The sequence below is a fragment of the Triticum aestivum genome, chromosome 1D, assembly GCF_018294505.1.
Source record: "Triticum aestivum cultivar Chinese Spring chromosome 1D, IWGSC CS RefSeq v2.1, whole genome shotgun sequence".
NCBI classification, from domain to species: domain Eukaryota; kingdom Viridiplantae; phylum Streptophyta; class Magnoliopsida; order Poales; family Poaceae; genus Triticum; species Triticum aestivum.
Window position 1 is genome coordinate 8,455,225 of NC_057796.1, and position 63,016 is coordinate 8,518,240.

A 63,016-nucleotide genomic window follows, 5' to 3' on the forward strand; every position below is an offset into this window, starting at 1 on the left:
CTACAAGCCCCAAGTTGCAAGTTGATGGTGGACTTGAACCTGGGGAAAACTACAACTACCAAAAAAGCCTCTAGTTGCGAGTCGAGGGTGAATTTACAATATCATTATCCACATCTTTCTTCTTTTGCATATCACACAAATCAAGGAAATAGCTTCAATTTAACAATATCATTATCCACATCTTTCTTCTTTTGCATATCACACAAATCAACGAAGCTATTTAGATGTGTAGCGGCATCTTCACTAGGAAGGCCGGCGAATTGATCTTTCATGACAAGATTCAGCAAAGCAGCATTGATTTCACAAGATTCAGTATCGGTAAGAGGAGCAATCGGAGTGCTAAGGAAATCATTGTTGTTGGTTTTGGTGAAGTCACACAATTTAGTATTATCTTGAGCCATCGTGACAAGCAAGCAATCCAACACACGAGCAAACAAGAAGCAAGCAAAAAAGAGGCGAAAGGAAAAGAGAGAGGGCGAATAAAACGGCAAGGGTGAAGTGGGGGAGAGGAAAACGAGAGGCAAATGGCGAATAATGTAATGCGGGAGATAAGGGTTTGTGATGGGTACTTGGTATGTTGACTTTTGCGTAGCTCCCCGGCAACGGCGCCAGAAATCCTTCTTGCTACCTCTTGAGCACTGCGTTGGTTTTCTCTTGAAGAGGAAAGGGTGATGCAGCAAAGTAGCGTAAGTATTTCCCTCAGTTTTTGAGAACCAAGGTATCAATCCAGTAGGAGGCCACACACGAGTCCCTCGCACCTACACAAACAAATAAATCCTTGCAACCAACGCGATAAGGGGTTGTCAATCCCTTCACGGTCACTTATGAGAGTGAGATCTGATAGATATGATAAGATAATATTTTTGGTATTTTTATGATAAAGATGCAAAGTAAAATAAAAGCAAAATAAAAGGCAAAGGAAATAGCTTGTTTTTGGAAGATTAATATGATGGAAAATAGACCCGGGGGGCATAGGTTTCACTAGTGGCTTGTCTCAAGAGCATAAGTTTTTACGGTGGGTGAACAAATTACTGTTGAGCAATTGACAAAATTGAGCATAGTTATGAGAATATCTAGGTATGATCATGTATATAGGCATCACGTCCGAGACAAATAGACCGACTCCTGCCTGCATCTACTACTATTACTCCACACATCGACCGCTCTCCAGCATGCATCTAGAGTATTAAGTTCAAAAGAACAGAGTAACGCTTCAGGTAAGATGACATGATGTAGAGGGATAAACTCATGCAATATGATATAAACCCCATCTTGTTATCCTTGATGGCAACAATACAATACGTGCCTTGCTGCCCCTACTGTCATTGGGAAAGGACACCGCAAGATTGAACCCAAAGCTAAGCACTTCTCCCATTGCAAGAAAGATCAATCCAGTAGGCAAACCAAACTGATGAGTCGAAGAGACTTGCAAAGATAACCAATCATACATAAAAGAATTCAGAAGATTCGAATATTGTTCATAGATAAACTTGATCATAAACCCACAGTTCATCGGTCTCAACAAACACACCGCAAAAGAAGATTACATCGAATAGATCTCCACAAGAGAGGGGGAGAACATTGTATTGAGATCCAAAAAGAGAGAAGAAGCCATCTAGCTAATAACTATGGACCCGAAGGTCTGAGGTAAACTACTCACACATCATCGAAGAGGCTATGGTGTTGATGTAGAAGCCCTCCATGATCGATGCCCCCTCCGGCGGAGCTCCGAAAAAGGCCCCAAGATGGGATCTCACGGGTACAGAAAGTTGCGGCGGTTGAATTAGGTTTTTGGCTCCGTATCTGGTAGTTTGGGGGTACGTAGGTATATATAGGAGGAAGAAGTATGTCGGTGGAGCAACAGGGGGCCCACGAGGGTGAGGGCGCGCCCAGGGGGTAGGCGCGCCCCTCTACCTCGTGGCTTCCTGGATTATGTCTTGACATAGGGTCCAAGTCGTGTGGATCACGTTCGTTCCGAAAATCACGTTCCCGAAGGTTTCATTTCGTTTGGACTCCGTTTGATATTCTTTTTCTGCGAAACTCTGAAATAGGCAAAAAACAACAATTCTGGGCTGGGCCTCCGGTTAATAGGTTAGTCCCAAAAAATAATTAAAAGTGTACAATAAAGCCCAATAATGTCCAAAACAGAATATAATATAGCATGGTGCAATCAAAAATTATAGATACGTTGGAGACGTATCAAGCATCCCCAAGCTTAATTCCCGCTCGTCCTCGAGTAGGTAAATGATAAAAACAGAATTTTTGATGCGGAGTGCTACTTGGCATAATTTCAATATAATTCTTCTTAATTGTGGTATGAAATATTCAGATCCGAAAGATTCAAGATAAAAGTTCAATATTGACACAAAAATAATAATACTTGAAGCATACTAACTAGGCAATTATGTCCTCTCAAAATAACATGGCCAAAGAAAGTTCATCCCTACAAAATCATATAGTTTAGTCATGCTCCATTTTCGTCACACAAGAATGCTCTCATCATGCACAACCCCGATGACAAGCCAAGCAATTGTTTCATACTTTAGTAATCTCAAACTTTTTCAACCTTCATGCAATACATGAGCGTGGGCCATGGATATAGCACTATGGGTGGAATAGAATATAATGATGGGGGTTATGTGGAGAAGACAAAGAAGGGAGAAAGTCTCACATCAACGAGGCTAATCAATGAGCTATGGATATGCCCATCGATTGATGTTAATGCAAGGAGTAGGGATTGCCATGCAACGGATGCACTAGAGCTAAAAATATATGAAAGCTCAACAAAACAAACTAAGTGGGTGTGCATCCAACTTGCTTGCTCACGAAGACCTAGGGCATTTGAGGAAGCCCATTGTTGGAATATACAAGCCAAGTTCTATAATGAAAAATTCCCACTAGTATATGAAAGTGACAAAACAAGAGACTCTCTATCATGAAGATTATGGTGCTACTTTGAAGCACAAGTGTCGTAAAAAGGATAGTAACATTGTCCCTTCTCTCTTTTTCTCTCATTTTTTTTATTTTTCCTCACTTGGGACAATGCTCTAGAAAATGATGATCATCACACTTCTATTTATTTACAACTCAATGATTACAACTCGATACTAGAACAAAGTATGACTCTATATGAATGCTTCCGGCGGTGTACCGGGATATGCAATGAACCAAGAGTGACATGTATGAAAGAATTATAAATGGTGGCATTGCCACAAATACTATGTCAACTACATGATCATGCAAAGCAATATGACAATGATGAACGTGTCATGATAAACGGAATGGTGGAAAGTTGCATGGCAATATATCTCAGAATGGCTATGGAAATGCCATAATAGGTAGGTATGGTGGCTGTTTTGAGGAAGATATAAGGAGGTTTATCCGTGAAAGAGCGTATCATATCACGGGGTTTGGATGCACCGACGAATTTTGCACCAACTCTCAATGTGAGAAAGGGCAATGCACGATACCGAAGAGGCTAGCAATGATGGAAGGGTGAGAGTGCGTATAATCCATGGACTCAACATTAGTCATAGAGAACTCACATACTTATTGCAAAAATCTACAAGTCATCAAAAACCAAGCACTACGCGCATGCTCCTAGGGGGATAGATTGGTAGGAAAAGACCATCGCTCGTCCCCGACCGCCACTCGTAAGGAGGACACTCTAAGAACACCTCATGTTTCAAATTTGTTACATAACGTTTACCATACGTGCATGCTACGGGACTTGCAAACTTCAACGCAAGTATTTCTCAAATTCTCAACTACTCAACTAGCACAACTTTGATATCACTACCTCCATGTCTCAAAACGATCATCAAGCATCAAACTTCTCTTAGTATTCAACACACTCATAAGAAAGTTTTTACTAGTCTTGAATACCTAGCATATTAGGATTAAGCAAATTACCATGCTATTTAAGACTCTCAAAATAATCTAAGTGAAGCATGAGAGAATAATAGTTTCTATAAAACAAAACCACCACCGTGCTCTAAAAGATATAAATGAAGTACTAGAGCAAAACTATATAACTCAAAAGATATAAGTGAAGCACAAAGAGTATTCTAATAATTTCCGAATCATGTGTGTCTCTCTCAAAAGGTGTGTACAGCATGGATGATTGTGGTGAACTAAAAAGCAAAGACTCAAATCATACAAGACGCTCCAAGCAAACCACATATCATGTGGTGAATAAAAATATAGCTCCAAGTAAAATTACCGATGGAAGTAGACGAAAGAGGGGATGCCTTCCGGGGCATCCCCAAGCTTTGGATTTTAGGTGTCCTTAGATTATCTTGGGGGTTCCATGGGCATCCCCAACATTAGGCTCTTGCCACTCCTTGTTCCATAATCCATCAAATCATTCACCCAAAACTTGAAAACTTCACAACACAAAAGTCAACAGAAAATCTCGTGAGCTCCGTTAGCGAAAGAAAACAAAAGACCACTTCAAGGTACTGTAATGAACTCATTCTTTATTTATATTGGTGTTAAACCTAATGTATTCCAACTTCTCTATGGTTTATAAACTATTTTACTAGCCATAGATTCATCAAAATAAGCAAACAACACACGAAAAACAGAATCTGTCAAAAACAGAACAGTCTGTAGTAATCTCTAACTAACGCAAACTTCTGGAACTCAAAAACTTCAGCCAAAATAGGACGACCTAGAAAATTTGTTTATTGATCAGCAGCAATTGGAATCAATATTTTATCACGTTCTGGTTATTTGTAACAATTATTTTCGTGAACAGCAAGTTTCTGGAATTTTCTGCAAGATCAAATAACTATCATCCAAGAACATCCTATAGGTTTAACTTGGCACAAACACTAATTAAAACATAAAAACAAGTCTAAACAGAGGCTAGAACAAATATTTATTCCTAAACAGAAGCAAAAAGAAAAAAAACTAAAAATAAAATTGGGTTGCCTCCCAACAAGCGCTATCGTTTAACGCCCCTAGCTAGGCATAAAAGCAAGGATAGATCTCGGTATTGCCATCTTTGGTAGGCAATCCATAAGTGGCTCTTATAATAGATTCATAAGGTTATTTTATTTTCTTTCTAGGGAAGTGTTCCATGTCTTTCTTAAACGGAAATTGGAATCTAATATTCCCTTCCTTCATATCAATAATCGCACCAATCGTTCTAAGGAAAGGTCTACCAAGAATAATAGGACATGAAGGATTGCAATCTATGTCAAGAACAATGAAATCAATGGGTACATAGTTTCTACTTGCAACAATAAGAACATCATTAATTCTTCCCATAGGTTTCTTAATAGTGGAATCCGCAAGGTGCAAGTTTAAAGAGCAATCATCAAATTCACGGAAACCTAACAAATCACATAAAGTTTTTAGAATCGTGGAAACACTAGCACCCAAATCACACAAAGCATAGCATTCATGATCTTTACTTTTAATCTTAATAATAGGTTCCCACTCATCATAAAGTTTTCTAGGGATAGAAACTTCCAACTCAAGTTTTCCTTCATAAGATTGCATCAAAGCATCAACGATATGTTTGGTAAAAGCTTTATTTTGAGTATAAGCATGTGGAGAATTTAGCACGGATTGCAACAAGGAAATACAGTCTATCAAAGAGCAATTATCATAATTGAATTCCTTGAAATCCAAAATAGTGGGTTCATCAATATCCAATGTTTTGATCTCTTCAATCCCACTTTTATTAAATTTAGCCTCAAGATCTAAAAACTCCATATTTTTGGAACGCCTTCTAGGTAAAGGTGGATCATATTCAGTCCCATCATTATCAAGATTCATATTGCAAAACAAAGATTTAATAGGGGACACATCAATAACTTTTAGATCTTCATCTTTATTTTCGAAGAAACTAGAAGAACACGCTTTCACAAAGCAATCTTTCTTAGCACACATCCTAGCGGTTCTTTCTTTGCACTCATCAAAGGAAATTCTCATGGCCTTGAGAGACTCATTGATATCATGCTTAGGTGGAAGAGATATAAGTTTCAAAGAACCAACATCAAGAGAAATTCTATCAACGTTCCTAGCCAATTCATCAACTTTAAGCAATTTTTCTTCAATCAAAGCATTGAATTCTTTTGTGAATTCATAAATTCCTTAACACTAGTCTCAAATTCAGAAGGCATCTTATTAAAATTTCCATAAGGATTGTTGTAGGAATTACCATAATTATTAGAGGAATTACTAGGATACGGCCTAGGATTAAAGTTTCCTCTAAACGCGTTGTTACTAAAATTATTCCTACCAACAAAATTCACATCCATAGATTCATTATTATTCTCAATCAAAGTAGACAAAGGCATATCATTAGGATCAGAAGAAACACTTTTATTAGCAAATAATTTCATAAGTTCATCCATCTTTCCACTCAAAACATTAATTTTTTCTATCGCATGCACTTTTTTATTAGTGGATCTTTCGGTGTGCCATTGAGAATAATTAACCATAATGTTATCTAGGAGTTTAGTAGCTTCTCCTAAAGTGATTTCCATAAAAGTGCCTCCCGCGGCCGAATCTAAAAGATTTCTAGAAGCAAAATTCAATTCGGCATAAATTTTTTGTATAATCATCCACAAATTCAAACCATGAGTAGGGCAATTACATATCATTAATTTCATCCTCTCCCAAGCTTGTGCAACATGTTCATGATCAAGTTGCTTAAAATTCATAATATCGTTTCTAAGAGAGATGATCTTAGCGGGAAGAAAATACTTAGAGAAAAAAACATCTTTGCACTTATTCCAAGAATCAATACTATTTTTAGGCAAAGATGAAAACCAAGCTTTAGCACGATCTCTAAGCGAAAAAGGAAATAACTTCAATTTAACAATATCATTATCCACATCTTTCTTCTTTTGCATATCACACAAATCAACGAAGCTACTTAGATGTGTAGCGGCATCTTCACTAGGAAGGCCGGCGAATTGATCTTTCATGACAAGATTCAACAAAGCAGCATTGATTTCACAAGATTTAGTATCGGTAAGAGGAGCAATCGGAGTGCTAAGGAAATCATTGTTGTTGGTATTGGTGAAGTCACACAATTTAGTATTATCTTGAGCCATCGTGACAAGCAAGCAATCCAACACACAAGCAAACAAGAAGCAAGCGAAAAAGAGGCAAAAAGAAAAGAGAGAGGGCGAATAAAACGACAAGGGTGAAGTGGGGGAGAGGAAAACAAGAGGCAAATGGCGAATAATGTAATGCGGGAGATAAGGGTTTGTGATGGGTACTTGGTATGTTGACTTTTGCGTAGACTCCCCGGCAACGGCGCCAGAAATCCTTCTTGCTACCTCTTGAGCACTGCGTTGGTTTTCCCTTGAAGAGGAAAGGGTGATGCAGCAAAGTAGCGTAAGTATTTCCCTCAGTTTTTGAGAACCAAGGTATCAATCCAGTAGGAGGCCACGCACGAGTCCCTCGCACCTACACAAACAAATAAATCCTCGCAACCAACGCGATAAGGGGTTGTCAATCCCTTCACGGTCACTTACGAGAGTGAGATCTGATAGATATGATAAGATAATATTTTTGGTATTTTTATGATAAAGATGCAAAGTAAAATAAAAGGAAAATAAAAGGCAAAGGAAATAGCTTGTTGTTGGAAGATTAATATGATGGAAAATAGACCCGGGGGCCATAGGTTTCACTAGTGGCTTCTCTCAAGAGCATAAGGTTTTACGGTGGGTGAACAAATTACTGTTGAGCAATTGACAGAATTGAGCATAGTTATGAGAATATCTAGGTATGATCATGTATATAGGCAGCATGTCCGAGACAAGTAGACCGACTCCTGCCTGCATCTACTACTATTACTCCACACATCGACCGCTATCCAGCATGCATCTAGAGTATTAAGTTCAAAAGAACAGAGTAACGCTTTAAGCAAGATGACATGATGTAGAGGGATAAACTCATGCAATATGATATAAACCCCATCTTGTTATCCTCGATGGAAACAATACAATACGTGCCTTGCTGCCCCTACTGTCACTGGGAAAGGACACCACAAGATTGAACCCAAAGCTAAGCACTTCTCCCATTGCAAGAAAGATCAATCCAGTAGGCCAAACCAAACTGATAATTCGAAGAGACTTGCAAAGATAACCAATCATACATAAAAGAATTCAGAAGATTCGAATATTGTTCATAGTTAAACTTGATCATAAACCCACAATTCATCGGTCTCAACAAACACACCGCAAAAGAATATTACATCGAATAGATCTCCACAAGAGAGGGGGAGAACATTGTATTGAGATCCAAAAAGAGAGAAGAAGCCATCTAGCTAATAACTATGGACCCGAAGGTCTGAGGTAAACTACTCACACATCATCGGAGAGGCTATGGTGTTGATGTAGAAGCCCTCCATGATCGATGCCCCCTCCGGCGGAGCTCCGGAAAAGGCCCCAAGATGGGATCTCACGGGTACAGAAGGTTGCAGCGGTGGAATTAGGTTTTTGGCTCCGTATCTGGTAGTTTGGGGGTACGTAGGTATATATAGGAGGAAGAAGTACGTCGGTGGAGCAACAGGGGGCCCACGAGGGTGGAGGGTGCGCCCAGGGGGTAGGCGCGCCCCCTACCTCGTGGCTTCCTGGATGATGTCTTGACGTAGGGTCCAAGTCCTCTGGATCACGTTCGTTCCAAAAATCACGTTCTCGAAGGTTTCATTCCGTTTGGACTCCGTTTGATATTCTTTTTCTGCGAAACTCTGAAATAGGCAAAAACAGCAATTCTGGGCTGGGCCTCCGGTTAATAGGTTAGTCCCAAAAAATAATATAAAAGTGTATAATAAAGCCCAATAATGTCCAAAACAGAATATAATATAGCATGGAGCAATAAAAATTATAGATACGTTGGAGACGTATCACACCGCTGCAAACCTCCCAGTTGCGTGTCGATGGTGGACTTGCAACTGGGACAACTACAACTACTAAAAAAGCCCAGGCTATGATTCGATATGTGGACCTGCAATAGGGGCGACTACACTACTACAAGCTCCCAGTTGCGAGTCGAGGGTGGACTTGCAACTGGGGCAAGACAAAACTACAAGAAAGCCGCCAGTTGCGAGTCGATGGTGGAGTTGCAAGTGAGGCAACTACAGCTAAAAGACCCCAGTTGTGACTCGATGTGGGGACTTAAATCAAGCACAACTACACAAGTACAAAACCCCCAATTGCGAGTCGAGGGTGGACTTGCAACTAGAAAAAAGTACAACTACAAACAAATGCTACTCGGTTGCGAGTCGGTGGTGGACTTGCAATTCGGACAACTACAATTACCAAAAAGCCCCCGGTTGCGAGTAGATGGCGGACTTGCAACTGGGGCAACTACATGCCTACAAAGCCCCCAGTTGCGAGTCGGATGTGGACATGCAACTAGAGAAACTACAACTACACAAAGACCAAGTTGTGAGTGGAGGGTGGACTTGTAACTGCGACAACTACACAACTACAATGACCCCAATTGCATGTCGAGGTTGTACTTGCAAGTGGGGCAACTACATGTTGGGGAACGTAGCATGCAATTTCAAAAAAATTCCTACGCTCACGCAAGATCTATCTAGGAGATGCATAGCAAAGAGAAGGGGAGAGTGTGTCCACGTACCCCCGTAGACCGAAAGTGGAAGCGTTAACTTAACGCGGTTGATGTAGTCGAACGTCTTCTCGAATCAACCGATCAAGTACCGAACGTACGGCACCTCCGAGTTCTGCACACGTTCAACTCGATGACGTCCCTCGAACTCTTGATGTAGTAGAGGCAAGAAGGAGTCGATGAGTTCCGTCAGCACGACGGTGTGATGACGGTGTTGGTGAAGTAATTCGCGCAGAGTTTCGCCTAAGCACTAAGATAATATGACCGGAGGAGTAAACGGTGGAGGGGGCACCGCACACGACTAAACAATTGATGTGCCTTGGGGTGCCCCCTACCCCCGTATATAAAGGAGGAGGGGAGGAGGCCGGCCACAAGGGGCGCGCCAAGGAGGGTGGAGTCCTACTAGGACTCCACTCCTAGTAGGATTCGCCCCCCTCTTTTTCCTTCTTACGGAGAGGGGGGGAAAGGGCAAAGAGGTGGAGAGGGAGAAGGAAAGGGGCGGACGGGGGGGGGGGGGGCACCACTTGTCCAATTCGGATTGGCTTGGGGGGGGGCACCTCCCATGGCCTGCCTCCTCCTCTCCACTATGGCCGATGAGGCCCATTAACTTTCCTGGGGGGTTCCGGTAACCTCCTGGTACTCCGAAAAATCCCCGAACCTCTTCGGAACCATTCCGGTGTCCGAATATAACCTTCCAATATATCAATCTTTATCTCTCGACCATTTCGAGACTCCTCGTCATGTTCGTGATCTCATCCGGGACTCTGAACAACCTTCGGTCACCAAAACACATAACTCATAATACAAATCGTCATCGAGCGTTAAGCGTGCGGACCCTACGGGTTCGAGAACTATGTAGACATGACCGAGACACCTCTCCGGTCAATAACCAATAACGAAATCTGGATGCTCATATTGGTTCCCACATATTCTACGAAGATCTTTCTCGGTCGAACCGCAATGTCAACATATGTTATTCCCTTTGTCATCGTTATGTTACTTGCCCGAGATTCGATCGTCGGTATCTTCATACCTAGTTCAATCTCATTACCGGCAAGTCTCTTTACTCGTTCTGTAGTGCATCATCCTATAACTAACTCATTAGTTACATTCCTTGCAAGGCTTCATATGATGTGCATTACCGAGAGGGCCCAGAGATACCTCTTCGATACTCGGAGTGACAAATCCTAATCTCGATCTATGTTAACCCAACAAACACCTTCGGAGATACCTGTAGAGCATCTTTATAATCACCTAGTTACGTTGTGACGTTTGATAGCACATAAGGCATTCCTCCGGTGTCCGGGAGTTGCATAATCTCATAGTCGGAGGAATATATATTTGACATGAAGAAAGCTATAACAATAAAACTGAACGATCAATATGCTAAGCTAACGGATGGGTCATGTCCATCACATCATTCTCCTAATGATGTGATCCTGTTCATCAAATGACAACACATGTCTATGGTTAGGAAACTTAACCATCTTTGGTCAACGAGCTAGTCTAGTAGAGGCTTACTAGGGACTCGGTGTTTTGTCTATGTATTCACACATGTATCAAGTTTCCGGTTAATTCAAATCTAGCATGAATAATAAACATTTATCATGTTAAAAGGAAATATAGAATAACAACTTTATTATTGCCTCTAGGGCATATTTCCTTCACTACACCACTACGGAACCCCCATATGCGTGTCGACGGTAGACTTGCAATGGGGCAAAACCACAATTACAAAAAAGTCCCCAGTTGCGAGCCAATGGTGTACTTGCATACGGACAACTACAACTACAAAAGAAATCCCAAGTTGCGAGTCAAGGGTGAGGTCCTCTAGTTACGTGTCGTGGGTGTACTTGCAACTAAGATGAAAAATGGGTCAACCCAGTTGCATGTCGAGGGTAGACTTGCAACTGGGCAAAAAATAATGGATCGGGCCCAGTTACGTATCAATGGTGGACTTGCAACTCGGGAAAAATGGTTGTGTCCCCTAGTTGCTTGTCGAGTGTGAATTTGCAACTGGGACAAAAAAGGGGTTGGGCCTCGAGTTGCATGTCGGTGGTCAACTTGCAACTGGAACAGAAGATGGGTTGGACCAGTTGGATGTTCATGGTTGACTTGCAACTATGACAAGAAAAATAAAATAGGCAGACCCAGTTGCATGACAAGGGTGCACTAGCAGCATAAAAAATGTGTCGGGCTTAGTTGCATGCCGGTGGTTGACCTGGAACCGCGACAGGAAAAATAGAAGAGACGGGCTCCAGTTTGCATGTCGGTGGTGGTCGACTTACAACTAGAACAGGTAAATAAAGAAGCGAACCCGGTTGCATATGGGAATACACTTGTAGCTGAGACCAAAATGGGTTAGACCCATTTGCATGTCAGTGATCGACTTGCAACTAGGACAAGAAAAAATAAAAAGAGACGGGCTTCTTATATATTAGGGCTAGACTTGCAAAAAAAAAATTAGGCCGTTGCATGTCATTGTAGTGTTTAGAAGCAGATCCATCCTCGGGTCGCCTCGCCAAAGAAAAAATGGAATGGGATAAAGAGAGAGCGAAGTACAAAACTGATGAGCTAGCGGTCAGCTTGTCTCTTCGAATTATATGAACAACTTGTCTCTTCAACTACAACACAAGAAAAAAAACAAGCCACAAAAAACGGTCCAACAAAAAAAAAACGCACAGTGCTCTTGGCTGCAAAATGGTCATCGGACGCGTGGGACAAAACAACCCCAATTAAAGAATTGCATGAAATTTATAGCGGCAGATCAAATGGACTGAGTAGGTGAGACATCGCTAAAACTCTATGTGAGTTTTAGCGATTCGATACATGATTTACTGTTCGATGGACACGCTTTATAGATGAACACAAATCGAAACAACGACAAACAAACATGCATCAACGATCGTATGGTATAATACACGCACAAAGAAGATGCACGCAGATAATATATGATATATACAGTATGATATATATAGGCACAAAAAAGATGCATGCACACAACATATGATATATACACATACATAGCAACATAGGCGGGAGAAAAGAAACGAAAAAAAGAAGAAAAAAATAGAAAGGCAAAGCCAGCCCATGTGGGAAGCCAACCCACGCTGCCCCACATATGGGCCAAAGCCACGCTGCCACACCGCATGCACGTCCAGTGCGGGCGCACGCAGCACGCTGGAACACGGACAACAGCGAGATCAGCTTGATCATCAATTTAGAAGACAAACCAAATCCAACGACTGAGAATTTAGATGTGAAATAACTATATCACATCTAGACGTGAATATTCGATGCAATTTTGTACCAAAGCAGAAAAGTCAAATACTTTTTGTAGTAAAAAAAGAATCATCCCATGATTTGCTTTTCTGGCTTTTACATGACTAACCCATTTGACTGATTTATTATTTGTACAAGGTTTCTATTATTAGTGCAGGATACCCACGAAAGAGTGAACGTGCACACATGGACTAATGCATGCATGGCTGATCTCTTGATTAACCTTGTACGTGGTGCGCGGCAAAAATCGCCTACGTACTACATGCATGCATCGAAGACCTGGTATAGTGGTGACTTGCACATCTAGGAGCACAATGGATACAGGAGGAGTACAATGCATATCCTGCGTATAAGCTGCGGCCGTGACGGCCGGCACATATAAATACGTATATCTATAAATCCCTAAGTGGTGGGAGAGGAACAAAGTGCTTTCGTTCCTGGCCGCTTGATCACTGACAATGTGGTTGTAGCTTTTGAAAGTGTCCATACTATGAGGAGGAGGAAGAAGGGGAAGAATTATACTTGTGCTATCAAGTTGGATATGATGAAGGCCTATGACCGTGTTGAATGGCATTACTTGGAGGCAATCATGCTCAAGCTTGGTTTTGGCAGAAATTTTGTGAACTTGATCATTCGATGTGTAACTTCGGTCAGGTTCTCGGTGAGAGTAAATGGTGAACTACAACCATATTGTACACCGACATGCGGATTACGACAAGGGGACCCTGTTTCACCATTCCTCTTTCTTTTATGTGCGGAAGGCCTTACCTCTCTACTCAATTTCTATGGTGGTCCTAATGTGGACAGAGGTATAAGAGTGTCCTTTCGAGCACCGTGGGTGAGTCATTTGCTTTTTGCCGATGATTGTCTTATCTTCATTAGTGCAACAAAAGAAAGTGCGCACATACTGAATAAGATTCTGCATATATATGCCATGTGTTCTGGTCAGTCAGTGAATAGAGAAAAGGGCGCCATCTTTTTCTTGCCAAATACCCACACCGATAGACGGCAAGCTCTCAAGCTAGTGTTGGGAATTATGGTGGAGGCGTTCAGTGGCAAATACCTGGGATTACCTACTGCGGTTGGACGGATTACAAGTGATACGTTTGACCACATAGGTGAAAGATCGAGGAGTTATATGAACGGTTGGGCAGAAAAGCTTCTGGCTTGTGCTGGAAGAGAAGCGCTTATTAAGTCGGTCATCCAAGCAATTCCAACGTTCAGTATGAGCTGTTTCAGACTAACAAAAAAGGTTTGCAAAAGCCTTTCTTCTAGCATGGCAAAGTTTTGGTGGAGTGGGTCTCTTGATCGCAGCTCGTTGCATTGGGTGGCATGGGACAAACTTGCATCTCCAAAAGCCCGCGGTGGCATGGGTTTCCGTGATTTGGAATTGTTCAACCTGGCGCTTTTGGGCAAACATGGTTGGAGGTTTATTACAAACCCTAACTCTCTTTGTGCTAGGGTTATGAAAGGGCGTTATTTTCCCAATTGTGAGTTCATGGAAGCTACGGTTCGACAGTCTGCTTCCGCGATTTGGTGAGCTATTGTGTCAGGAAGGGAAGCACTCACAACTGGTTTGATCAAAAGATTGGGCGATGGAGCTTCTATTTCGATATGGGAGGATCGTTGGATCCCGGGTCTTTCCACTTTATCTCCTTCGGTCATGCCTGGGGGCACAACACTTGCCACGGTTGATCAACTTATTGACTCAGAAAACTGGACATGGAGGCAAGATGTGGTCCGACACTTTTTTATCCCACCAGAAGCCGAAGCTATCCTAAATATTCCTTTATGCCGTGGTGGTGGTGAGGATTTTCTCACCTGGGCCCATGAAAGAAGTGGTATCTACTCTGTGAAATCCGCGTACCGTGCTCTTGTGACTCAGAAAGAGCGTGTTGCTCTAGAGGAAGGGACGGTGACCAATACCTCACAGACCGATGAACAGATGTGGAAACTACTATGGAAGCTCAAGGTTTTGCCAAAGGTGCGTGTATTCTGGTGGCGGGTTATCCGCGGTATTCTACCCGATGAATGCACCCTTCGGCGCCGTCATATCAAAGTCATCAGTAGATGCAATATTTGTCTTGCGATGGATGAGGATTTGATGCACGCATTAGTGCACTACTCTCATGCCAAGATGTTTTGGGATCAAGCGCATTCGATGTTTGGTATCCGTAGACTTCGGTTGCACTCAAATACATGGTCTCCTGATATTCTATGTGATGGGCACTTCTCTGACAGCGAGAGGGCTGTGATGATCTCGGTTATGTGGTCTATTTGGCATTCAAGGAACAGGGTCACCCATGATGACGAGCAGCTCGACCCTTTTTCTTCTGTCAAGCGCATCAGGGAGGATCTTGCTTTGCTTGATATACCTGAGTCTCATGCGTCCATTCTTCCTGGACATGGCTGGGTACTGCCTGATGAAGGAGTGGTGAAGATCAATACGGATGCAGCATTGGGACTGGACTCTGACAAGGTGGGTGCAGGCGGAGTGGCGCGCTCAAGCACTGCTTTACTCGGAGCTTGGAGTAAGCCTCACCACGGGGTTTCCGATCCGTTCATTGGTGAGACTTTGGCGCTGCGGGATGGAGTCATCTTTGCAAATTTACGCGGCTTCTCACATGTGATCATGGAAACAGATTGCCTGAAGATTGTCAATCTCTGGAAAACTTGTCACTATAGCCTTTCTGTAGTGGCATCAATACTAGGAGAGATTGGAGAGCTAGCTTCAGTTTTTACTTTCTTCGATATTCAACATGTAAAAAGAGCAGCCAATGTACCGGTCCATCTTTGTGCAAAACATGCATGCACTTTGATGGTTACCGAAAGTTGGACTGGCTCAAAACCCTCTTTCCTGCTCACCAGCTTATTAGCTGATGATGCCAGGAGTTCGTTCGTTGAATAAAGCTCTCTGATTGGAATGCAAAAAAAAGAAGCCATGTACCGGCCGGCAAGCACGCGTACATACCCGAATACCCGTATAACCTGTTAAAGGTAAAATACAAATTGATGAACTTGCAAGGCGGCCGGAGAGTCGCACGTTTGGTAGTACTTTGTTTTGCAGGAGTGCACGTCAAGAAAAACAGTCGAAGAGATAAGTATACGAAGGAGCATCAACATACGCCGTGCATATCCATTCCAAGAAAATCGGCAACAGCCGAACGGCCGTGGCCCTAGCTACGTGTCCAGCGCGACCACCTATAAATACACGGGCACAAGGCCATTCACAGGGGGAGGCCTCGCACCAGGAGGCACAGGAGGAGGAAGAGACGCTGGCGACGGTCGTGGAGACGCGCCCCTGGTGGCAGCGTCGAGGAGATCGGAGGGCGTGCCCTTGCGGCCGCGCGTGCGCCAAGGAGCACCCAGGCGAGAGAGAGGCGCAAGCACACCTGGGAGACTCGTCCGTGGCGGCGATATGCCGCAGGGCGCGTCGTACACGACGAGCATACCGGGCTCGTGATGCATGCACATGCAACAACCCTCTTCTTTTCATTTCCTTAGCAGGTTCCTCAGAGACAGGAGAGAGACCACGCCTCACGCACGCACCAGGAGGCACCGGGAGGGATAGCAACCCAGGAGGCGCCGGGCAGGAAGAGACGCCGGCCTGACCATGGCGAGCATGCAGGCGCCCAAGGAGATGAAGAAATGGGAGCAGACCAAGCCCTGCTGGCTAATTTTACTTGTTATACTATCTCTTTCATCTAGCAGGTGCTATAGGAGACAAGACCAAGAGAGGAGATGGGCCCTAGCGGCAGCGTCGAGAAGTTCGAGACGGAGATGGCAGCCAGCCGAGACAGACGCGCCCACGGCGGCGGCTCGCTCGCTGCGGTGCAAGTACACGCACGAGAAGACCGGCGAGAGGATGCGGCGGTGGCAGCGGCAGAGACACCTCTCCGAGCTCGACGATGGCAACGGCAACACACACGAGGCCGTTGCGTGTCAAGTCAAGCTAGCTTGTCTTGAATTGCATGGCACATGCATGCAAGGGCACGTACGGCGTGTGCTCTTCTCTTCAGTGGCTCGTTCCTTTTCTTTTTTTAAAACACCAGATCGCAACAACACATCCAGCCACATAACCTCACGTACGCAGGCACGCAGCTCACACGGAGGAGACGCGCCCAGAGAACGCAACAGCGTCGAGGAGACCCAAAAAGGAGGAGGGACGCAGAGGGAGCACGGCCGGAGAGGCAACTCACGCAGCGCACATCCATCACGCAACACCTCCAGCATCCATCCATCCACCGCATCACATCCACGCACAAGACTCAGGTATAGTCGTAAGACGACGCACGCAGGCAGAAAGACCGGAGAGCTCTCTCTCTCACACAGCGCCGGATCGTCGGCTTGACGAAAGACGCGGGCATCTACGCCGGCGTACACAGAGAGAGGAGGCCGGCGTACAAGGAGCTCTCAGCGACTTCAACATGGACGCGAAGCTCACCTTCCCGAAGGGTAAAACTTTGATCTAACAAATCTCTTTCTTAGTTCCTTCTTTGCATATACCATGCACGCACACACGCCGGGATTGTTGCCGAAGGCAAAGTTCGCATGATCGGATCGCCGCTGGACCGGAAGATGAAGTCAACGTTTCCGGAGATGGTCTTCACCAAGCCAGCGCCACGAAGAACGACGAGGAGGTCGCCATCACCACCCGCTGTTCACCTCGTCACGACGGTTCAGCCAAGACGACGACACGGAGCACGCCACGATCGCTAAGTCGGTGTCATGGAGGTCGAAACCACGGAGGTCGCCCCCATTCATCACCGCTCGACGAAGACAGCGTGTCGCCGGAGCTCGTCTTCACCAAGCCTGCGCCATGGACGCTGACGCCACCAAGGTCGATGCCCTAGAGGTCGACACCACGGAGGCCGCCCCCACTCATCACCGCTCGACGAAGACGGCGCGTCGCCGGAGCTCGTCTTCACCAAGCCCGTGCTATGGATGCTGACGCCACCAAGGTCGATGCCCTGGAGGTCGACACAAGCGGAGGCCGACCCCACTCATCGCCGCTAGATGAAGACGGCGCGTAGCCGGAGCGCGTCTTCACCAAGCCCACACTATGGACGCTGACGCCACCAAGGTCGATGCCCTGGAGGTCGACACAAGTGGAGGCCGACCCAACTCATCACCGCTCGACGACGATGACGCGTCGCCGGAGCTCGTCTTCACCAAGCCCGCGCTATGGACACTGACGCTACCTAGGTCGATGCCCCGGAGGTCGAAGCCATGGAGGCTGACCCCACTCACCACCGCTGGACGAAGACGACACGCCGCCGGAGCTCTTCTTCACCAAGCCCACGCCACGGACGCTGACGCCACCTAGGTCGATGCCCCGGGGGTCAACGCCACGGATGCCGCCCCTACTCACCACCCCTCGACGAAGACGACGCGTCGCCGGGGCTCGTTTTCACCAAGCCAGCAATCGAGGCCAACGGCACACAAATCACCATCACCACTCACATCTACCTTCTCATGGCGGTGCGGTGAAGGTGTTGACACAGAGCTCGCCAAGACGCCGCCCACCGCCGACGTCACCAAGCCGCTGCCATGGAGGTGGACGCCACGGAGATCGCCATCATCACACACCCTTCGCCCACTACATCGGGCTCATGCCCTGAAGGACGAAGCCGCGGAGCACACCATAGTATGCTGCCCTGTGTCTTGGTCAAGGATGACGAGGCCTAACTTTGACGCCGGCGCAGCGCCTCTCCCACACCTCGGCGTGACTGGATGGTGCCATCCTCTCGAGTACCATCGCTGTGGTGTACTCGGAGAATAGCTGAACATCGTGAGACGGAGTACACTACGTACATGTGCATGTATAAGGCCCAGCACCAGTGCACGCATGAAGAATGATCGCCGGCTGGCCATCGCTGGAGACGGCCACATATGAGGACAGATGCCTAGCCTTGTCGCTAAGTTTCTAGTCTACCTCTTCCCGGTGAAATCATCTTGGTGTTGCTGCGCTCCTGAACGCGTTGCTGTGCACCACGAAGTGCCCATTGCGCGTGCATGGGCCATGCACGTAGTCATTTGATGGCAGGCTGACACGTTTGTCAACCTTTCGTCGACTGGAAAAGCCATCGGAGCCCTCACGCGAGATGACTCGTGACCAAGCTCTCCTACGTGCTGCAACATCATCACCATCGTCTACATCGAGCGCTTAGAGGAGACGAAGACATTTAGTTCGCTGTCGTCATCCGAGCAGGAAGAAGCCGATGTCGACCACGTGGCGGTCTGTGGCCTCCTTAGAAGATGGTGCCACACTAGGGCGATGCCCGCGCCCAGCTCGCCGGGGGATGAAGACAAGTATGTCTATCCGGTCCGAAAACAAGATGCAACGGCGAGGCGACGCGACTTCATCGACAACACTGCTCCGCTACGAACTCCTGAGACGACGCCGACTGCCGTGGACTCGGCGTCTGGCCGGGACGAGGGGTCGACCACTCAGGCCATGCTGGCGCGAGCAACGCGAAGGTCATACACCGACGCCGGTCTCTATCGACAATTACTCCGGCATGGCGTAGACCCTTGTACACCCCGAGAAACTACTGGTCGTCGAGAAGTCCAAGCCGAACGTGATCCATGCTACCCAACAACACTCCTTCAACGCCGCCAAGACCGACGAGGCACGACGACGAGGGCGAGCGCGGCCACCGGAAAGGCTACGCTACTCGCGGCGCGTGTACCGACGAGGACACGGGCTCTGCCGCCGCCCACACACACATCACCATCATCATGCATGAAGAACGCGAAGCGAAGACGACGAAGTCGACCACACAGCTCAATCGGAGGTATCTCGCGGAGCAACCTGCGGGAGTAATTAACCGGGAGTCTTCTGATGCCCCGGGAACCAGGAGATCACACAATCGCCATAGTCAGCCCGGCCGCGCTAGTAGGCCATCACTAGTAGGAAAAGGGTCAAATGTCAAGCTCATTAGTGCCGGTTTGCTTTTGAGCCGGCACTAATGTGTGCATTAGTGCCAGTTCCAACGGCTAGCCGGCCGCTTTCATTAGTACCGGTTCGTGGCCGACCTTTAGCACCGGTTCGTGCCACGGACCGGTACTAAAGTGTGTGGTGGCAGGATGTTGTCAGTCCGGGGCCCCTCCAGCACCTTTAGTACCGGTTCGTGGCACGAACCGGTGCTAAAGGTCGTCGTACATAAACCCTTCGTCCATCCGAGCTCGCTCTGTTCTTCCCCTTTCCCCTCTCCTCTCTGTTCTTCCCCTCTTCCTCTCGAGCTCATCACACATTTTGCCCAAAATTTGTCAAGATTTGAAGGCCCCCATCCATTCAAATGATCACAAAGGTTAGCAACTTTGTCCTTTCATCTCTCATTGCTAGATTAGCTCTTGCAATGCTTTGTATAGTGATTAATTTATGAGTTTAGTAATTTGGGAGGTAATATATGTGCTAGTATTTGATTTATATGCAATTTGAGGTCAAAAATAACACTTAGTTTGCATATTTAGGTGTGGTTTACTTAGTGCCTTCTAAATCTCCGTCGTAACCACAGTCGATCGCCCGCACCGTTCCGTCGCCGGCACCACCTTGTGGTGAGCCTCTTGTTCATGAATGTTTTACATTACCAAATTGATGTTTGTGTGATTTGGATATATAGTTACTCGTATAATTATCTTACCCGTACGTTGTTTGTTATACATAGTGCCATGGTTTTGATATCCGTCCCCGTCGGCCCTCGTCCTTGTTATGATTCGGATGTGGTATATTCTCTTTTAAAACTAGTTGTTGCATTTCGCGTTTATGACAAATTATGCCCATCAAGTTGACATAGATATTTTTGTCTAGGAGGTTTATGAACCGGAAATTCCAACCGACCCTATTGTCGAGAGGTTAAATTTAGTTGAAAGAGAAAACGAGTATTTGAAAGAAAAATTGAAAAGAATTGAGGGGGAGAAGATGGAATTGGAGTTGCATGTTGCCGATGTCGTCGATGATCACAAGATCAAGATGGAGAAAATGCGCTTGAAGATTAGAAAGATTAGAAAATATGCATTGATAGTGAGGCTTCGTATCATTATGCTGTTGGATCAATTGTTACCTTAGTTGCGATCTTGATCGCATTTGTTGTTGCATTTAAATGCTTTAGTTAGAGAGTTATTTGTTTGTTGCATTTAAGTCTTGTATGAACTTTATGTATGAACTTGTATTAATTTGGTCTTTTCGGTGTTGTGTAATGAAGATGAGCCGACAATGGATGTACGATGACCGATGCTCTCCCGAGTTCATTAATGGTGTGCAAACTTTTCTGCTTGCGGCTGAGGCAAACAAGCGGGCGGATGGTTTTATGCCTTGTCCATGTTTAGTCTGTAAGAATGATCACAATTACTCGACGTCAAGAACCATTCACGTCGACCTGTTTAAGTCCGGTTTCATGCCCCACTATAATGTTTGGACCAAGCACGGAGTAAGAGGGGTTATGATGGAAGACAATGAAGAAGAAGAGGACGACGACAGCTATCCTGGCCATGGGTTCCCTGAATACGATGATACAACAATGGGGAAGAAGCTGAGCCGGCAATGCGGGAAGAAGCTGAAGAAGAGGCATCAGATGAGCCCGCTGATGATCTAGGTCGGGCCATTGCCGATGCAAAGAGAAACTGCGCAAGTGATTTGGAGAAGAAGAAGTTGCAGCGCATGTTAGAGGATCACAAGAAATTGTTGTACCCGAATTGCGAAGCTAACAAGAAAAAGTTGGGCACCACACTGGAATTGCTGCAATGGAAGGCAGAGAATGGTGTATCTGACAAGGGATTTGGAAAGTTGCTGGTAATGATAAAGAATATGCTTCCAAAGGACAACGAATTGCCCGAGAGTACGTACGAAGCAAAGAAGGTTGTCTGCCCTCTAGGGTTAGAGGTGCAGAAGATACATGCATGCCCTAATGACTGCATCCTCTACCGCGGTGAGTACGAGGATTTGAACGCTTGCCCGGTATGCGGTGCATTGCGCTATAAGATCAGGCGCGATGACCCTGGTGATGTCGAGGGCGAGCGCCCCAGGAAGAAGATTCCTGCCAAGGTGATGTGGTATGCTCCTATAATACCACGGTTGAAACGTTTGTTCCAAAACAAAGAGCATGCCAAGGCGATGCGATGGCACAGAGAAGACCGTAAGAAAGACGGAAAGTTGAGAGTACCCGCTGACGGGTCGCAGTGGAGAAAAATCGAGAGAAAGTACGGGAAGGAGTTTGCAGATGACGCAAGGAACGTATGGTTTGGTCTAAGCGCAGATGGCATTAATCCTTTTGGGGAGCAGAGCAGCAACCATAGCACCTGGCCTGTGACTCTATGTTTGTATAACCTTCCTCCTTGGTTGTGCATGAAGCGGAAGTTCATTATGATGCCAGTGCTCATCCAAGGCCCTAAGCAACCCGGCAACGACATTGATGTGTACCTAAGGCCATTAGTTGAAGAACTCTTACAGTTGTGGAATGGAACAGGTGTACGTGCGTGGGATGAGCACATGGGGGAAGAATTTGACCTAAAGGCCTTGCTGTTCGTGACCATCAATGATTGGCCTGCTCTCAGTAACCTTTCAGGACAGACAAACAAGGGATACCGCGCATGCACCACTGTTTGGATGATACCGACAGTATATATTTGGACAATTGTAGGAAGAATGTGTACCTGGGACATCGTCGATTTCTTCCGAGTAGGCATCCCGTAAGAAAGAAAGGCAAGCATTTCAAAGGTGAGGCGGATCACCGGACGAAGCCTCGCCACCATACTGGTGCTGATGTACATGATATGGTCAAGGATTTGAAGGTAGTCTTTGGAAAGGGTCCTGGCGGACAACCTGTTCCGAATGACGCTGACGGACGCGCACCCATGTGGAAGAAGAAATCTATATTTTGGGACCTGCCCTATTGGAAAGACCTAGAGGTCCGCTCTGCAATCGACGTGATGCACGTGACGAAGAATCTTTGCGTGACCCTGCTTGGCTTCTTGGGCGTGTATGGGAAGACAAAAGATACACCTGAGGCACGGGAGGACCAGCAACGTATGCATGGAAAAGACGGCATACATCAGGGTCATGCCAGCTACGCTCTTACCAAAGAAGAGAAGGAAATCTTCTTTGAATGCCTGCTCAGTATTAAGGTACCGTCTGGCTTCTCGTCGAATATAAAGGGAATAATAAACATGGCAGAGAAAAAGTTCCAGAACCTAAAGTCTCATGACTGCCACGTGATTATGACGCAACTGCTTCCGGTTGCATTGAGGGGGCTTCTACCGGATAACGTTCGATTAGCCATTGTGAAGCTATGTGCATTCCTCAATGCAATCTCTCAGAAGGTAATCGATCCAGAAATCATACCAAGGTTAGAGAATGATTTGGTGCAATGTCTTGTCAGTTTCGAGTTGGTGTTCCCACCATCCTTCTTCAACATCATGACGCACGTCCTAGTTCACCTATGCGAAGAGATTAACGTTTTGGGTCCTGTATTTCTACACAATATGTTCCCCTTTGAGAGGTTCATGGGAGTCTTAAAGAAATATGTTCATAACCGTGCTAGGCCAGAAGGAAGCATCTCCAAGGGCCATGAAAATGAGGAGGTCATTGAGTTTTGTATTGACTTTATTCCTGACCTTAAGCCGATTGGTGTTCCTGAATCGCGGCATAAGGGCAGACTGGATGGAAAAGGCACGCTAGGAGGGAATCAAATAATATGTATGGACGGACATTCTCTCACTGAAGCACACTACACAGTTCTACAGAATTCCGCCTTGGTGGCTCCGTATATGGACGAACACAAGAATTTTCTACGCTCCAAACACCCGGAGCGGTCTGATGACTGGATTACACGTGAACAAACCAGGAGTTTCGCCGGCTGGTTGCAGACACGTACCATGCATGACGCCTCTATTGAAGATGACCTGTACTCGCTGTCCCAGTTACCATCTTCGAATATAATGACTTTCAAAGGGTACGAGATAAATGGTAATACATTTTACACGATCGCCCAAGATAAGAAGAGCACCAACCAAAACAGTGGTGTCCGCTTTGATGCAACAACCAAGACGGGAAAGGAAACATATTATGGTTACATAGAGGAGATATGGGAACTTGACTATGGACGTGGTTTGAAGGTCCCTTTGTTTCGGTGCAAATGGGTCAATATGACACGAGGCGGGGTAACGGAAGACCCGCAGTATGGAATGACAACAGTGGATCTCAACAATCTTGCGTATGCAGACGAACCATTCGTCCTAGCTAATGATGTGGCACAGGTTTTCTATGTGAAGGATATGTCTACCAAGCCGAGAAAAAGAAAAGATAAGGAAGCGAATGCATCATACGATGAGCCAAAGCGCCACATAGTTCTTTCTGGTAAGAGAAACATCGTGGGAGTGGATGACAAGACAGACATGTCAGAAGATTATGTAAAGTTTGATGAAATTGCTCCATTCACAGTGAATATTGACCCGAGCATCCAGTTAAATGATGAAGATTTTCCATGGCTACGGCGCAAAGGTACACACGCGAAGAAAAAGTTTCACACCCAAAGATCTGGGATGTGATCGGCTTCACTATCATCACTTTCTTCTGTGTTTCACACCCAGGAGGGAATCTCTGTAATAGTTAGGGTAGTTATGTGTTTTGGCATTGGAAACGCATCTACTGATTTTTTCAGCTAAATGACCCTGAAATTGAAAAGCATTCCAAATGAACTCAGAAAAGGTTGAAAGTTGGCATGGTATCATAATTTCACCCACATAGCATGTGCAAAAAAGTAGAGAGGGTTACCGCAAAAACTAGATGCACTTCGTGTACAAAATGGACAATCTCTTTCGAAGTATCAGGGTTTCGGACGAAAATTCATTTGTTAGAAAGGCATTTCATTTTTTAAATAACCTAAGCATTACCAAATTGAATATAATGATAAAACACACTAATATTAAACATAAGAAAAAAGAATCACTGAAAAATCTATTTTCAACATTAAGTTATTCACAAACTAGTGATTCACACAAATTTCAAATAATTCAAAATTTAAACTATTCAAATTTGAAAACTACCGGCACTAACAGAAAGTTTGTAATTTTTTGTACCTAAAGCAAAAATATTCACAAAGAAACTCTAAATGCAGCAAAAAACAACTAAAAAATAAATAAAGCAAAAAAATAAGAAAATAAAAAAGCCCACCTACTGGGCAAAAGCGGCCTGCATACGGCTAGAAACCCAACCTATAGTTGGGCCAGGATGCAGGCCCGCAAGCCCAGTAGGCCCACGGGCAGAGTAGGAGAGGTAGGCCCAGAAGGCATGCTTTTGAGAGGAGCTCAATGCAGTGCCCGCACCGGGGCTTATAAACTGGTCTTGGCGCTCCTCAACTAGCAAGGTGGGACTAAACTTCTGTGCCCCTCGCCTGGCAGCGTACCGCCTTTAGTACCGGGTCGTGGCATCAACCGGTACTAAAGGGTGGTCTTTAGCACCGGTTGGAGCCACCACCCGGTACTAAAGGGGGTGCGCTTCCCGCCGCTTCGCCTGGCCAAAACAGACCTTTAGTACCGGTTGGTGGCTCCAACCGGTACTAATGGGGGCTCTATATAAGAAAACACTTCAAAAAAATTCGTCAGTTCGTTCTCCCTCTGCTTCTTCTCCTCTGCCCCGTCGCTGCCGCCCCTCGTCGCCTCCCCCGTCGCCGCCCCCGTCGCCGTCCGTCACGGTCCCCTCTGCCTCGCCGTCCCGTCACCTCGCCGTCGCCCGCGCTGTGCGCCCCTCTCCCCAGCCCCTCTCCTCCCTCCAATCGAAGCCGCCCCGCCGCCGGCGCCGTAGGTGCACACGCGCACGCGCGCGCGCGCACACACACACAGGATTCTGTTTTTAGTTTTTTCTGTTTTTTTCTGTTTTTTATACAAATGTTTTAGATGAATTAATTAATTAATTAGATTAATGTCAAATAGTATATATAAATGTTAGAAATTTTAGAAATGTTACTTTTAGCTAGATGAATTAGATTAATTTCAAATTGTTATAGAAATGTTAGTTTTTTTTAGTTTCTTATAATTTTAGTTATAGAAATTTAGAATTTGCATATAAGTCACAATCCAATCACATTAAAAAAATTTACTTTTTGCGGGCATATAGTATTTGTTCTCGACGATGCCCGGCCCGCATCCTCGCCGTCAACCCGTTCGCCACGACGTCCGGCTGACCCATGTCCGGGACTGGGCTCCGCCGGGCTGGCACTGGGAGGTGCTACCTGGAGGGGCGCGCCGCTTGGTGAGGAACCCGACCTCGGGTCCCGTCGTCGACCCTGATCTCCTTTGGTGGCGTTTGCGTGGGCCACATTCGGTGCAGAGGGAGCCGGCCCCGCCGAAGGTGGTGCGTCGTCGTGTCAGGGAGGAGGACGAGCACATCCATCGCTACGTGGCTACTCTGGACGTCAGGTTCTCCAATACCTGGCAGGTTCTTTGGGCAGATGACCGGAGATATGATCCTGTGATGGTTCCTTGTCTTTGGGTGTCCACCGCCCGCGCCCCAGGAACCGCGAGTGGCCTAGATTCTTCTATAGTATTCGATCTTTATTAGCTACCTAGCCAGTGATGTATTCGAGATTATATATTATTCGAGACGATGTATTTGAGAATTATATATTATTCGAGACGATGCATATTATGTACTATATGATTCAGTTTTTCCTTATTGATTGCATCCATGCATTGTAATTTGAATACTAAATTGTTTTATATTTCTTCTGTATTAGTTAAATAAAAGCTATGGCGGACAATACCGGCAGAGAGGGAGAAGAGGCCCTGTTCGAGATCATACGCAGCCCTAACAGGCCAGATGATCTGAATGAAGCAAATGACGGCTCCCAATATCTGAACAATACCGGGGAGGGTGATGATAAGATATTCGATCTCGACGACCGAGCTGATGAAGTCATGAACTATGATTATGATTATGATGACGCAGACAATGATTATGATGACGAATACAATGTTGATCTTGAAATAACAAAGACTACCGGCGAGGTATATTTATATAAGCAGGCATCTAGTGATCATCACATGTTTTTTTATTTGAAGATATATTAACGAATCGATCTTTCTTCTTTCAGCCCTCCGGATCGAGCAAATCTGCTTCTACAGACAGCAGGACAAAGCGCGGCCCGGGCAAAAAGTTGAAGGAGGGTGTAAAGTACAACATCGATTCCATCAAAGCTAGTGGCGAACCCCTCACGCCTAAGAACATTGCGAACAAGTTCGTTCGTCAGTGCGGAGTTCTTGTGAAGGACCAACTCCCGATCTCCATTCAAGAATGGAAAGAGCCAAAAACTAAACGCCCAGATGTTACTTGGGTCGACGACAGAGCAAAACAAAAGCTTTGGGAATCTCTGATGGAACATTTCACCCTACCAGATTATTTCACTGATGCAGATGTGCAGAAAGTCAAGGACGCTGCTCTTAAGAAGATGGCAATTGCATTCAACACCCACAAGAAAACTGTATGGGCCAACTACCTCGCTGCAGAAAGGAAGACTCCAGAATTCAAGGGAACACTGGAGAAGCAAAGAGAACACTGGCCCGCTTTCGTGAAATTCAAGGAATCAGAATTATGTAAGGAACGGTCGAGAAAAAACAAGGCCAATGCCGCAAAAAAGACGCAGTTCCATAGGCTGGGTCCAGGTGGCTACGCGGTGGCAATGCCTAAGTGGGATAAGTCTGAGCAAGAGATGGAGGATGCAGGGGTCACTCCGGTTACTAGGAGCTGGCCCCCCAGGTGCAGAACTTGGTTCTATGCGCATGGGGGGGGGCGTTGGACCCAAAGACAGGCCTGGTTTCGAAGAAGGCAAGTCTAAAATGAGCAGAACAAAAGTTACTTGACGCAATAGAAGCTGCTCGAAAGGGGGTGTTCACGCCCAACAGAGAGAACGACGAGCTTACGCGCGCCCTGGGAAATCCTGAACACCCGGGAAGAACACGAGGCAAGGGCGTTATTCCCTGGTATGAGGGCTTTTCAGAATGGAACGACGACTACAGGACCCGTGCAAGAAAGAAGATGGAGGAGGAGAAGAAGAGGAAGCTGGAGGAGGAGGAGAGGAAGCAGGACGCGGAACGCCTTAAAGGCCTAGAAGCAAGGCACGCGGACTTGGCACTCAAATTCCAGCAGCAGCAGCAGCAGATCGACTCACTTAGCCAGGAAAGGGGGTCTCAGCAGCGGCAGCAGCAAGCGGATGATCATCCAGCATTGGATAGCACCGTCCCATCCATGCCGAGAAGCAGCGTTGGTTCCGCCCCGGGCGACGCACTGCTAGATACATACCCTGTGGATGACATCATAGTGAACACTAACTGTGAGCTACACTTCAAAATGAAGAACATATCCATGAAGGTGGTGGACGCCGTTGCTTTTACAATTACCCCCGAAGCAACCTTCCATTGCGCCCCGATTCCAGCGGGCTATGCTCGTGTCTTGGTTGATTTGGTGGTGGACCCATATTCGGGGCTACAGCTTGACATTCCTGGAGGTGACGACGAGCACACACTGGGAGAGGCCATACATTGTATCATCCTATGGAGAAAGGATTGCATCATCTTTCGAAGTCCACCGACCCGTCTGCCTCCTCCTGAAGTCCGCCACCGTGTCAGCAGACTCCCGCTCCTCCAAGTCCACGAACGCGTGAGCAAACTCCTGCTTCAAGTCCGGCACAGCGTCAGGCCACTCCTCCTGTTTCAAGTCCGACACCGTGTCAGGCCACACCTCCTGCTTCAAGTCCAGCACAACCACCTCCTGCTTCAAGTCCGACACCGTGTCAGGCCAAACCTCCTGCTTCAAGTCCGGCACAGCGTCATGCCACTCCTCCTGCTCCAACTCAGCCACGTCAGCCGTCTCCGCCGCCTCAGCAATCGCAGAAGAGACACGCCGCAGCTATGGTGCGTAGCGGTACGAGTCGAGGTAGTACAGGAAGTACAGGTGGAGACAAGCGATATAAATATGGTCCAAGCAGCCTCGCTCCTCTTCCTCAGAGGCCTTACGACATGACCGAGGAGCAAAACGATGCCATAGTGCGGGCCGAAGTGGACGCCCATTTTGGACCAAAACCGGCACCGCCGCCGAGGGAGAAAGTGCCTGAGGAAAAGATTGACCACTTCATTCGTATGGCTAGACCACCAGCTCCCAAGCCTGTTGACTCAGACTATGAGCGCCAAATCAGGAAGGCACATCGAGCACGACTACAGAAAGAAGCGAGCTCGAGCTCGAGCCAACAAGCAGCTGTCAAAAAATGCGGGAAAACCGTTCCCCAGCTGGGAGAACAGGCGGCGCAATCGATCCCCCCGCTTGTTGTGCCAACAACACATGAGAGTACGCGCGCCCAATATTATTGTGGGCAAACCTTTTACGTTCCCGAGCTGGGCGATGTGGTAATAATCGAGGAGCATATAATGCAGGCTGAAATGCTCAAGATCACTGTTGGACAACTCCTCGATATCGAGCCCATGTCTCCGCTTAGAGAGGAGGAAATAAAACGGAAATATGTCCGGGGCCAACCTTTGGTCGAGCCCGAGGAGGTCAAGAACCTCCCAACGAGAATGTATGAATTGCATGATTGGTACATGAAAATTACCAAGAGTTCCAATCGAGAGTCCCTCATGGTGCAAGTCGAGGAAGATCATTACTTCAATAAGAAAGCTCTGTCCGTTGAGTATTCAGAACTATTTCAGTTATTCAATCAAGATGCACTCGACAAATCTATCGTCAGTTGCTATTGTTTGTAAGTGATTTCTTTCTGTAATTTAAGTCTCAAGCTAGCTCTAGTGCTCATTGATTGATCATTAATTACCTGTAATTATATATCCTCACTATATATTCTTTTCTGTGGTATTATGCAGGATGAAGATGTATGAAATGAAAAAAGCTGGACGCTATGGCATTGGGTTCATTGACCCAAATACCGTTAATGAATACACATGGAAATTGGAATGGTGTAGACAAGATGTAGAGAAAAACATGCTAGAGTTCTTGAAGCGCCTCAATAGCAATGAAGATATACTACTTCCTTAAAACTTCGAGTGAGTCACACTGTCTTGTACTACAAATTCTGTTTTTGCTTACTAGCTAGATGTTAATAAGTGTATAGGGTTTAGGGTTATAGTTGATTAGTGTTATGCACATGCCCATTTAATTTATACATGCAAACGTATGCACATGCAGGTTCCACTGGATCTTGTTAGACATTAAAGTTGACGAAGGAAAAGTTGAAGTACTGGACTCACTACTTTAAAAAGATAGTGACTACAGCATCGTGAAGGGAATAGTCGACAGGTAATTTCAATCATTATTAACTATATCTCGGCCTATTTAGTTCGTCATTTCCTGATATGAACTATTTTTAATAACCACTTTATTAATTTTCTTTGCCGGCGGGCAGGGCTTGGACAAAGTACATCAAGGTGACTCCAGGAAAATGGTGACAAAAGCTATGTTGGTATCGACCCAAGGTAAGTAATTAAGTAGTACTAGCTAGCTAGCTACCATCTCTTTAATTCTTGTTTCAATACCATTAATTAATTAACATGCTTGATTAATTATTATCTGATTAAATTCTATTCTCGTAAAGGCCCAGAAGCAGGCGCCGGGGACTGAAGTGTGTGCATACTACATTTGCGAGAACATTCGCATGATGGCATCCGAAAGGAGCATATCTGATAGACAGGACTGGGTACGTTTGCCAGCACACTATTCACAAATATTACATGATTGTCGATATCTAGTCACACAACTAATACACATGCATATTGATCTCCTTCTTAACAGTTCAAAAAGGTGCGGGACTAGCTCCTACCAACAGAGCGCATACGAGCACTTCAAGAGGAAATAGCGGGATTTTTGCTCGACCAGGTCATAGATCCCAAAGGAGAATACTATTACCCGCTACCGCCCCCATGAACCGCTTGTCATCGTGCTCCGAAGGCACCAATGCAACATGTAGGAGAAATTGTATATATATACATGTGTATGTGTGAATAATTAATGGTGGTTGTGAGACATTCGATTATATATATGATCGGTTCTACGAGAAAATCTATTTATATATATGCATAACATGTACAATATGTAGTATCGTAAAATAATAGCAAATAAAAAAGAATTAAATGGAAAACACAAAATTAATGGAAAAATAAAAATTAAAACCAAACCCCCCAAACATTTAGTACCGGTTGGTGCTACCAACCGGTACTAATGGTCTACCAGCACCCGGGCCTGGCTCGTGCCACGTAGTGGCACTTTAGCGCCGGTTCGTGCCGAACCGGTAGTAGGGGGGGGCTTTAGTCTCCACTCTTTAGTGCCGGTTGCAGAACTGGCACTAAAAGCCCTTACGAACCGGCGCTAAAGCCCGGTTCTACACTAGTGCATGGAACACACCTTTTTATTATGGGATCTTGTGATTTTATTTCTCCAACGAGATTAATGAAATACATGTTTTCCTTACAATATTTTCTTTGTGTACTACGGTGCACTGGCACGCCCGCATACTCATTTCTCATTTCCCGGCGTATGAGAGAAATACACTCCCTTCTTTCCTTCTCCCTGAGTCCCTAGATGTTTTTCTCGTGTCAAACAGTGAAATAACAAACCCGATATTTTAATCCTTATGAGCTGCTTATGTCATCTTTATTGTACATGCTTTTAGCGGTATAGTGGCTTTCATGTACAATGACGCCTTAACTGCGGCCGGCCGGTGTGTGCAGCGATCAATGTGCGCGCGGACAACTTGGTCGCTCGGGAGTCAGTGCAAGGACCGGTGGTGACGCATTGTGCCACAGTTGTTTGTGTCTCCGGCCAAAAATCAAATGGTCGTAAGGCTGGTCACAATGGGCAAAAACATAAGCTAGTAACTTACACACTTTTCTAGACTATATGGGTAGGAACATCTATGTAGTGTCATGCAGCGATGTATTTATTCGGTTATAAACTGATTGTTTCTTGAAGTGTGTGATGTTCCGGTAACTTAGCTAGTTACCACAAGCACATCTCTCTTCATTAAATATGTGCCACATAAGCAAAGTTGTATTGGAGTGTGTGATGTTACTCCTAAGTTTCTCTTCATTGTGACCAGCCTAAAGCACCTCTCTCTTCATTAAATATGTGCCACATAAGCAAAGTTGTATTGGAGTGTGTGATGTTACTCCTAAGTTCCTCCCCGTTATGACCAGCCCGGCCCGGGCCGACGTCTCTTGCTCGCGGTGCTATACTATGGCGCCTTAATTGTCTTGCCGCAGGTGCGTGGCCAAGAAAGAGATCTGGGACCACCGTACCTAGGCTTGGATCAAGCTATAACCCCTTTCTATCCAAGGGTGGAGTAGCTACTAATACCAGAGTACCAAGCCGCCAGATTTGGTTGCTTGATTTGTTGTAAGCTAGGGAGGCACATACACAAGGCGACGATCGAGGGGGATCCATGGGGAGAGCACCGTGTTGCCAGAAGCTGGGGCTGAAGCAGGGAAAGTGGACAGAGGAGGAAGACGACATACTCGCAAGCTACATCGCCCAGCATGGCGAGGGGTCATGGAGGTCGCTGCCCAAGAATGCCGGTAAATATGGCATAAGCTCTGACTACTTTAGCTATTTTTCTTGTTCGCGGCAGACACTTATGTTTAGTTAATTAATTAGCGTGGAGAATACTGTTCACTCTGTCCTAAAATGAGTGTTCAGCTTCAGTATAGTTTTGTACTAAAATTAGTACAATGTTAAGGCAGTTATTTTGAAATCGAAGGAGTACTTGTATGTTAATTTGTTCCTACTTCCGTTGTGCATGTTGTTTACTATACAATATACATACAGGGCTACTGAGGTGTGGTAAGAGCTGCAGGCTGCGGTGGGTCAACTACCTGAGGGACGGGGTGAAGAGGGGCAGCTTCTCTAAGGAGGAGGACGATCTCATCGTCAAGCTCCATGCCACCATTGGCAAAAGGTACGGCTCTGTGGATACGAGTACCAGTATATATTACTCATGTCTTAGTTCACCTTACCTTTTTTATGGAACTTTCGAAGTATTTATCTTTAATCATTGCAGTACTACGAATATAGAAAATAATAAAAAATACATCTGGATTCGTAAATCACCTAGCAAGGACTAAAAGCACACTTTCACTAGTCATTTACAACTGCCACGATGAGGAGAAAAGAAGCGACAATTTTCTGTAGGTGTCTGTTGTTAATTTGCTATAGGTTTAATCATCCGATGATATTATACTCCCTTCGTCTTAAAATAAAAGTCACAACTTTAGTACAAAAGTTGAGACATTTTTGGGACGGAGAGTGTGTGTATTAAACATACGTGTTGTTATTAATGGATCTGTCCACCTCCTTACGTGCTATTGTTTACGGACGTGTTCACCTCCCTAAGAAATTAAGCCTCTAAACTCCTTCCTTCGGAAAAAAAAAATCCTTAGATCTAGCTACGAGTTGCTGTAAGTTGGCCCACCAGGTTTAGTGCAAGGCCCACGTGTTTTAAGTATCCTATAGTGTTTAGGTTAAGGTAAACGTTTGTGGCCGGCGGACCGGCCGAAACTTCGGCCGGTCGCACACAGCGCGTACAGGGCATGGGCCTCGTGCAACAGCTGGCCCACCTGCTCGCCCGACCCCTCTCGATCCCCTTCTCTCGCTCAACGCTTATCTTCTTCCCCTCGATCCCCTTCCCTCTCTCAGCCGCTCCCCGTCTTCCTCGTTCAGATCCCGCTCCCGGCTAGCCCTAGTCCCATGTAAGTCTCCATCTCCAACATCAGCGCCCACAAACACTTCTTCCACTGCCCTGGCTTGCAGATTCCTTCCGCCCCGGCGAGCCGGACTTGGGAAGCTGCGATGGACATGCCGTCCGCGAGCTGCTGCTCACAGTTTCCCTACATTGGAACCGTCCACTAGAGATGCTACAATCATGGCGGCGCGACCTCCTCCCCCCACCGCTGCACCATCACTAGTGCAGAACCGGGCTTTAGCGCCGGTTCGTAAGGATCTTTAGTGCCGGTTCTGCAACCGGCACTAAAGAGTGAAGACTAAAGCCCCCCCCCCCCCTTTACTACCGGTTTGGCACGAACCGGCGCTAAAGTGCCACCACGTGGCACGAGTCAGGCACGGGTGCTGGTAGACCATTAGTACCGGTTGATAGCACCAACCGGTACTAAATGTTTTGGGGGGGGGTTGGTTTTAATTTTTATTTTTCCATTAATTTTGTGTTTTCCATTTAATTCTTTTTTGTTTGCTGGTATTTTACTACACTACATATTGTACACGTTATGCATATATATAAATAGATTTTTTTCGTAGAACCGATCATATATATATATATATATATATATATATATATATATATATATATATATATAATCGAATGTCTCACAACCACCATTAATTATTCACACATACACATGTATATATATACAATTTCTCCTACATGTTGCCTTGGTGCCTTCGGAGCACGATGACAAGTGGTTCATGGGGGCGGTAGCGGGTAATAGTATTCTCCTTTGGGATCTATGACCTGGTCGAGCAAAAATCCCGCTATTTCCTCTTGAAGTGCTCGTATGCGCTCTGTTGATAGGAGCTGGTCCCACACCTTTTTGAACTGTTAAGAAGGAGATCAATATGCATGTGTATTAGTTGTGTGACTAGATATCGACAATTATGTAAGATTTGTGAATAGTGTTCTGGCAAACGTACCCAGTCCTGTCTATCAGATCTGCTCCTTTCGGATGCCATCATGCGAATGTTCTCGCAAATGTAGTATGCACACACTTCAGTCCCCGGCGCCTGCTTCAGGGCCTTAACGAGAATAGAATTTAATTAGATAATAATTAATCAAGCATGTTAATTAATTAATGGTATTGAAATAAGAATTAAAGAGATGGTAGCTAGCTAGCTAGTACTACTTAATTACTTACCTTGGGTCGATACCAACATAGCTTTTGTCGCCATTTTCTGGAGTCACCTTGATGTACTTTGCCCAAGCCCTGCCCGCTGGCAAAGAAAATTAATAAAGGGGTTATTAAAAATAGTTCATATCAGGAAATGACGAACTAAATAGGCCGAGATATAGTTAATAATAATTGAAATTACCTGTCGACTATCCCCTTCACGATGCTATAGTCACCATCTTTTTTAAGTAGTGAGTCCAGTACTTCAACTTTTCCTTCGTCAACTTTAATGTCTAACAAGATCCAATGGAACCTGCATGCGCATACATTTGCATGTATAAATTAAGCGGGCATGTGCATAACACTAATCAACTATAACCCTAAACCCTATACACTTATTAACATCTAGCTAGTAAGCAAAAACAGAATTTGTAGTACAAAACAGTGTGACTCACTCAAAGTTGTAAGGAAGTAGTATATCTTCATTGCTATTGAGGCGCTTCCATTTCAATGTGTATTCATTAACGGTATTTGGGTCAATGAACTTGTGACGCCGCCGATTCAATTGTACACTAATCATGCACGCAAATGTGTACGATCAAGATCAGGGACTCACGGGAAGATATCACAACACAACTCTATAACATAATTAAGTCATACAAGCATCATAATACAAGCCAGGGGCCTCGAGGGCTCGAATACAAGTGCTCGATCATAGACGAGTCAGCGGAAGCAACAATATCTGAGTACAGACATAAAACAAGTTTGCCTTAAGAAGGCTAGCACAAAAGTAGCAACGATCGAAAAGGCAAGGCCTCCTGCTTGGGACCTCCTAACTACTCCTCGAAGCCGAACTCCATGTAGAATCATCCTCGGGATCTCTAGCTCCTGGACTCCAGCATCTGGTTGCGACAACCAGGTATAGAAAGGGGAAAAGAGGGAAAAAAGGAACCGTGAGTACTCATCCAAAGTACTCGCAAGCAAGGAGCTACACTACATATGCATGGGTATATGTGTAAAGGGCCATATCAGTGGACTGAACTGCAGAATGCCAAAATAAGAGGGGGATAGCTAATCCTGTCGAAGACTACGCTTCTGGCCACCTCCATCTTGCAGCATGTAGAAGAGAGTAGATGGTAAGTTCACCAAGTAGCATCGCATAGCATAATCCTACCCGGCGATCCCCTCCTCGTCGCCCTGTTAGAGAGCGATCACCGGGTTGTATCTGGCACTTGGAAGGGTGTGTTTTATTAAGTATCCGTTTCTAGTTGTCATAAGGTCAAGGTACAACTCCGGGTTGTCCTTTTACCGAGGGACACGGCTATTCGAATAGATAAACTTCCAAGTAGGGGTGCACCACATAACCCAACACGCTTGATCCCATTTGGCCGGACACACTTTCCTGGGTCATGCCCGGCCTCGGAAGATCAACACGTCGCAGCCCCACCTAGGCTCAACAGAGAGGTCAGCATGCTGGTCTAAACCCTATGCGCGCAGGGGTCTGGGCCCATCGCCCATTGCACACCTGCACGTTGCATGCGCGGCCGGAAGAAGACCTAGCATAGCAGGCATTCCAGTCCAATCCGGCGCGCGCCGCTCCGTCGCTGACGTCAAGAAGAGCTTCGGCTGATACCACGACGTCGAGTGCCCATAACTGTTCCCGCGTAGTTGGTTAGTGCGTATAGACCAAATGGCCAGACTCAGATCAAATACCAAGATCTCGTTAAGCGTGTTATTTTTAAGTATCCGCGGACACCGACCAGGGCCAGGCCCACCTCTCTCCTAGGTGGTCTCAACCTGCCCTGTCGCTCCGCCACAAAGTAACAGTCGGGGGCCGTCAGGAACCCAGGCCCACCTCTACCGGGATGGAGCCACCTGTCCTTTCAGCCCCCTCATCAGAATCACTTGCGGGTACTCCTTGAGCCAACCCGACTTTAGTCACCACATGTATCATGTATAAAGTATAAAGTATATACCCGTGATCACCTCCCGAAGTGATCACGGCCCAGTAGTATAGCATGGCAGACGGACAAGAGTGTAGGGCCACTGATGGAACACTAGCATCCTATACTAAGCAGTAGGATAGTAGGTAAGGGTAACAACTGTAGCAACAATGACAGGCTATGCATCAGAATAGGATTAACGGAAAGCAGTAACATGCTACACTACTCTAATGCAAGCAGTATAGAGAAGAATAGGCGATATCTGGTGATCAAGGGGGGGGGGGGGCTTGCCTGGTTGCTCTGGCAAGGAAGGTTCGTCAACTCCGTAGTCGAACTGGGGTCGCCGGCAGTCTCGGGGTCTACCGAAAAGAAGTAACGGAGGGGGAACACAATAAATAACAAAGCAAATCAAAGCATCACAAACCGTAACATGGCAATACGCGGTGCTAGGTGTGCCCTAACGCGGTAGTAGGTGATACCGACGAAGGGGGGAAACATTCGGGAAAGTATCCCCGGCGTTTCGCGTTTTCGAACAGATGAACCGGAGGGGGAAAGTTATGTGTTTGCTATGCTAGGGATGTGTGGTGAACGAACGAGCTGCGTATCCGGATTCGTCTCGTCGTTCTGAGCAACTTTCATGTAGAAAGTATTTTCATCCGAGATACGGATTAAAAGACATGATTTTCAAAAGAATTTATTAATTTCTGGAATTTAATTAATTATTTAATTTAATTCGAAACTGGATTTATGACATTAGCATGATGTCATGCTGACATCGGCAGTCAACAGGGGTTGACTGGTCAACCTGACCAGTGGGTCCCACTAGTCAGTGACACATTTTAATTAAACAAATTAATTAACCTAATCAGGATTAATTAGGGATGGGCCCCACTGTGATAGACTGTGTATCTAATCAAATAATTATGGTTAATTAACAGGGTTAATTAGATTAATTAAGTTAATTAATTATCTTAAGTAATTAATTATATTATTATTATTATTCTTTTTTTATCTATTTTGTTCTAGGGCTGGGCCCACTTGTCATTGGCACGGTGGCCTTTGCGGGCGTGTGGGTTACGGGCGCTGGCGCCCAGCCCGATTGGGCTTACACCCAGATCGAAGGCGGGAAGCTGCCGGCCACGGGCACGGCGAGGCCGGCTGCCTGAGGCGGCAGTGGCGAGGCCAGGCGAGGCGAGGCAGCGCGCGGGCGTGTTGGGGTGACCAGGGGAGGCGCAAAGCGAGGGAGGCACGGTGAGCGCTCGGGCGGCTACGAGCGAGCCGCGACGACGAGGATAGGGGCGGGGCGACGATGCAGGGGACGCAGGCGCGGGCGCGGTGACCGCTCGGAGCTCGCGGCCCCGGTCAGGAGCACGGGCGACGGGGACGGGGAGAGAGGGAGGTGCTCACGGGCGGTGTAGGGAAGTGGCAGCGGGCTTGAGGAGGAGGACGGGGACGAGGCCGTCGACGGACAGGACGAGGAGGAGGAGGTTGACGGGGGGCGCAAATCCGGCGAGGGGGTTGCGGTAGAAGAGCTCCGGTGGGGGGGGGAGGGGTTGCCCCGGCGAACGGCGATGGAGAGGCGGGGCGGGGCAGTCCAGCGCGGCGGGGGTGAGGACGACGCAGTCCGGCGGGGATGTCCAGGGCGACGGCGTCGGAGCCGGGCTGGCGTGGTGGCTCCGGCTTCAAGCGGCGGGGCGGCGTCGGGCGTCGAGGGCGCGGCCACGGTCTGCGCGGCGAGGGGAGTCATCAAGGGAGAGGGGACGGGGCAGTGCGGACGGGCGTCGGGGCCGGCTCGGGGCTGCCGAGGTGCAGAGGGGGAGACGAGGCGGCGTCGCCGGCGTCGGGGCCAACCGCCCCGATCCAGATCTGATCGGGGGGGGGGGGCAGAGAGGAGAGGTGGGGGTCGAGGGGATCGTGGGGGGGGGAGTGGGGTTCGTGGGGGAAGTGGTGTTCGTGCGGGAGCAGTGGGGGTGGACCGGGGGTAGGGTTACTGGTCGGGGTGGGGTTAAGGGAAGCGAGGAGGGGCCGGCTGGGCCGGCCTGGTCGGCTGAGCCGACTGGGCCAAGAGCCTAGTGGGGAAGGGGGGCCTTTTGTTTTTTTCTTTTAGTTTTGATTTTTCTTTATTTATTTTATTTCTTTTTCTGTTTTAGCTTAGTTTCCTTTTATTTTTGTTTTAGAAAAATACCAAAATGGCACCTAATTTGATGTTACAAATATGCCACACCCACACTAACTTGCTACCCAAACTAAAATAGTTTCGTAATTATTTAAATTTAAAAGTATTTAGATAATAGTTTTCGCTACTGTTTTATTCATCTAATAGTATTTAAATATTTTATAAAGGTGTGGTTTCTCCACCATAATTACCTATGCATCATTTGGTTCACTCCGAACATTTTTAGTTTTAATACTTGAAAACTTTTATTGTTTGTTTGATTTTGAATTTGAATTTGAATCTGTTTCGAACTAACGCGAGAGTAGTAACAGTAATCGAAGTGACGTGGCATCATTAGCAGAGAATTACTGTAGCTTAATTATCCGGGCGTCATAGAACCCAATGCCATAGCATCCAGCTTTTTTCATTTCATACATCTTCATCCTGCATAATACCACAGAAAAGAATATATAGTGAGGATATATAATTACAAGTAATTAATGATCAATCAATGAGCACTAGAGCTAGCTTGAGACTTAAATTACAGAAAGAAATCACTTACAGACAGTAGCAACTGACGATAGATTTGTCGAGTGCATCTTGATTGAATAACTGAAATAGTTCTAAATACTCAACGGACAGAGCTTTCTTATTGAAGTACTGATCTTCCTCGACTTGCACCATGAGGGACTCTCGATCGGAAATCTTGGTAATTTTCATGTATCAATCATGCAATTCATACATTCTCGTTGGGAGGTTCTTGACCTCCTCGGGCTCGACCAAAGGTTGGCCCCGGACATATTTCCGTTTTATTTCCTCCTCTCTAAGCGGAGACATGGGCTCGATATCGAGGAGTTGTCCAACAGTGATCTTGAGCATTTCAGCCTGCATTATATGCTCCTCGGTTATTACCACATCGCCCAGCTCAGGAACGTAAACGGTTTGCCCACAATAATATTGGGCGCGCGTACTCTCATGTGTTGTTGGCACAACAAGCGGGTGGGGGGGGGGTCGATTGCGCCGCCTGTTCTCCCAGCTGGGGAACGGTTTTCCCGCATTTTTGACAGCGGCTTGTTAGCTCGAGCTCGAGCTCGCTTCTTTCTGTAGTCATGCTCAATGTGCCTTCCTGATTTGGCGCTCATAGTCTGAGTCAACAAGCTTGGGAGCTGGTGGTCTAGCCATACAAATGAAATGGTCAATCTTTTCCTCAGGCACTTTCTCCCTCGGCGGCGGTGCCGGTTTCGGTCCAAAATGGGCGTCCACTTCGGCCCGCACTATTACATCGTTTTGCTCCTCGGTCATGTCGTAAGGCCTCTGAGGAAGAGGAGCGAGGCTGCTTGGACCATATTTATATCGCTTGTCTCCGCCTGTACTTCCTGTACTACCTCGACTCGTACCGCTACGCACCATAGCTGCGGCGTGTCTCTTCTGCGATTGCTTAGGCGGCGGAGACGGCTGACGTGGCTTAGTTGGAGCAGGAGGAGTGGCCTAACGCTGTGCCGAACTTGAAGCAGGAGGTGTGGCCTGACACGGTGTCAGACTTGGATTAGGAGGTGTGGCCTGACGCTGTGCCGGACTTGAAGTAGGAGGTGTGGCCTGACACGGTGTCGGACTTCAAACAGGAGGAGTGGCCTGACGCTGTGCCGGACTGGAAGCAGGAGTCTGCTAACGCGTTCGTGGACATGGAGGAGCGGGAGTCTGCTGACACGGTGGCGGACTTCGAGGAGGAGTCGGCAGACGCGGTGTCAGTGGACTTCGAAAGATGATGCAATCCTTTCTCAATAGGATGATAGGATGTATGGCCTCTCCCAGTGTGTACTCGTCGTCACCTCCAGGAATGTCAAGCTCTAGCCTCGAATATGCATCCACCACCTCATCAACCAAGACATGAGCATAGCCCGCTAGAATCGGGGCGCAATGGAAGGTTGCTTCTGGGGTAATTGTAAAAGCAACGGCGTCCGCCACCTTCATGGATATGTTCTTCATTTTGAAGTGTAGCTCACAGTTAGTGTTCTCTATGATGTCATCCACAGGGTATGTATCCAGCAGTGCGTCGCCCGGGGCGGACCCAACGCTGCTTCTCGGCATGGATGGGACGGTGCTATCCAATGCTGGATGATCATCCGCTTGCTGCTGCCGCTGCTGAGACCCCCTTTCCTGGCTAAGTGAGTCGATCTGCTGCTGCTGCTGCTGGAATTTGAGTGCCAAGTCCGCGTGCCTTGCTTCTAGGCCTTGAAGGCGTTCCGCGTCCTGCTTCCTCTGCTCCTCCTCCAGCTTCCTCTTCTTCTCCTCCTCCATCTTCTTTCTTGCACGGGTCCTGTAGTCGTCGTTCCATTCCGAAAAGCCCTCATACCAGGGAATAACGCCCTTGCCTCGTGTTCTTCCCGGGTGTTCAGGATTTCCCAGGGCGCGCGTAAGCTCGTCGTTCTCTCTGTTGGGCGTGAACACCCCTTTCGAGCATCTTCTATTGCGTCAAGTAACTTTTGTTCTGCTCCTTTTAGACTTGCCTTCTTCGAAACCAGGCCTGTCTTCGGGTCCAACGCCCCCCATGCGCATAGAACCAAGTTCTGCACCTGGGGGGCCAGCTCCTAGTAACCGGAGTGACCCCTGCATCCTCCATCTCTTGCTCAGACTTATCCCACTTAGGCATTGCCACCGCGTAGCCACCTGGACCCAGCCTATGGAACTGCGTCTTTTTTGCGGCATTGGCCTTGTTTTTTCTCGACCGTTCCTTAGATAATTCTGATTCCTTGAATTTCACGAAAGCGGGCCAGTGTTCTCTTTGCTTCTCCAGTGTTCCCTTGAATTCTGGAGTCTTCCTTTCTGCAGCGAGGTAGTTGGCCCATACAGTTTTCTTGTGGGTGTTGAATGCAATTGCCATCTTCTTAAGAGCAGCGTCCTTGACTTTCTGCACATCTGCATCAGTGAAATAATCTGGTAGGGTGAAATGTTCCATCAGAGATTCCCAAAGCTTTTGTTTTGCTCTGTCGTCGACCCAAGTAACATCTGGGCGTTTAGTTTTTGGCTCTTTCCATTCTTGAATGGAGATCGGGAGTTGGTCCTTCACAAGAACTCCGCACTGACGAACGAACTTGTTCGCAATGTTCTTAGGCGTGAGGGGTTCGCCACTAGCTTTGATGGAATCGATGTTGTACTTTACACCCTCCTTCAACTTTTTGCCCGGGCCGCGCTTTGTCCTGCTGTCTGTAGAAGCAGATTTGCTCGATCCGGAGGGCTGAAAGAAGAAAGATCGATTCGTTAATATATCTTCAAATAAAAAAACATGTGATGATCACTAGATGCCTGCTTATATAAATATACCTCGCCGGTAGTCTTTGTTATTTCAAGATCAACATTGTATTCGTCATCATAATCATTGTCTGCGTCATCATAATCATAATCATAGTTCATGACTTCATCAGCTCGGTCGTCGAGATCGAATATCTTATCATCACCCTCCCCGGTATTGTTCAGATATTGGGAGCCGTCATTTGCTTCATTCAGATCATCTGGCCTGTTAGGGCTGCGTATGATCTCGAACAGGGCCTCTTCTCCCTCTCTGCCGGTATTGTCCGCCATAGCTTTTATTTAACTAATACAGAAGAAATATAAAACAATTTAGTATTCAAATTACAATGCATGGATGCAATCAATAAGGAAAAACTGAATCATATAGTACATAATATGCATCGTCTCGAATAATATATAATCTCGAATACATCGTCTCGAATAATATATAATCTCGAATACATCACTGGCTAGGTAGCTAATAAAGATCGAATACTATAGAAGAATCTAGGCCACTCGTGGTTCCTGGGGCGCGGGCGGTGGACACCCAAAGACAAGGAACCATCATAGGATCATATCTCCGGTCATCTGCCCAAAGAACCTGCCAGGTATTGGAGAACCTGACATCCATAGTAGCCATGTAGCGATGGACGTGCTCGTCCTCCTCCCTGACACGACGATGCACCACCTCCGGCGGGGCCGACTCCATCTGCACCGAGTGTGGCCCACGCGAACGCCACCAAAGGAGATCAGGGTCGACGACGGGACCCGAGGCCAGGTTCCTCACCAAGCGGCGCACTCCTCCAGGTAGCACCTCCCAGTTCCAGCCCGGCGGAGCCCAATCCCGGACATGGGTCAGCCGGACGTCGTCGCGAACGGGTCGACGGCGAGGATGCGGGCCGGGCATCGTCGAGAACAAACACTATATGCCCGCAAAAAGTAACATTTTTTAAATGATTGGATTGTGATAACTAAAATTCTATATGCAAATTCTAACAATTTGACATTAATCTAATTCATCTAACTAAAACTAATTCTAAATTTCTAACATTTATATATATATAACTAACATTTCTATAACAATTCTAATATTTCTATAACTAAAAAACAGAAAAATTGCTAACATTTCTATAAATATTTCTATAACTTAAAAACAGAAAAATTTATAACATTTCTATATAACTAACATTTCTAATATTTCTATAACTAAAAAACAGAAAAATTTCTATAACTAAAAAACGAAAAAAACAATGTGTGTGTGTGTGGACATGGCGGCCGGGGCAGGAGCTCACCGGCGAGGCGAGGCGACGGGGACGACGACGGGCGGCTACGACGGGGATGGCGACGACGGGGATGGGTACGGGGCGGTGACAACGGGGACGGGGACGAGCCGGGCGGGGACGACGGGATGACGGGGCGGGGCGCGGCGACGACGGGGACGGGGACCGGGCGGCGACGGGGACGGCCGGGGCGGCGACGACGGGGACGGGGCGGCGACGGGGGCGTCGACGAGGGGTGGCGACGAGGGCGGCGACGGCGGGCGGCGGGCGACGGGGCAGAGGAGAAGAAGCAGATGAAAAACTGAATTTTTTGAAGTGTTTTCTTATATAGGATGGGCGTTTATTACCGGTTGGAGCGACCAACCGGTACTAAAGGTCAATTTTGGCCAGGCCAAGCGGCGGGAAGCACCCACCTTTAGTACCGGGTGGTGGCTCCAACCGGTACTAAAGACCCTCCCTTTAATACCGGTTTGAGCCACCACCCGGTACTAAAGGGGGTGCGCTGGCGCAGGTGCGGTGCGTCATGCTTAGTCCCACCTCGCTAGCCGAGGGGCATCCGCACTGGTTTATAAGCCCCAGTGCGGTAGCTCTCTCGAGCTCCTCTCCAATGCAGGCCTACTGGGCTAAATGTTCTGTGCTGCCCTGTGGTCCTACTGGGCCTTTGCGGGCCTGCATCCTGGCCCAACAACAGGTTGGGTTTCTAGTCGTATGCAGGCCGCTGTGGCGCAGTAGGCGGGCTTTTTTTTTATTTTTTGCTTTATTTATTTTTGTTTTATTTATTTTTGAGTTGTTTTTTGCTGTATTTAGAGTTTCTTTGTGAATATTTTTGCTTTAGGTACAAAAAATTACAAACTTTCTATTAGTGCCGGTAGTTTACAAATTTGAATAGTTTACATTTTGAATTATTTGAAATTTGTGTGAATCACTAGTTTGTGAATAACTTAACTTTGAAAATAGATTTTTCAGTGATTCTTTTTTCTTATGTTTAATATTAGTGTGTTTTATCATTATATTCAATTTGGTAATGCTTAGGTTATTTAAAAAATGAAATGCCTTTGTAACGGATGAGTTTTCGTCCGAAACCCTGATACTTCGAAAGAGATTGTCCATTTTGTACACGAAGTGCATCCAGTTTTTGCGGTAACCCTCTCTACTTTTTTGCACATGCTATGTGGGTGAAATTATGATACCATGCCAACTTTCAACCTTTTCTGAGTTCATTTGAAATGCTTTTCAATTTCAGGGTCATTTAGCTGAAAAAATCAGTAAATGCATGAAAGAATTTGTTTGCACATAAAATTTCTTCGCGTTTCAAATGCCAAAACACATAACTACCCTAACTATTACAGAGATTCCCTCCTGGGTGTGAAACACAGAAGAAAGTGATGATAGTGAAGCCGATCACATCCCAGATCTTTGGGTGTGAAACTTTTTCTTCGCGTGTGTCCCTTTGCGCCGTAGCCATGGAAAATCTTCATCATTTAACTGGATGCTCGGGTCAATATTCACTGTGAATGGAGCAATTTCATCAAACTTTTCATAATCTTCTGACATGTCTGTCTTGTCATCCACTCCCACGATGTTTCTCTTCCCAGAAAGAACTATGTGGCGCTTTGGCTCATCGTATGATGCATTCGCTTCCTTATCTTTTCTTTTTCTCGGCTTGGTAGACATATCCTTCACATAGAAAACCTGTGCCACATCATTAGCTAGGACGAATGGTTCGTCTGCATACGCAAGATTGTTGAGATCCACTGTTGTCATTCCATACTGCGGGTCTTCCGTTACCCCGCCTCGTGTCATATTGACCCATTTGCACCGAAACAAAGGGACCTTCAAACCACGTCCATAGTCAAGTTCCCATATCTCCTCTATGTAACCATAATATGTTTCCTTTCCCGTCTTGGTTGTTGCATCAAAGCGGACACCACTGTTTTGGTTGGTGCTCTTCTTATCTTGGGCGATCGTGTAAAATGTATTACCATTTATCTCGTACCCTTTGAAAGTCATTATATTCGAAGATGGTAACTGGGACAGCGAGTACAGGTCATCTTCAATAGAGGCGTCATGCATGGTACGTGTCTGCAACCAGCCGGCGAAACTCCTGGTTTGTTCACGTGTAATCCAGTCATCAGACCGCTCCGGGTGTTTGGAGCGTAGAAAATTCTTGTGTTCGTCCATATACGGAGCCACCAAGGCGGAATTCTGTAGAACTGTGTAGTGTGCTTCAGTGAGAGAATGTCCGTCCATACATATTTTTTGATTCCCTCCTAGCGTGCCTTTTCCATCCAGTCTGCCCTTATGCCGCGATTCAGGAACACCAATCGGCTTAAGGTCAGGAATAAAGTCAATACAAAACTCAATGACCTCCTCATTTTCATGGCCCTTGGAGATGCTTCCTTCTGGCCTAGCACGGTTATGAACATATTTCTTTAAGACTCCCATGAACCTCTCAAAGGGGAACATATTGTGTAGAAATACAGGACCCAAAACGTTAATCTCTTCGCGTAGGTGAACTAGGACGTGCGTCATGATGTTGAAGAAGGATGGTGGGAACACCAACTCGAAACTGACAAGACATTGCACCAAATCATTCTCTAACCTTGGTATGATTTCTGGATCAATTACCTTGTGAGAGATTGCATTGAGGAATGCACATAGCTTCACAATGGCTAATCGAACGTTATCCGGTAGAAGCCCCCTCAATGCAACCGGAAGCAGTTGCATCATAATCACGTGGCAGCCATGAGACTTTAGGTTCTGGAACTTTTTCTCTGCCATGTTTATTATTCCCTTTATATTCGACGAGAAGCCAGACGGTACCTTAATACTGAGCAGACATTCAAAGAAGATGTCCTTCTCTTCTTTGGTAAGAGCGTAGCTGGCATGACCCTGATGTATGCCGTCTTTTCCATGCATACGTTGCTGGTCCTCCCGTGCCTCAGGTGTATCTTTTGTCTTCCCATACACGCCCAAGAAGCCAAGCAGGGTCACGCAAAGATTCTTCGTCACGTGCATCACGTCGATTGCAGAGCGGACCTCTAGGTCTTTCCAATAGGGCAGGTCCCAAAATATTGATTTCTTCTTCCACATGGGTGCACGTCCGTCAGCGTCATTCAGAACAGGTTGTCCACCAGGACCCTTTCCAAAGACTACCTTCAAATCCTTGACCATATCATGTACATCAGCACCAGTACGGTGGCGAGGCTTCATCCGGTGATCCGCCTTACCTTTGAAATGCTTGCCTTTCTTTCTTACGGGATGCCTGCTCGGAAGAAATCGACGATGTCCCAGGTACACATTCTTCCTACAATTGTCCAAGTATATACTATCGGTATCATCCAAACAGTGCGTGCATGCATGGTATCCCTTGTTTGTCTGTCCTGACAGGTTACTGAGAGCAGGCCAATCATTGCTGGTCACGAACAGCAAGTCCTTTAGGTCAAATTCTTCCCCCATGTGCTCATCCCATGCACGTACACCTGTTCCGTTCCACAGCTGCAAGAGTTCTTCAACTAATGGCCTTAGGTACACATCAATGTCGTTGCCGGGTTGCTTAGGGCCTTGGATGAGCACTGGCATCATAATGAACTTCCACTTCATGCACTACCAAGGAGGAAGGTTACACAAACATAGAGTCACAGGCCAGGTGCTATGGTTGCTGCTCTGCTCCCCAAAAGGATTAATGCCATCTGCGCTTAGACCAAACCATACGTTCCTTGCGTCATCTGCAAACTCCTTCCCGTACTTTCTATCGATTTTTCTCCACTGCGACCCGTCAGCGGGTACTCTCATCTTTCCGTCTTTCTTACGGTCTTCTCTGTGCCATCGCCTCGCCTTGGCATGCTCTTTGTTTTGGAACAAACGTTTCAACCGTGGTATTATAGGAGCATACCACATCACCTTGGCAGGAATCTTCTTCCTGGGGCGCTCGCCCTCGACATCACCAGGGTCATCGCGCCTGATCTTATAGCGCAATGCACCGCATACCGGGCAAGTGTTCAAATCCTCGTACTCACCGCGGTAGAGGATGCAGTCATTAGGGCATGCATGTATCTTCTGCACCTCTAACCCTAGAGGGCAGACAACCTTCTTTGCTTCGTACGTACTCTCGGGCAATTCGTTGTCCTTTGGAAGCATATTCTTTATTATTACCAGCAACTTTCCAAATCCCTTGTCAGATACACCATTCTCTGCCTTCCATTGCAGCAATTCCAGTGTGGTGCCCAACTTTTTCTTGTCAGCTTCGCAATTCGGGTACAACAATTTCTTATGATCCTCTAACATGCGCTGCAACTTCTTCTTCTCCAAATCACTTGCGCAGTTTCTCTTTGCATCGGCAATGGCCCGACCTAGATCATCAGCGGGCTCATCTGATGCCTGTTCTTTAGCTTCTTCCCGCATTGCCGACTCAGCTTTTTCCCCCCATTGTTGTATCATCGTATTCAGGGAACCCATGGCCAGGATAGCTGTCGTCGTCCTCTTCTTCTTCATTATCTTCCATCATAACCCCTCTTTCTCCGTGCTTGGTCCAAACATTAAGTGGGGCATGACACCGGACTTAAACAGGTGCACGTGAATGGTTCTTGACGTAGAGTAATTGTGATCATTCTTACAGACTAAACACGGACAAGGCATAAAACCATCCGCCCGCTTGTTTGCCTCAGCCGCAAGCAGAAAAGTTTGCACGCCATTAATGAACTCGGGAGAGCATCGGTCATAGTACATCCATTGTCGGCTCATCTTCATTACACAACACCGAAAAGACCAAATTAATACAAGTTCATACATAAAGTTCATACAAGACTTAAATGCAACAAACAAATAACTCTCTAACTAAAGAATTTAAATGCAACAACAAATGCGATCAAGATCGCAACTAAGGTTACAATTGATCCAACAGCATAATGATACCAAGCCTCACTATCAATGGCATATTTTCTAATCTTTCTAATCTTCAAGCGCATTTTCTCCATCTTGATCTTGTGATCATCGACGACATCGGCAACATGCAACTCCAATTCCATCTTCTCCCCCTCATTTCTTTTGAATTTTTCTTTCAAATACTCGTTTTCTCTTTCAACTAAATTTAACCTCTCGACAATAGGGTCGGTTGGAATTTCTAGTTCACAAACCTCCTAGACAAAAATATCTATATCAACTTGATGGGCATAATTTGTCATAAACATGAAATGCAACAACTAGTTTTAAAAGAGAATATACCACATCCGAATCATAACAAGGACGAGGGCCGACGGGGACGGATATCAAAACCATGGCACTATGTATAACAAACAACGTACGGGTAAGATAATTATACGAGTAACTATATATCCAAATCACACAAATATCAATTTGGTAATGTAAAACATTTATGAACAAGAGGCTCACCACAAGGTGGTGCCGGCGACGGAACAGTGCGGGCGATCGACTGTGGTTACGACGGAGATTTAGAAGGCATTAAGTAAACCACACCTACATATGCAAACTAAGTGTTATTTTTGACCTCAAATTGCATATAAATCAAATACTAGCACATATATTTCCTCCCAAATTACTAAACTCATAGATTAATCACTATACAAAGAATTGCAAGAGCTAATCTAGCAATGAGAGATGAAAGGACAAAGTTGCTAACCTTTGTGATCATTTGAATGGATGGGGGCCTTCAAATCTTGACAAATTTTGGGCAAAATGTGTGGTGAGCTCGAGAGGAAGAGGGGAAGAACAGAGAGGAGAGGGGAAAGGGGAAGAACAGAGCGAGCTTGGGTGAACGAAGGGTTTATGTAGGACGACCTTTAGTACCGGTTCGTGCCACGAACCGGTACTAAAGGTGCTGGAGGGGCCGCGGACTGACAACATCCTGCCACCACTCACTTTAGTACCGGTCCGTGGCACGAACCGGTGCTAAAGGTCGGCCACGAACCGGTACTAATGAAAGCGGCCGGCTAGCCGTTGGAACCGGCACTAATGCACACATTAGTGCCGGCTCAAAAGCAAACCGGCACTAATGTGCTTGACATTTGACGCTTTTTCTACTAGTGCATGTCCCCCCAAAACAAACCTGGAAGCATTTATTCTTTGCTTCTCCATTGATGCTGCAACCGAGTACCCAAAAAGCTACAACCCTTTGATCAAAAGCTTCAACCTGTGGCATATAAAGTTTCAACCGGACACCATGCACTGAAAAAAGCTACATTCATTCATATGAAAGCTGCAACCGCAGTTTGAAAAAGCTTCAACCTGCTTCTGTAGACAGCTTCGACCGGCTGAAAGCTTCGACCCATCAGAAAAGCTGCAACCCCCCGTTGAAGGTTCTCGAACCGTTGTGCAGAAAAGTTGCAACCCCCAAGTCAATGGTGGGGATGGGAAGCAAAATAATGAGGCAACCGACGACAAGAACTTTGCTGGAAACAGCCTAGGTTTTTGCTACAACCATCGCTATTTTTTGCTACTACCGGCGACGGTTTGCTACATCTATCATGGCTGAGCTGCGACGTACTACGCGGTGGCTTTTTTTTTTTTGCAACCATCCTCGGATTTTGCTACTGCCGGTGTGGGATTTTGCTACATCCATCCATGGCGGAGTCGCGAGCAGCGACGGCGGTGACGACGACGAATTGCTGCAACCATCGTTCGTTTTTGCTACGACCGGCACCGGAGTTGCAATGGACGATAAGCGCGGGTGGCCAAGGATGCGACACCGAGCACGAGGCCGAGGACGAGCGCGGGCGGCGATGGATACGGAGGCGAGCGCGGGTTGCCGGCGAGCACGAGGCCACGGACGAACGCGCGTGGCTCGAGTGGGGACCCGCGACGATGATCGCCGGTGAGGATGGGGACCGGCGACGAGGATGGCCACTGGAGGGGAGAGGAGGTGCGCACCGAGCGGGAGATGCGATTCCAGCGAGAGGAAGAAAAAGCTGTGGGGCAAACCGTTTTTTCCCGCCAGATCCAATAGCCCACGCGACTCAAATCCAACGGCTCCGACGCAACCGGCCGAACACTGAACTTTCATGGCTCCGCTCTACCCCTTGTCATCGCATTGCTCTCAACAGTAGTAAATTGTTGCTTTCACGTGTAGACATCCCCCGTTTGCATTTAGCCATGAAACTAAATATCTCATGTTAAACTTACTGACAGGTGGTCACTGATTGCCAGCCACCTGCCAGGGCGGACCGACAACGAGATCAAGAACTACTGGAAGTCGCATCTGAGCCGGCAGTTCCACGGCTTATGGCGGATGTACACCGAGAGCAACATCACCAAAACCGTTGACATGAACAAGCTTTTCGCCACTCGGAAACGGCGAGGCGGCCGGGCGCCCGGCCAGTCGCCAAGGAGCAACATGAAGAAGCAGCCTGTGCCTGGGCCCACCAAGGCGCAGGACGGCTCTAGCCCAATTGGCGCTACATAATCAGCATCTAGCGTACCTCAGGGTGACCCAGACCAGGACAAGGCCACAAACAACATCATTGTCAGCAACACTTCTGGTGAGAACTGTATCAAGGACGGGATATGGCCAGGGCCGGTCCTGAGTTTTTAGGGGTCCGGGGCGAAAGTAAAGCTCAGGGACAGCTCGGGGCCCTTAGTATATATTTTGTGTGCGGATATAGGGGCCATAATATAAGCAACACAACAATTATAGTAGTATTGCGGTCTGTATTTTTTTATAATAAATCTAAAAGCAAGATTGATACTATGATATATAGTTTATACACACAATGCTGAAAATAAACAAATTTGCATGAAAAGTTTGACAGTAAAAGCCATGCATCATGTTGACCAAGATAAATTACTTAATTAGCAATAAACAAAGTGATAATGATCACCTATTAAAATGGCCGGAGAAAGGAAATTGCGTCAGCCAAATTTGCATCAAAATTTTAGCCTAAATCAGCATGATCTCCTGCAATCGCTGGTGATCTCCCGCGATTTTGGCATGCATGCAAATCATCGCAGGGCAACTTTTCAGCGGCGATTGTGCCGCAATGCGGCCGTTTCTGCTGCGGTTTAAAATCATGAATATGATAATACCTTGGATCGGTTGAATCGCTGCTGGTTATTGTTTGATCCGGCGCATGGCGATGACACGATCTGTATATGCGTCTGCGGCATGCGCTCGGCGATGTGCATGAGCGTGTGCGTGCTGGGTGATGGCGCAATCTGGCGCTGGCCTGGAGTAAAGATGGAAGAGCAGAGTTCATCCATGAAACAGCGACTCGCGTTCACGTCCAGAGATGATGATCGTGGCTGGGGGATACTCGAAGACGTGAACTCACAATCGGATCTCGGAATTAGATGGGAATTAGGAAACTGGACAGGCGTCACGCAATCAACTCGTACGAGCCTATGACCACAGGGGCCCTCACCGAAGGAGTGGATGTGCTCGTGCGTGGATTACCAAGTTGCGTACCGTGACTGCCTGCCCAGCGTAGCGTAGGGCTAGCGCGTAGTTTCGACGGCTCCGGGCGTGGGCTAGCTAGCTGACTGCGACATCCGCTCGTCGTAGGCCTACGTACGTACCTAGATGGGGGCCCCTGGACACTGGGGGCCCGGGGCGGCCGCCCCTCCTGCCCCCTCCCTCAGGGCCGGCCCTGGATATGGCCCATGGCCAGGGACCCCGTAGATCAGAATGGTGGTCTGGTTGAGCCGAACTGCGCGGTTGATCGGATTGGGCTCTGCGAAGCAAGCAACACAATGAATCAGATTGGGATTTTGAAGCACCAAAGCGAGATGAAGGCGCTATTGTCAAGCATGGACATGCCAACTGGAGGACATATGGGCATCGAGCACGGAGGCCGGTCTCAGTTGGAAGATCTCCTAGATGTGGACATGGACTGGGAGGCGTTTGCATCCCATCTTTGTGGCCAGCCAGCCCAGAATGATATGCTCCAGACTACTATGGAGCAGGAAACGACGGGCTACGAGGCAGGTGATCTCGAGTCGTTCGTCAGTTGGCTCCTCTCTGATGCGTGCTAAGAAGATCCCAGGACGACCGAGTAGCCACTGCCCATAGCAAAGTAGGTGTCATGTGTGCTAGTCCTCAGGGCCTCTGTGCGATGGTGCAAGGAGGTCACGGCGTCGGCAGCCTAGAGAGGAAGAAGGCGTGGCGTCTGCGTGAGGGCATGACGTCCGTCACGACGCCCCCTTCTGTTGCAGCCTCTAAGTCGTGCAGTGTGGATGGTGAGGGTGTGCAGAGTCCTTGGGCAAAGGATCTACCTACAATAAAGACCCAAATTTGTCACATATTAGTCAAAAACGTCACTGAACGAGTCTTGATGACTTTTTAGCCGTCAGTAGCATTGTCATGGAATCCCCATCACATATTCATTAGGTTGATGGAGCGAGCAAAAATCATCATTGAACGTTCGGTGATTTTTTCTGTATCATCACAGGTTGTGTGTCTTTATATGACCTCCTCTGACCGTCGCATTTCACGTGATCTTCATTTTATAAAATTCCATTGAGGGGTCTGCCATCACTGGCTTCATACCACGCCAACACCAAACAGACGGTCCCATGGCTAGAAAACTTCATAACTTTAGGTAAATACTAAGCAAGTCTACATGCTCTAGATTAACCGATGAAACCGATGGATTTATCAATAATTTTAGGATTTTGTTTGGTAAAAGGTATAATTGTATGTTTTTAACATGCTAATTTCTAATATCTGAGATCTTGCCCGTTTTATTGTTGAAAGACCATCTCTAAGTTCTGTAAATTAAGTTATTCAGTGTTTTTGAGTTTGGAAATAATAGTTGTATGTTCAACCAACTTTTAGGGATGCTAAGAAAATAGTTCAGATTTCACTGACCTGATTTTTAATAACATTATTAAAATAGTTTTTCAATTTTTTAAGTTCAACAAAATATTGTTGAAAGCTATCCTCCAATTTTTTAAAGTTTAGAAAATGTAGTTGAAAGTTTACTAAGATCGGTCAAGAATCTCCACTACCATCTACACTTGTTATAAAAGCACGAGTTTCATATATCAACAATGCAACCATCTAAATCCGATGTTCCAATTCCCTCAAATGGTGTATATTGTTTCGAACACATCTCACATATATAAGTCGCCCTGTTCGCCAACAGAAATCATGCTTACTCCACTAATTCACTCGACACACATTCTAGCTGGGCCACCATCCGCTCCCCACCATCACTCTACTCGCCTCGCTCAAACCGTCGAAGGCCCAACTTCCCACATTTCAAGGGTGTAAGGACCGCAGTCACGAAGTAGGATCGTCACTGCAGTAGACACCACCATTGGCGACCACATTGTTAGTAGTAGTCTTGAGGAGTCTACGTAGATAGCTATGGATGCATGTGCGTGTAAGTTTCGTGTTTGTGTCGCTACATTGCATCTGCGCAGTACAGCTAACTGGTATACGTACGTATTAGTTTCCTGTAGGCTTGCAAATTTGAAACTTTAGGGTACCCTTATGCCCTACTTAGTTCAACCAAATGAACTAAAATTTCAAAAATAGTGTGAATTCCGAAAAGTTACTTCATTTAATTGAATTAAGGATGGTCGGAGGGTACCCTAAACGTTCCAAAGTTGCATCCAGCCGCCGCCGCCAATGATTTTTGGTCCCCTCGCCTCCGGCTGCCATCTTGGTGTTGTGAGGTGGGGAGGCCTCGCACCTTCAAGATTTTTAGGTTCTTCATCAACGTGTAGTGATATACGTATTTTGTGAGAATAAAAGTATTCTTTTCTTGGCGGTGCCATGTGGTTAGAGAGTTTTCTGTCCTCGCAGATCCGGTTATTCGGATCTGATGAGTTTATGTTGGTGTGTGAAGCTTTATTTGTTGGTTTGATTCTTCATCAAGGTGAAATCTTTCATCGACACCATGGTGGAAATACTGTGATTCGACGGCCTGCACTTCTAGGGATCATCCCCGGCCTAAGTACGCCTGTCGATCAAGGCTTCAATCTTTTTGGATGGGCGACTCAAGGAGCTTTCAAAAATAATTATTGGTAATGTTCGTGAGAGTGATAAAGAGAACATAGTTGCTCCAGTCCAATTGCAACATATTTATGAAAGCACATGACGAAGATGTTTATAAGAGATTTCATTATAATTCTTCATTATAAGAGTTACTTTGCATTTTTCTGGATCTTAGATCCAAATCAATGCACATGTAATTGCTATGAATATACATAAAATTAAAAGTGTTTCTAAAAAAAGTGTTTGTGTCGCTTGTGTGCATGTCTTGTACGGAGGTGAGTACTAGTCCAGGCAGGTTTTAATCTAGTGTCCGAGCAGTACTAGTTAAACTTCGTGTTAGACAAGTAGTTCTAGACGTGTTAGAGTTAAGTTCTACTCCCTCCGTTCGAAAATACTTGTCAGCGAAATGTATGTATCTATACGTATTTTAGTTCTAGATACATCCATGCTTATCCATTTATGCGACAAGTATTTCCGGACGGAGGGAGTAATATGTGAGGTCTGAGTCTGCCCAGCTTGGACGTGTTAGATCGGGGTTCCGTTTATCTCACTCATCTTCGTTTATTGACGACTTCCCGGAACCACCACTAGGCACCACCGCTCCATCAACGATCTTCTTCCATCGGCTTGCCGATGATAGCCTGCCGTCTCCCGCCTTGTCGCTCCGTCGAAAGAAGATCGCCTCGCTTACGTCAGCCCATTGAACGACTATTTCCCGCTTCTCCTCGTCGATGCATCACCGAACGACTACATCGCCCGTCCCGAGGCGCTAGTCGGGTGCCAACCACGGGGCAAGCATGTCTTAAAGATGTATAAATAGAAGTTAGGGCAACCACGGGGCAAGCACGTCCCGAGGCGCTAGTCGGACACAACCACCAGCGCGACATCCCGCCTACTGCACACCTGCAGAACCTACGATATTTAGCTCACACCATAACACGTAGAATCTTTTTTCTTCGAGAGGCTTGGTGACGATGTCGGTGTGATTTTTCTCTGTCTTGACGTGACTGATAACAATATCCTCCCGAAGAACATGGTCACGAAGAAAATGAAGAGTGATATCAATATGTTTTCTGCAAGAGTGTTGAACGTTATTGTGTTCAATTTTTATGGCACTCTCATTATCACACAACATAGGAATTTTCTTGGCCTTAGACCATAATCCTTCAGAGCCTGCTTCATCCACAAAAATTGAGAGCAACAGCCACCAGCAGCAATATATCCGGACTTAGACGTGAGAGCGATACACGATGTTGCTTCCTTGAAGAGCAACATAGCATAAATCTACCGAGGAAATTTCCTTGAGGTTGATTTCCAATCAACACAGTCACCTACATAATCTGAGCCTAAATATCCCATGAGATCAAACTGTGCTCCCTTAGGTGCAATAAACCTAATGTTTGGGTGTGTACCAAATATATCAGAATAAGCCGCTGACCTCACCTCGTCTCTGTCAGACAAACCTCCCCAATGGGCTCCACCCCTCTCTCCCACAGCCGACCTCTCCCCCTCCACCCACCTTCTCTTCCCAACCTCGGACCCAGATCAAACAAACCAGCCTAGATCCGTCAGGATCACAACCGGTGACCTCACGTCAGCTTATATCCCTATCCACCATGCCACTGCTTCGTCAACGGAGGTGCTTGAGGTCGAGAAAGGATGCTTATCAGTTCCTCACGGTCCTTCTGTTGTGCTTCGCCGCCATGGAGATGGGGCTTCCTCCCTGTAGAATTGAAGCACCAGCCAGTTCACCATCTACACTCCCACTCACGTGTTGCTCGCTCAGGGCTAAGCGTGCATTGAAAGACGGCTGAAATTTAATTGCCCCAGCTAGGTCTTGAACTCAAGACCTCTTGGCTCTGATACCATGTAGAACTACAAGCACCAACCAGTTAACCCAAAAGCTCAAACTGATGGGGAAAGGTTGCTACGTCAACACTCCTTGCTCGACAATATCCAAGTGCCCACACGGACGGCTCCAGGGACCAAACCTTGTTGGCAGTGATGGAGGGTCGGCTCTACCAACCAGGAATCCATCAGGCGCTCAAGGTGAGATTTGAGAATTTCCTGTTAAAATTTCAATTTTGGGAATCCTCCATTGCATCGTCTTCCTTTGCATGGACCGGTTGCTTAATTTTCTGCATGCCCCTCGACAAGAACATCATGACCGTGTTGTTTGACGGCACATATGCATCACCAAGCACAAGCAACTAGGCACTAAATCGCCGATGACACTGCCATTATGTTCGCTCATTGCATTGATGCGCAAGGTCAACAACTTTGTGCTGACCAACTTGCTGCATGCGTGCGTGCAGCGTGTCAGTGGAATGCTACGTTTTTCTATTTCCTGCAAATTAAGGCTAGCTACTCAGATCGTTGTTTTTTGCTGTATTGCACCCACATATTCTGAGGCACCGTGAAGCTATTGTCAATAACCAATTTCATTGAGAAGCTTCAAATCACATAAAGACAGAGGAAGGTGTTGAAAATTCGCGTGCAGTTACTACTGGCAAAACAACCACAAACGAGGGTTAATTCTCCTATGTGTTGTACAACAAAAGGTAAAAAAAATCCTAGCTTATGAGGCAGATCTATCGTAGTAGTGACCATCAGGGTTCATTCTCAGTTTGTTGCAGGTTAGAAGTTCAAAACAAATGGTTTGTTGACATTTTGTACCAAAAAATCAGGTGTTTTTATAGCCAATTCATGATTTTTGGCTAAGCTAGATGCTGAAAACTTCCTATGCTACCCAACATCACAGCAGGAGGAAAATGAACCATCCCCTACCTCTCCGTGTTTAGAATCTGAACAAGTAATGGCAGAATTATACAGGTAAAGTCTCAACCAAGCTGAGGTTGCCACTCATCACAAATAGGAAATGAAGGAGAATAGATGGTTGTATGCAACATTATTTGTTGCTTAATAAAGTTTTTTGTATCTTATTGACGAAACTCATGTGAGTTGATATATTGTAGCAAGCACTTTACGCCTATCGAGTGTCACTTCTTTTTTAGAAATCTTGAAAGTTCTTGCAATTTACTACCTCCGTCCTGGTTTATTGGTCCCCTTCGTATTTCATGTCAACTTTTCGTCATAAATTTAACTAACAAAATGTTAATGCATGTCACAAAAAATTATATTGTTGGATTCGTACTCGAACATAGTTTCCCATGGTATGATTTTTGATGACATGCATTGACATTTTTATTAGCTAATTCTATGGTCAAAATTTGACACTAAATATGAAGAGGACCAATTAACAAGGACGGAGGTAGTAGTTAAGATGAGCATTGACTGCATTTACTGCTAAATTCGGTCAAAGTTCTGCACGCGCCATTCTTTTTCACCTACATGGTTGAAACACGTATTATTCCTAACTTCAAAGAAACACCTGCCAACAATTATATCTTTAGAACGAAACACCATAATAATTAACAAATTAAACAAGTTTGATTATAAGCACCTTGTTGCCCATTCCATATGCCAGGAATATAATAGAACTATATTCAACTGTCGAGAATTAACAACATACATCTTGCACAAGGTGATGCATCATACATCTCATGAACCTTATTTAAAATAGTAACATTGCAACACAAGGAACATTTGGCATGCTATAAATACTGGATGTGACATCCACTTATTGAAGATAACACAAACATTCTATAGCTGGCTTTCAACATCTAATTCCTCGGCTGAACTAGTTAAGCATCATGGACTTCTGCAATTTCAGAACTTCCCTGTTGCACACATCGTGGCATGCATTTTTACAACGTTCTGTAGCAGATGTCCCATCCACGTTACCGCCAACAACTTGTATATATATATATATATATATATAGACACACACGTACGAGTTAGAAAGCAACAGTAATGATCAATCCATGTGTCTGCTCTGCACGTGAGCGCTAGCAATATGAAATGACTTCGGTGAATACACATTGTCATTTATGCTGTGTTGAAATCATAGGAATTGCAATATTTAAGAAACTTTCGAATCAATAGAGTTCAAATAATTCTTATAACTTAAAAAGTAATTATGTTTGTGGACTGCCTTTCTAATAAATGTGATAACATCGTGTACGGAAATGATCTGCTTTTATTGAAAGAGAATAGGTGGCTAACTATGTATCGAGTTTATACTACATAAAATAGATTACCAAGTGCACCACATGTAATTTTGTTGCACACGGACGATGTGCGCCCTAGCTTCCTGTAGTTGATGGTTGTTTCATGGTAGTCAGCTGCAGCTGCATACGTATATCAAAGTAAACATCATTCCATCCATGCCTTGTATTGGATAATGTAAATGGATTTTTATAGTATGTACCTTGTATGTGTGGAATTTCTGGATTGACATAAGGGGAGGTGCACCCATTGTCCCATATATGGCCAGATACTAAGGGCAACTCGCTACAGGTTTCGATGCTTGATCGGGCGACCTCACGACATGTCCAATAATAGTACGACTGAGACATAAAAACACAGCAAACATTAGTTTGTGCTTGCTGGGTTTGCTCAAGGGCCACAAGACGCACAACTACAAGGATCAACTCTAAGGTCTTGACATTGCTTTTGTTGCCTCTCATCACCATGTTCTTACTTGGGGTATGATCGATATCAATTATCACTGCTATGAGATGATGAACCAGCGCTTGGGCAGCCACTATATATACGAGGTGGATGGAGCGAGCTAGCCATCCATTCCATGCATTTTTACACAAGTTTTTTTGGGTTCAAACTATAGCCTATCTGGCATCAGTCAATACACCACGTGGGTCCAATGTGCATTTTAAAACTGAGGACCCAATTGACACACCTCGAAAACTTTAAGAACTTACACTGCATTTTACTCTACAATAATTGAGTGAGGTTGCGTGGATTGAAGTACTTACCACTGCATTATGTTAGCATGTGACCCTGCTGAGTGCAGCCTTCAATCCTCCTTCAGCACCGAAAAAATTTATGGGAGAAGACAGTTATAGTACAAACACTCAGGGTTCATCTGTTTGGAGCAGGTTAGATAGATGTTAAAGCCAAGTACTCCCCCGTCCCATAATATAGGACGTTTTTTGACACTAGTCTAGGTCAAAAAACGTGTTACATTATGGGACGGAAGGAGTATAACATTGACATTCATGGTTTTGGACTTGTATATGCTCCCAAAAGTGCAGGACGTGACTGTTAATCATGCCCTAACTTGGGAAAATTTTGGTTTACGTCCTTGTTAGTTCTTATACCTACAGACATCAAGTCATTTGTGTGAGGGAACACTCACTGGTTACCATCACTGCCCTCTCTGTGCATAACAATTACTACTACACCTCATCAACCACTCACTGGAGGGGCATCAATGCCAAACAGTCCGATTCAGCATCTTAAAATTACATAGAGACACAAGCAGGGACCAGGTAATTAAGCTGGTTGGTGCTCAAATTCATGTACAGTTACTACCTGCCAGACAACCACATACAATGCCTCTGCAATATAATGAGATGTACTATTATTTACTAGGCGATACAGATTGCTGAACAAAATGAAAATTCAACCCTTGTTATTTTCTAAGCTTTATACTTATAGTAGAAAACAACCAGGTCTTCCACTTATGTCCATGTATTGCACAACAAAATCCAGTTTTGCTTTGATGACCAATTCAGAGTCTGGGGGTAATGTAGATGCTCAAAACTTGGGTATTCTGCCTACTAAACAGTATACGAGGAAGAACATAACAGTGAAGAGTGTAGCTATTGTTGTTGCCGTTGCCCAGCCCTATCTCTCTGTGGACACCTCTACCTCGCCTTGGCACGAACCGGGAGGAAGAACTGAGAGCGCATGATGGACAAGGTGAGTTTTTCTGGCGCACGAACGCCTGCCGGAATGACGGCCTTTTCCTCAAGCAACAACTCGAGCCACACTCTGATTACAATGATCAGCATGGGGTTTCATACCTGGGCCTGCACTAGGCACCATCCGCACACTCCCTACACAGCCGGGCGCCCGATTGGCCCGCTCTGCCCGCGGCCAGCACGCGCACTGATGCGCACAGCTCGCGGCGAGCCCACCACGATCGAGCCCACCCTGCGACCAACTAACCACCTGTATCTAATCCTACACCCGCGCTGTGGATGCGCGCACACACACGCCCACCCCCGAGCTGCTACACGGACGCACTCACGGACACTTGCCATGGACCCGACGTGGCCCAGACCGCACCCAACCCGTCCGGCGCGCGCATGCACACACAACTGACGCAGTCGCCATGGCTGATTGGCCAACACTCACCCCCCATTCCACGGCCTAGAGGAGACCCGGCCCCACGACGTCGACGTCGGCGAGAAGCGCCTGCTCCGCGCCACTGCCTTTCGTGGCTTCGTGCACTCCCACCGGAAGTGTCTGCGCGCCGCAATTGTAGTAGCGACCGCGCCGCTTCCATCTGCCGCCCGATGCCGTGCTGCCTGCATCGTCGTCGTCGTGGTCGAAGCCGCCACCTCCCTAATGTTGTCGCGCCGCCCACTGTGCTACAGTGAGCATGAGTTGGTCGCCGCCACCTCTGCCGCTGTCCTGGCCGCGGAGCGTAGTCAACCGAGCCGCCCTGGTCCGGTCCGCGCTAATGAACCGTGCCTTGATGCTGCTCCACATCTCCGTCGCCATCTTCTTCGTTGACACCTGCAACACAATATCCTTTGCGAGCACTCCGAGTAGGTACGCCCACACCGTCTTGTTTTTCTTCGGGTCGACCATCGCCGCTGCGTCCACCGGAGACACCACCTCCCACAGCACCTGCACGTCGAGGTTGGCCTCGACCATGATCGCCCACACGCTGTAGTTATCACCGGTGATCGTCGGGCACTGCAGTGTCATCGAACTCCCCGCTCTGCTGCCGTACGGCACGAGTGACATCGCCGATGATCACCCCCCCTAACCTCGCTCTAACGCCAATTGTTGTTCCCGTGGCCCAGCCCTCTCTCTCCATGGACACCTCTACCTCGCCCTGGCAGGGATCGAGAAGAAGGAGGAGGAAGAACTAGAGTGCACAGTGGACAGGCGAGTTTTATCGGCCCACAAATGCTTGCGGCAATGACGGACTTTTCCTCAAGCAACAACTCGAGCCACACTCCGGTTACAATGATCAGCACGGGGTTTTATATCTGGGCCTGCGCTGGCACGACCCTCACGCTCCCTACCCAGCCAAGCGCCCGATCGGCCCGCTTTGTCCGCGGCCACCACACGCACAGCTCGCGGTGAGCCCACCACAATCGTGCCCACCCCGCGACCAACTAACCACCTAGACCTAGTCCTACACCCTCCTGGTGGATGCGCGCACACACACGCGCACCCCCGAGCTGCTACACGCATGCACTCACGCACACTTGCCACGGACCCGACGCGGCCCAGACCGCAGACAAGGTTTACGATTTCGTAGTGGCAAAAATTTCGCTCACCCTCGAAATGGCCGAAATTTCTGAAATTTAGAAAATTGTTTCGTACAAATCAACGAAATTTTTGTTTGAATTAAAATAATTTTAGGTTTTAACAGATAGATAATAGAGTTGCACAAAATGAATGCAATTACATATCTAGTGGGATGGTCAATCCATAGCCTGACAAGGTGCTGGTTGCGGTTTGAATCTCAGCTAGGACATTTTTTTGCCACAAACGTATATTTGGTGCAAAAATAATCTAAATGATGGTAATCATTATTTGAACTCACAACCTACTAATCGGTAGACAACTTTCCGACCGCTGCACTACCATCATCTATGTTAATTCTAGCTGATCCATGTTCATTTTTACATTGAAATTCAAACCAATCGAAATTTCTTTAACGGAAGGCAAAAATTTCGCCCGTCCTCGAAATTGTTGATATTTCAGAAATGTCGACAAAATTTTAAACCATGGACCGTACCCGATGCGTCCGGGGCGCGCATGCACACACACCTGACGTGGTCGCCGTGGCTTATTGACCAACAGCTATCAACCATCCCCTACTTGAAGCCTCTCCTTAGTTAGAGTTTGGACATGAAAGGTACAAGCATAACAACACAACATAGCACTGGAAACTCCTACTTGAAGCCTCTCCTTAGTTAGAGTTTGGACATGAAAGGTACAAGCATAACAATACAAAGTCGCCACTCAACAACACAACATAGCACTGGAAACTCTTCATCTGTAAATTTATACCAGGAATTGCAATGCAAGAAACTCTTCAACTCTGCACTCTGCTATCACTACTGGAATTGGCTAGTTTCCCGAGTTCTAATCAAACTCGGCGAAGGCTCAAACCAACTCGGCAAAGACATTGCTGAGTTTAAAACTCAGAAAAGGCACTCAGCTGATGTTCGCTCGGCAATGTTTACATTGCTGAGTTCTTTTCTACAGAAACTCAGCAAACACTCAAAAAATCATTGTCGAGATTCAAAAAAATGTGAACTCGGTGAACAAATTATGTACACGGAGCTAGCGGCAGTGACATGGCGAGTCGCAGAGGCTTTACTGAGTACAAAAACACAGCGAAGGTAATGGTCTTTACCGAGTACGAAACTCGGCAAACCATGTGAATAGAAACAAAAAAAACTCGCGGGAGGCAACGCTTCCGGGAGCGGCTGTAGCCCGGCCTGTGCCATAGATGAGC

General features: G+C 46.4%; 1 protein-coding gene and 1 long non-coding RNA gene across 2 annotated transcripts; one reads left to right on the top strand and one right to left on the bottom strand.

The window, feature by feature from the left end:
* Positions 1-32,113: 32,113 nt before the first annotated feature.
* Positions 32,114-51,151, top strand: LOC123162431 (myb-related protein P-like). Its single transcript, XM_044580213.1, has 3 exons — positions 32,114-32,448; positions 32,699-32,828; positions 50,577-51,151. Exons 1-3 carry the CDS (start codon positions 32,316-32,318, stop codon positions 50,848-50,850), a joined length of 537 nt encoding a protein of 178 aa, XP_044436148.1. The 5' UTR covers positions 32,114-32,315; the 3' UTR covers positions 50,851-51,151.
* Positions 51,152-58,465: 7,314 nt separating this feature from the next.
* On the bottom strand, positions 58,466-59,008 carry LOC123162443 (uncharacterized). The gene is made up of 2 exons (XR_006481285.1): positions 58,715-59,008; positions 58,466-58,634 (listed from the first exon to the last, which is right to left on the bottom strand). It is a non-coding gene; the product is annotated as an uncharacterized lncRNA (long non-coding RNA).
* Between the last annotated feature and the right edge of the window lie 4,008 nt (positions 59,009-63,016).

Bases quoted from the DNA above. Each gene is read 5' to 3' on its own strand.
- LOC123162431 (XM_044580213.1), top strand. From the start codon at position 32,316: ATGGGGAGAGCACCGTGTTGCCAGAAGCTGGGGCTGAAGCAGGGAAAG. The intron at 32,449-32,698 runs GTAAATATGGCA...ATATACATACAG, and splicing joins GTCGCTGCCCAAGAATGCCG to GGCTACTGAGGTGTGGTAAG. The intron at 32,829-50,576 runs GTACGGCTCTGT...ACTTACTGACAG, and splicing joins CATGCCACCATTGGCAAAAG to GTGGTCACTGATTGCCAGCC.